We start from the raw sequence: 72,089 nt of genomic DNA on the forward strand, positions 1-72,089 counted from the left end.
TGATGAAAGGCTGCTGGCAAATCCTCATCCCTGCAAACACGTGAGCAGGTTCCTGACTGCAAACCTTGCAGACACTGGGACACTGTCCCTAGGAAGATGTGAGATGGGGAAGCTGTGACACAAGGCCGGGGGCTGCCCGGGTGTTAAGCTGTCAGAGAGGATTCACCCTGATCTCTTCCTTCTCTGCACCAGCTAGACAGCATCTTATGCAGTTTCACTCCTGACAGATTTCCTTCCTACACAGAAAGGGCAGAGCAGGATAAATTGGAGAGCCTCCGATCTTTTCAGCTTATCTGATATTGCCTATATAGATGATCATATTGTCACTGAATATAATTTTTTTCTTTTCTTTCTTCACACATTTACTCAGCATTACTATTACTGCGGCTGTGTATTCCAAAACACTGCTTTGGGTCAGGGTTTTGTTTATCCCATGACATATATCTTGGAGTAATGAGAAGAAAAACGAAATAGAAGCTACAAGGTCTGGCTCAGGCTGGGAAGAAAGGAAGAGCATGGGTCTCTAGACTGATCCGGACCAATCCAAACCAGGGATCCAGTCCCAGTGAGGTCACTCACCACTCCTGTGAACTTGAGATATTTACAAGCCTTTTATCGGTAAGTGAAGTTCGCTAAGCTCTATCCTATAGGAATGTTGGCATTTATGTACTATGTAAAGCACTTGGCATACTCATTAAGAAATACTGGGTCTGAATGAATGGCAGTTATTATTATGAACCCCCCAAAATACCACCCTCCCATTTAAGTTCATTTTTACTCCAGTAGATAGCAGAGAATATACAGTGCACAGGGACAAAAACAAATGTTCTTAAGCTAAAAAAAATTAAAGTATCTTATATTTTTACTAAGACTAAAAGGAAAAGGCAAACCATGAATTAAACACCTTTTATTTTTTTTTAGCTATTTTTTTCTCCATTTTGTGTTCCTAACTGTTTTACTGTGTGGTTCTTCCACATTTCCATGAAAATCCCTATTGCAGTGCCATGTTACCTGCTTTTGGATCACGAATACAATATAGATGGTTTGTGACTTTCTTTGTGATAGACACCAACGCTGTAACTCTCATTTGTGAAACAGCGATAAATGAGAGCCATGACATTCTTAAGTTTATATTCTAGAACTAAATGAGCTATTCCAAGAAAAAACATTGGAAAACACCTAAATAAATATAACTGTGTATGTGTTTATAGAAGCTAGCCGTTTCGAACAAATAGGAAGAAGATCTGTGCTTTGTCCCCTCCAACCCCTAGGACTCTGCACGACCTGGAAGGTCGACTGCCCTCTTCCACCGCAAGGAAAAGCACCCGCCCCAGCTGATTTGACTAGATGCGGCGCCAGCCACGGGCCGCTGCGCGCTCCTGCTGCTCTTGCAGCGCCTCCTCGTACAGCGCGGGGAAGCTGCTGGGCACGGTGTCGTTGATCTTGGCCAGCACCTGCAGCACCTGCATCTTGCTGGTCTCCGCGCGGGCTCGCGGGCCCCACAGGAACTCGTGGCGCGGAGGGTCGCTGGCGGGCACCGCGCGGTACTCCAGGTAGCCCTGGCGCACCAGGTCTTGGGTGATGAGCTTCCGGGGCTCGCCGAAGATCAGGTGCCTCCTGCCCTGGTGCATGCCCAGCATGTTGAGGAACTCCCAGACCTCCTCCTCGGTGGCGCGGTTGCCCTTCATGAAGATCAGGCCCAGGAGCGCCATCAGGAGGCCGGTCTTGGGCAGCCCCTTGTTGCCGCCGCCCAGGGTGCCGTCGCTCGGGAGGGCCAGCTTGCTGACCAGGGTGTAGGACTGGCTGCGGGCGTCGACCTCCCTGAGCTCGAGCCCGAAGACCAGATCCATGCGCTCCGAGGCGAGCCTGAAGATCTCGGGGAAGTGCTCGCGGTACTTCCTGCTGACCATCTTCAGCATCGCGGCCCGCGTGATGGGCTCCCCGCTGCTGTGCTTCTCCAGCAGGAACTGCACCAGCAAGCTGGCCTTGCGGGTGAGGGGGTCTTTGCGGGCGGCCGGGGGGGCCGCAGGGGCGGCCGCGTTCTCGGCGCCCTGGTCACGTGGTGGGCCTGGAGGGCCCGCGCCAGGAGACCCAGGGGCCGGGGCGCCCTGGGGCTGCGGGGCCAGACCCGCCTCGGGGGAGCCCGGGGGCATCGCCCCCGCATCGGGTGGGGGGCAGCGGGGGGGCTCTTCTGCTGCGGCGGCTGGTGCTGCCGCAGCAGGAGCACCCCTGACACTCTGAGCCTCACCACGGCCCTGGTGGCGTTTCTCCCGGGCAGGGACCTTGCTCTTCTGGCCCCGAGGCATGGCGACACTGGGCAGGGCTGGTAGGTGGCGAGGGCACCTGGAGAGGGGGACGGTGAGGTGGGGGAACCCCTTCAGCGGAGAGATCCCGCCTTGGCTTTGACCACGGCCGCCCCTGCAGGGTCCCCCAGGGCACTGCTCTAGGAACCCCACAGGCCTCCCTTTACCCTGGTCAGCCTGGGCCCTGAGCACCCGGTGGAGGAAGGGGGTGTGAGCCTCGGGTCCCCAGGCAGACAGCCCTGCCCCGGGGTTACTGGGGTGACGCCAGTGTTCCTGACAGGGAAGATCCCAGTGTCCGGGTGGGGGGTCCTCGCAGTTCACATTCAAGATCGTCCTGTTAATAACTGTTGGCAAGACCCGTGCCCCCACCCCCCTCCCCTGCTCTGAAGGAGACGCTGTGATCTTCCAGGGTACCCTGGAGGAGGAAAGCAGGGAGCACTTCAGCCCACCCCTCGAGTCCGGGGGGCACCTACTGATGGACACTTATGGGAGGGCCTCTCTGCCCAGAGTTCGTGGGGTCCTCAGAGTGATGCAGAATCCCCACTTGGACTCCGTGTAGGACCTGGGACCCTCCCTTCCTCTGACTGGGGCTGCACGTGCAGATCAAAGCTCTAACCTGCCTGAGACCTGATAGGAGAAATGATGGGATGTCTCAGCCTGACATTCCTTTCTTGGGATCTTAAGGGTCCGCAGGAGGGGACAGGCCATATTGTCTCTGGTCCCCCTCCCTTCAGGGGGGTGGTTCCCCCGGTCCTCACTCAGGGTCCTCCCTTGACTGCTGGTAGAGCCCGGAGCTGCTGTCTCTTGCCCTGCGGCTGGCCACTCACGCTAATGGCAGCAGGGCCTGGAGACTCATTAGGAGCCTGACAGTCCTCAGCCTGAGTCCGGGCAGGACCTGGAAATCCTCCCTCAGCTCACCTGCTGCCAGCCCCTTAGACCAAGGCCCCTACCTCTCCGAGTCTCCGCAGCACAACGTGAGGGAGCACCTCAGTCCTCAGAGCCGCCCGGACCCTCCCAGGCCAAGGCCAGGAGCGGGGACCCTGCGTGGCCCCTGTTCTGGGGTAGGGAGTCTCCCCAGTCCTCACGAAGGACCTCTCCTTCCCGCCAGTCGGCCTGGGATCTCTGCCTGTGCTGAGCCAAGCCAGAGTCCCGCATCCCCCGGCCAAGGCCTGCGATCCCCGAGACCCCGCGAGGTAAGTGAAGGGCCTTGGGGCTTAACGGCCATATTGGGGCCTCCGAGCCGCGAGTGCAGGGGCGGAGCGGGACAGGGTCTGTTGGGCCCCTCTTTCCAGGGGAGATGGGGCTGGGGGGCTGTGGGGCTGTCGGGGGCTTGTCCCCACGGTTGTAACCCGGGACTCCTGGGACGTCGACCCCTAACCGCCCGTGGGACCGCTGTCTGTGCTCACCCCAGGCAGGAGCTGTCCGACCAGGCCCCAGCGCCCACGGCGTGGTTCGGAGGACGTTCTCAAGGGCCACGGGTCCACTTCCGGTCATGTGGGTCTGGGCCCCCAGGAGGACCCTGGAGGGTGGGGGTGGGCTCTGTGGGCGGGGTGGGGAGTGGGGGAGTAGTGTGTGGTGTGCTGGATTGTAGGGGAGGGTGCCGCTGGATTAGCAAGGGTGTTGTCACTGCCTCTCAGCAGGTTGTGTGAATTCTCCCTCTGCTCTGCTGCGTGTGCTGGCCTCAGACCAAGGTTCTCATTTCGTTCCCAACCTCCAGTAGGAAGTATTCGGGGGTGTGAGCTTAGGTGCCATGGCTGGGGCTTCCCCAATCTGACAGCAGGTGGTTGCTTTTGGGGGGACCTTTGCACTTTGGTGGGGACTCAACTCCCTCAGTCGTCTCTCAGTGTGTTTCTTTGATCCCGTGTGGGTGCTGGGCAAACTCGTTCTGCTGATTTGAGGTCAATGCCTCAGATAAATGCTATCAGCTCCCTGTGACTCCTGATGTGACCTGAAGGTATACCTTTTTGGGCTACTCCTGCCTAAGGTCTTCCAGAGATGGCTTCAGGAAAATGAGAATCCTCTGGGGTCTAGGGTTCTGGGGTAGGGATCTTGCACTGAGTTCTTTACAGTCCTAGAGTTCCTCCCTTTTGTAAATGCAACCTCTCCCCCCCCCCCCCCCCCCGCCTCCGGCCCCACCATGGTCCTCAAGAACCCTATGGAGAAACTGAGGTACTTCTTATTCTGATAGCTTACCCTGGAGCCTCTCCTGGCTGACATCACTGTCATTTCTGAAAGCTTCTGGGATAAGTTTTTTGCCCTATGCATAATTGCTATGATACTTGCTATTCTATTTCAAGATTTATGTTTTTGACATATAAAAATTTTATGGACACACATACAGTGTGATGTTTTCATGTATGTATACATTGTGAAATGATTATCACAAACTATTCAACCTATCACCTTCCATAGTTACCATTTTCATGTGTGTTGTAAGAAATCCTGCTATTTTCAACAACATGGATGAATGCTAAGTGAAACTGGCCAGACCCAGAAAGACAAATACTATATGATCTTATTACATGTGATATCTATAGAGGAAACAGAGACATAACTCACAGTAACAGAGGAGAATGGTGGTTACCAGAGGCGGGGGCGGGGGTGACAGAAGAGGGGGAGATACTGATGATAGGGTACAGTCTTTCAGGTATGAGTAAGTTCTGGAAACCTGTACAGCACATTGACTATAGTTAATAATAATGTATTATTTACCTGAAATGTGTTAAGAGACTAGATCCTATGTGTTCTTTCTATTCTGTTTTTATTCATGCCTTACAATCTATTAAGATGACTGTAAAAATTAACAGCCCAGTCCTCACCAACAAAAGAAATTTCAGCTAGTTATTAGGACTCATTGACTCAGACCCACCTCAAGCAATCCAGACTTTGGTCCTGCCCTGATATTACCCTGTAGTCCTGGCACATGGGCCCTGGGGAGCTGCCTTCAGTGAAGTAGCAGAAATCGACTATCCCAGGGCATGCCTGAAAAATCAAGGCTAAACCTAAAGCCTTTCCAACCACCAATGCTGTCTTCTACAGTCCTGTCTCAACTTCAGGGCCTGCCCGCATACAAGTCCTAGTTCAGTGCACACCTAGTGCCCCTCAGGTGTTTCGCAGTATCATTGTTGTTGATACTGTTTTGTTTATTCCTTTAGTTTTTCCAAGCGTTGATTCTGGGCACAGGGAACAGCAGCCTGCGATCAGTGTTCATCTTCGAAGCTACAAGTAAGGCTCTGAACCTTTAAATAATTTAACAGTTTATATCTTTACAATATTCTCTTCCCCTGAATAAACATATTTTACAGCTCCATCTGGGACATTTCTCTGTCAGTAAATTTTTTAGTTGCCTCCATAAAGATCTGCGGTTGTGTGAGGTTTCATTTTAGGTACATTTTAGATACTGTTGCTGTTGTAAATGGTACATCGTCCATATGTGTTCTAATTCGGTATTGATTTTGTGTGACCAGGCATCAGATTTTACTACAGGGACTTTCTATATACTAGCAATTTGATGATCCTTATATATTTGAATATTGTGTTTGCTTATTACTTGAGATATTTTAGTTATGAGATTAGTCCTGTTGTTATGTTTCTCTGTATTATCCATACCTCTTTTTTTTATTCTTGTGCATGGCTGTGCCCTGCTGTACATTCACATCTAAGTTTGTGGGACCGTAATTCTGTGTTTTTCCAAACTTCATTGGGAATGCTTCTAATATTTCACATTTATGTATATTTGCTGATGCTTTTACGATATGGAAATTCCATTCTTAAAAGTTTGCTAAAAGTTATTACCATGAAATTGTGTGGAATGTCTGTCAGCAGCTTTTTGTTTACCCCTACATGTTGTCAGATGCTTTTCCTCCCCTTAGTGTAGTGAATTCTGATTCATATTTTCTAAATTGATACCATCGTTACATTCCTCTGATGCAACTTATGTCTTTATTGGCCCCTGTATTGCATATGCTATGGAGTTGTTTATGTTATTTGTCTGAGTAGGAGTGAGCCCAGGTGAAGTGCTCTTTTTTTTTCAGGGTATCTTTATTTGGTCTTTGTATCAAGGAGAGCTAAGGTGTTAGAGTGGGTGAGTCATTTCCCTTCTTTTTGTATGGTTTGAAAGAGTTTATGTAGAAGTTTTGTTCGTTTCTCCTTCACCATTTGGTGTAAGGAGACCAAATTTGGCTGGTCCGGGAACATTTTGAGGGCACCTTGTGTTTTACCTACAATTTTAGTTTTTATGGCTAAAATAAGTTTTCTATTTCTGTATGAACCTATTCAATCATTTCTATTTTGCTGAAAAATAGTCCATTTCTCTTGGATTTTTAAATTTAAAGGCATGCTATTTAAAATAAAATCACATTATCATTGAAATTCTCAAACATGTACAACACTGTACAGAGAACAGAATATTGAACCCCGTGTCCGTGGCACTCAGCATCAACAATACTCAGCAGTAACAGGAAGAAGCTTAATCAGATCACACTTTGTTTATTGGTAACACTACTCCAGAGGGGCCACTGTGCACTTACATTAGCAGATACATAATGTTTGGGATCCCCTTTTTGGTGGTGTTAGCAATCACTGAGGATCATCACCCTCATCCATTAATCCATTAGGGGCTGCCGAATGGTAATTCTTTCATTCCTTTGTTTCTATTAACTAAAATAATTCTCTAGGTAGACCCTTTTCCTTATCTACCGTTTGTTACCCTGACAGAATGGTGAAAGTATTTATAGTGTTAATTACAGCCTGTAAATCTCTTCTACATGTACACTTTGTAGAATTTTATTTAATATCACTTGTTTCTGCTTCTTTCTTTTGTAACTGGTAAGACCTACAGAAGGTGTTACAGAAATATTTGTAAAGAACTGACTTTCATTAGTTGGCTCTGCTGTCATCTAATTCATCATTTCTGCCGTCTAATTATCTGGGTGTAATATGCTGCTGTTTTGGTAACTCTTGAATCATTGGGATGCTTTAAATATTTTTCTGATAAATCTGTTTAGTGCTATCATATCCGAGTAGCATTTGGGCTGTTTCCCACAGGTAATACTGTAGACCTTTCTGTGTAGTGCTTGAAAATTTTTTAAAGTCGAAGAAGTCTCTCCATTATACTCCTGGAATTTTGTAGTGTGCGTGTCTATACACACACATATGTGATAGATCCAAGTTTTTCCTAAGAATGAAAGGAGGATTTCACAAGAAAAAAAATCAATCATAGCGTTTTAGGAAATTTATCACTCATTCATGATAAAAGCACATATGTTACAAGTAAAGGATACCTACAAAAATCACAAATAATAAAGATAAACTATTAAATCAATAGTATTTGTAAGAGTTCTTAAGAGATCAGTATAAAAACATACACTTTATTTCTGCAGCAACAGCAGTTTGACCATATTAAGAAACTATAACTTCTAAAGTACCATAATGAATACCGGGCATTTAATATATGTATTTAGATATAAAAGACATAATAAAAATGAAACACATACAGCTACTGAGTAACTAGAGGATTATCCTATTCGTGGAAAGGAGTACTCAATACTGTAAACATGTTAATTCTGCCCAGATGTAATCTACAGTGTAGATAAATACCCAGTCTCCCCAAAAGAAACTACATAGCTTTTGTATATGAAATTTGACAAGCTGATTCTAAACTTTATTTACAGGGCGCCTGGGTGGCTCAGTTGGTTAAGCGACTGCCTTTGGCTCAGGTCATGTTCCTGGAGTCCCGGGATCGAGTCCTGCATCGGGCTCCCTGCTCAGCGGGGAGTCTGCTTCTCCCTCTGACCCTCCCCGCCTCATGCTATCTCATTCTCTCTCTCAAATAAATAAAATCTTTAAAAAAATTAAAAAAATAAATTTATATACAAATTACCAAGAACAGTGAAGGAGCTCTTGATAAAGAAAAATAGGACTTATTCTACCAGATATTAAGAATTATTTTTTAAAAACCGTAATTAAAAATGTGTGTTCTATTTGCCAATACAAACAAAGAGACCAATAGAACTGAAGAGAGTGTCCCACAACACCCACTTACACATGAACTTCTGATTATTAAAACTGTCATTGTAGAGAAGTAGAGAAAGAACAGGTGTTTTTTTTTGTTTTTTTTGTTTTTTTTGTTTTTACTAAGGACAGTGGAGCACCTGGAAATCCATTTCCCTCAAGCTAGACACAAAATTCAATTCTAGAAGGGATTAAACACCTTCCATTACATATAACAATTTTCAACCTTACATCACAGGCAAGAAGAGCAAAAAGACTGCGTAGTCTGTCAACTAGAAAGACACCAGCATGGGTCAAGTAGGAGATTTGGAGGGAAAGAGATCAAAGAACTTGGGGACATCAGTCACCTGCAAAACAGGCCTGGGGATGATGTGAGCGGGAGAGGAAGAGAAGAAATGGCAACTCTTTCAGCCCCCTTGTCCCCTGCGTATTTGGCCTCGATACCATTATGGGCCTTCACTTGCAGAAAGGAGCGCTTGTGTACTTAGCGCTAGCTTGGGAGAAAACTCCCTGGGCCAGTGATCCGTTCATCCCATCCACCTCTGCATGAGTCCCTGACTGACCTGTCAGTCTCTAGACTGTAAGAAAGCATAACCGGGACACTAGCGTTATAGACAGTAGTGACCAGGGGTATAGCACTGATTACAGACACACTGAAGAGAACCAAGGAGATAGATGTGAGCAACGTAGAGACGGTCCCAGCTTGTGCAGATGTGATAGGAGCAATGTCCCACCTCCCTCTCCACCAGAATAAGTACTCCTGCTATGGGGTGAGGAAACTGGGAGCCTGGGACTCTCCACCCCCACCCCACCCCCAGTTGCTTTTTTCTTTTAACCTTTTTTTTTTTTTTAATTTGAGTAGAGTTGTCCCATAATGTTACATTAGATTCAGGTGTACAACTTACTGATTTGACAAGTTTATGTATTCTGTTTGCCACAAGTGTAGCTACCATCTGTCCTATTATATCACTATTACAGTGTCACTGACTGTATTTCTTATGCTGTGCATTTTTCCCCGCATGATTTATTCATTCCACAACTGGAATCCAGTATCTCCCCTTCATTCATTTTGCCCATCCCCCCATCCCCCACCTCCCTCCCCTCTGGCAACCATCAGTTTGTTCTCTGTTTTTATAGGTCTGATTCTGCTTTTTGTTTGTTCATTTGGAGTTGCTTTTGGTTGGTTGTTTTGTTTTTTTAGACTCTACTTATGAATGGAATCCTATGGTATTTGTCATTCTCAGTCTCACTTATTTCAGTAGCATAATTCTCTCTAGGTCCATCCGTGTTGTCTCAAATGACACAATCTCATCCTTTTTTATGGCTAATATTCCTGTGTGTGTGTATGTGTGTAAAATATTTTCCTTATCCATTTGTCTATTGATGGACACTTAGGTTGCTTCCATATCTTGGCTATTGTAAATAATGCTATTAACATAGAGGTGCATAGATCTTTCTGAATTAGTTTTTGTTTTCTTTGGGTAAATAGCCAATGAATTATTGGACCCTTTGGTATTTCTATTTTTCATGCTTTGAGGCATTCCATACTTTTTTTTTTAACCTTGTGTCTTTTTTAGTTTCCCTGATGATTAATGATGTTGAGCATCTTTTCATGTGTCTGTTGGCCATGTGGATGTCTGCTTTGGCAAAATGTCTATTCAGATCTTTTTGGGCCTCTCGCCTTTTTTTGCACATGTGGAATTGTCCTGCAGATTCTACCACTTATCAGGTCTCATGTAGAGACCCATTCTGGGGTTTAGAGTACTTAGGGAGCAAGGAGGATCTCTCTCTCTCCTTGTTGTCATCAGGGCTACTCTGAGCAGAGGGGGATCAGGAAGCAGGGAGTGACCGAGATTCCACAGTGGGCAGACAGCTTTGACTGAGTTCATTGTGAGCACTTCCTCCTCTAGCAAGTGACCTACCAGTCAGGGTGGGTTGTGCCCTGGAGGCGTGTAAATGTGGACTCTCCACAGTCTAAATGGTATCTGGAATTCTAGTGAGAAAGACTAAAGTCTGACAGTCTGTCCTTAAATGTGGAAAGAGTCATCCAGAAATAAGTCCACAGGGTCTGAAGTTGAGGGGAAATGCAGGAAGATGGTGCTGTCTTGCTTATCTCATTGATATACTCATGATCACGGGCAGCTCTCAGCCCAGAACACAGCCTGCCTTTACCTTGGCTTTACATTCTTCCAGGTACCCTCAACCTTGACAGAGTGAACAGTTCCTACATACTTACTCAAATGTTTCATGAACCTATTTTTACCTGTCCAGGTAACTACTTTAGGCTTAGAACCTTGGTATACAAGGGATGAAGAAAGACTGAAAGAAAGAGTTAATATTCAGGTAAATATGGTTGACTATTGTCTTCTTTTTTTTTTTTTTTTTAAGATTTTTATTTATTTGCCAGAGAGAGAGCAAGAGAGTGCACACGCACAAGCAGGGGGAGTGGCAGGCATAGGGAGAAGCAGGGTCCCCACTGAGCAGGGAGCCTGGGACCCAATCCCAGGACCCTGAGATCATGACCCGAGCCGAAGGCAGATGCTTAACAGACTGAGCCACCCAGGTGTCCCTTGTCTTCATTTTCTACTGCTGCTGCATAACAAATCAGCACTGATTTAGCAGGATAAACACAAATTTATTATCTCACAGTTTCTAGGTGTAAGATGTCCAGGTAAAAGTCAACTGTGGTCTCTGCTTTAGAGTCTCACCTAGCTGCATTCAAGGTGTCATGTGAGCTGCGTGGTCATCTGAAGGCTAACCTAGAGATGAATCTGAGCTCACTCACATTGTTGGCAATGGCGCTCAGAAGTTTTTGTGGTTTTGTTGTTTTGGTTGTTGCTGCTGGCTGTTGGTTAGAGGCCAGGCTGCAGTTCCTTGACACGTGACCCATCCCACACTGGCCCCCTCCACAGGCACTTGACAGCGTGACAGGCTTTTTCTTGAGGGCCACCCGCATAGCAAGAGCATTTCTGTTAACAAAATGGAGTGTTAATACCGAGAGTCAGGGGAGTCCCATATCCCCTTTGACATACATAAGGACAAATAAAAATTTAAAATAAGTAAAAAGTACAAATACTGAATCATGTACACCTAAAACTAATAAAATACTATGTCGATTATACCTCAGTAAAAAAATAAGAAAAAATTCATGTCTTCCTCGTGTGAATCAAGAAATGCGACTCCTTTTAGAGCAGTTATTTTAGAATACTTGTAAATACTTGCTCTGCTTCACTGAGATCTTTGTAACTCTTAAGAGCTGATTACGCTTCTTGCCAGTTTACAGCCTAGCAATTTTTTCTCAAGTAACTGGAAGTCAGGCCCTTGAAATGTGAACATTAAGTAAAATAGCACCCCTATCTTCCAGTCTCCATGAAAGTTTAACTTCAGCGCCTGTTTCCAAGTTGTAAAAAACTGTCTCCTGTCATAAAGAAATGAGAAGTTGTTTTTCTTTTTTTCCATTTGGATAAAGGCAATTAGCTAACAAAGATGCTCTCCCCTGCCCCAAATTACCAGGCGATTTTAGGATGAACTATGTGTAGTAAATGATGCTGCCAAGTCCTCTTACTTGAGGAATAGTTACTGTTAGCTTAAGATCATGGATGTAATGGGTTATATCTATTTGGCTATATAAAAGGGTGAGATAGCTTTCTGTCTTAGCAATATCTTTAGCAATGTGATGGGTGTCACATTCTGGTTCAATGCTTATTAAATAATAAAACCGTTTTCTCTCTTTCCTATGTTTTGTGGAGAGGCATTTCTGAGTTGGCAGGAGATTTTGTTTTCAATTAACTACCCCAACAAATTTGGCAATGAGGATAAGACTTCTGGAAGTTCCTGAATCGCATGAATAAGTTCTGCGGACACCCAATAGTCAGGTAAGAGACCTTAACTCATAGTGTCTCCCTACTAGCTCTCTGCTCTTTTGGAACACTTGTCAGAAAAACCAACCTCTCTGAATTCAAGATTTTTCTATAAAATAAGCATGAGAATGCTTATTTTATAGAAAAAATGGGCTCTAAAATCACATTAGGATCACCATTAGCTTTGATTATGGAAAAATATGGGAAGCTGGGAATGTTACCTACAGTTCTTTGTCTTTAACATGTCCTCTCTCTGTCACATTAGGAATGGTATACCTCTAAGAATCTAGTCTTGCAGTAGCCTGACACTTCTTTTAATTTGTATAAATTAACGTATACACAGATGTTCTCAAGAGGGCCTCATCTCAACCAAATGAGTTATTGGTATGCATGGGATTCATATCATTCATATGGGAAAGTTAAATATGACTTGAATAGCCAGAAGGAAAAAAAACAAAAGAGGAATTAAAGGCCCTTTTCTTGGCTATTCGCACTCTCTGCTCCCCTGCTTCTCTTTATTTTTCCCCACATTAAATCAAATCCTGGAAGGAAGGAGGCAGTGACCTTTTAGCTGCGTTGTTGCCTTCGTTAGTAGATTTCCCTGCACAGAGGGACTGAGGCATAACTTTGTTAACTGCTAATGAATTACCTGCGCTGTTTGAGGACACAGGTTTGTGTAGGTCATGCTCTAGCCTGGGTCCACTTTATGTCTTAGCCAAGATTCGACCTACAAGATTCCCATGTCATCCACACACCCAGTAGATAGGAAAGCAGTATGATAAAGAAAAATGATTACAGAATAATTGAGAGCTTGAATAAAAGATGATGCCCTCATATGAAGGCAACAGGATCAAGAGTAGTTGAACTAGTCACTTGGGACAAAGCAAACAAAAAAAAGGTGTTAAGCTGATAAATGTCAGTATGAGAAGGTTAACCAAAAGACGACATAACTTACATTTTTCTTACTTCAATATGAGAAAAACCAGCCCTTCCTATTGGGACCACCAGCATTTGTTTTTTTGTGTTTTTTTTTTTTTTTTTTCAGGTGGGGCAGCCTGTTTATTGACCAGACATTTAGTAGCTGTGAGCAGCGTGGGAGCTGGGCTACAAGCTGAAGTAATATCCTTCCCTGCCCCTCGGGTGCCCTGTGGACCACTCGGCCCCCAAGCAGGTGGACCTGGTCTGAGAGGCAGGGCCGAGTGGTCCAGCCAGCAGGCCCTGGCCTGGAACAAATCTGTTACTTAGGAGGACAGACCAAGTGTCACTCCATTCACTTTAGGATGCAAGTTCTCTCCAGCCCCAGTATATAGAGATAAACGAAGGCTCTCTATTTACTCCTAGAGGCTTATCCTCAAGGCTTAAAAATAGTCATGTACAGTAAGTAAACACCAAAGACTCAAACTGTACCCTTTGACAGGCATCTCCTAATCAGATTTTGATACTAGATAATGGCCATGGGTGTCTGTGTTCACATGTGGGAAAAATTATTTGGGGAGATGGAGCAGTTACTGAAGGGCGTAAGCCATAATGTAGATGTTACTTACATGACTAAGGGAAACTCAGGAGAAATACAACTCTTAGTTAAAAATTTAGATTACCAGGCTCTAGAGTTGGGTAATATTTTATAAGGAATTACAAAATAGTACTCAGACAGTTAACTTAGGCAATAAAGCATTACAACAATTTATAAAATTAATATATGATGGAGAAGTTTTGCATGTGATAATCAAGAATCTGCTTTAACCATCTGCTATTAGTATGATATATTTAAAGGTTTTTTTCCCCCAAGGCAAATAATGTACTGAATTTATCCTACTTTATTTTTGTAATTGCCTTGCGTTATAATTTACTATGGACTTACTGGCTATTTAGATGGCTGCAATGTGCCCAGAGAAAGGTAGAAGTGGCAGTGGAGAGAATTTGTAAAACTGTACTGTTACTACTTTGTAGTAACAAAGGTAGGGTATTATAAGGATAAATAAGTTAAAAATAAAAAAAAGTTTTATTCTTCTGGTGCCACAAAAAGGGGGGGAGGGTGTATCCCCCTCCTTTTTTTTTTTTTTTTTAAAGATTTTATTTATTTACTTGAGAGAGAGCACATGAGAGGGGGGAGGGCCAGATGGAGAAGCAGACTCCCTGCTCGAGCAGGGAGCCCGATGCGGGACTCGATCCAGGGACTCCAGGATCATGACCTGAGCCGAAGGCAGTCGCTTAACCAACTGAGCCACCCAGACGCCCGCCCCTGCTTTTTTTTTTTTTTATTAAAGATTTTTATTTATTTAATTGACAGAGAGAGAGAGAGGGAGGGAACACAAGCAGGGGGAGTGGGAGAGGGAGATGCAGGCTTCCCGCCGAGCAGGGAGCCCGATGTGGGGCTCCATCCCAGGACCCTGCGATCATGACCTGAGCCGAAGGCAGTCGCTTAACCAACTGAGCCACCCAGGCGCCCGCCCCTGCTCCTCTTTAAATAGCATTTACTTTAGAAAAAGTGTAAATAGAAAACCTTTCTCTTGGAAAAGCTGAAGAAGCTTCTTACCAATTTTACATGCCAGGAATGTTTTCCTTTGGATAAAGGCTATCACAGAGGACCACCCCAGTGACCATGTGCATTTAGGAAGAAAGAGGTGTGACAGGTGGACCCATCAAGTCCTCTTCCTTGTGGACTAGTTATCTTTCCTCTTGAGGAAACGTATAGAATGGGTCGTAGCTGCTTGGACACATGGAAGAGTAAGGTTTCTTTTTGACTTTGCTTTTTCTTCAGTTGCTTGCCTGGGATGTACACGATAGTCCAGTTTAATGCTTATTTAGTAATAAAACTTTGTTCTTTCCTCCATGATAATGTTGAATACTACCTGAGCCCTGTGATCTGGGACAACAGTGAAGGTTAGGCAGTCCACCGCCTCTGTGTTCCCGGGAACAGCTTGCCTCAAAGCTCCATCCTCCGTATGAGTTAGGTAAGACACATGGCTGCTCTTAGATCCTCAGAAATCCCACTCTTGGCCTCATAAATGGTTAGCCCAACTTTGGTTAAGCTTCTCTTCCTCCTGCAGGCCCACCCTCAACTGAGCCAGCCTACAACCCGTTTTTGCAAACAGGCTGGCCTCAGGGTAAAACACTCTCTGATCTTCTGTCCAATCACACCATCGTTTATCCTGCTTCCACACACACACAGCTTGGTGTATCCTCTCTCCAAATGGAAAACTCTTTTGGCCCACCTCATGCCTGACATCCGTGCAGATCTTATGGGTGTGGGTTCTCCCTACTATAATAGTTCCCTTTCTACCTTTGCAGTTATCCCTTATGAAGGAATGTCTCTCCTTACTAAGTTAAGTTTGATTTGTTTTTTATTTTCCTCTTCTTTGTGTGGAGATGAATTTTTGAGTCAGCACGAAAGTTTGCTTCTCATTATTTCCCCAGCACATAAAATGTCATGTAATCATGGGGGTGACGTCTCCTCACCTTTGCTAGAATGTCTTGGTTAGAAGCAAGTCTCAGGCCCTACCTGACCTTAAGGATAGGAGTACACAAAAGCACCATTACCAGGAGATGGGGATCATAGCGCCATGAGACTCTGACTGCCACAGTCCACCCGCCGGGCCCCAATGTCTCATGTTCCTACTTTATGTAAAATTCATTCACCCTCTCCCCAGATCCCAAAACATCTTATCCCACTACAGCATCAGCTCAAAATCCAAGCCTCATCCTCTAAATCCCTAAGTCTAGCTGCAGATGATGAGGCTCTTGGGGGGAAGTTTCTTAAGCATACCAGTTGGGCAGGGTAAATCTCTCTCTGTGGACCTGTGAAGCGAGGAGCTAGGTCATCTGTCCTCACACATCCCCTGTACAACAGCAGCATAGGAATAGGATCACATCTGTAGACACTGTTGTTTAGAAACAGGCAAATGGGACGTCCAAGAGTCAGTGGACAGTAGCACTTCTGAAATACCACTGAGCAACTGCTGTCAGTTCCTTGATTAGATTTCAAAGCCTCAGCATAATTCCCCAGGCTCTCACCTCCATCTCGGGGTTCTTGTATCCATCCTCTGAGTCATCCTTCATTTTTAAGTAATCTCTACCCCCAACGTGGGGCTCTAACTCATGACCCCGAGGATCAAGAGTCATACACGCTACCGACTGAACCAGCCAGGTGCCCCTCATCTTTCTTTTTTTTTTCTTTATGGAAGACAGCATTTGTATTTGGAGTTAACCATGATGGAATGCACAGAGGCAGGTACTTCTAACACCTACCTTGCCTCTCCCAGTGGAAACTTTATTTCTAGTTTATCCAGGATTCAAGAGTAACTGTGAAGAGCCCTCCTACATCCTGTGCTTTAGTCTCTCAACACTGAGACACAGCATCTGAGGGTCTCCCACAGCCTTGCCTCACCTTCCTTTCCACTGACAAGCTGCTTTCCCAAGTGTCCAAATGGACACTTACCTGCTCTCACCTGGACTTGCAACTTTCCATCGTCTTCTAGGACCCTGATACCTCGTAGCTTCCAGCTGGCCCGAGACACAGAGTCCCAAGCGACCTCAAGGTTACCTAATTTAAGTTTTAATTTCCCCTGCATTCTTGGATACGTTAAGCAAATTCACATATGCATCTTTTAATTTTACAGAGTGACGGACTGAAAGTATTAGGAAAGCCACAAGTCACCTATCTCTGAAGCCCAACAACTTTCCAAAGAAGCACCTACTCAGTACAGTGATAGCCTGTTCCAGATCATAAAATAAGAGGGAAGAGTTGCCAAATTTCTTTTGAAATTACGTATCTCTTACTCTTAAACCTGCCACCCAACAATAAAAGAGTTCTTGTCCAAGAAGGCGCTGTATGAAGACCCTGAACTCACCTCCTCCATGGAGATGCCAAAGCTACACCTATTTATAGAACAATTCCTTCTGAAGGAGAACTAAGGGCTGACTGAACAGCTTCTGCACAACAAAAGACAGACCATGAAAAGAATGGCACGAGAGATGAAAAAAGACAGTAGTCTATTCTGTGTGTGTGTGTGTGTGTGTGTGTGTGGTGAAGGGAAGGGACATACTCTGTGTAGGAGGGGAGAGTGCAGAGTGTGCGTGTGCATGTGCACGCACACTGAAGGGATGGGAATGGGGGGGAGGGGTCGGGAGAAGAAGGGAAAGGAGTGTGTAGTGGTGTCTGTGTGGGGCGAAGGGAATCCTGAGACTGTGGTCTTCAACCACAAACTAAAAAAACTAAAGAAACCAGCCAACCCTTGCTACAAGTCTCTTTTGCTCTCTCTTCCTCACTTCCGAAAGCCTTCTCAGATTGGTATGGGAAGGAACTGTGGACATTCTAAGTGACCTTTCTCAAACCTCCAGGACTTTACTCTTTCTGGTCTCCCCATGGGCTCTCGGGACCCACAGGATCTCAGAGCATGGAGGCTCTCTGTCTGGCACCTGGTGGTACTCGGGGTACTTTTGCTGGACCAAATCGCTGGTCATGAGCATCCTGGGCTCCCACAGATGGAAGTGCTTCCTCCCGGCCTGCATCGCCATTATATTCGGGAATTCTGAGATCTGCTCCTCAGCACAGCAGTTGCCCTTCATGAAGGTCACGCCCAGGAGAGTCATCTGGAGCCCAGTCTCGGGCAGTTGCTGCCACCATTCAAGCTCCCATCGCTAGTGATGTCCGGTTTGCTGACAAGGCCATAGAAATGCTTGGTGGAGTACACGTCTTTGAAGTTAAGGCAAAAGACTAGCTCCCAAGTGTTCAGAGGCATTCCAGAAGGTCACAAGGAAGAGCTCCTTGTATTCTTTTCAGCATGCCTGCCTTCATAACACGTGTTCATTTTATATTTGAGCAAAAGGAACTGTACCAACAAAGTTACCTTCTTGATGAGAAAGTCTCAGCATGAGTATGCGTGCATATCTGTATACAAAAGTTGGCTGAAAAAAAAAAACACTAGCCTTACTAAGTGTGATTTACTGTGACGTTTGCTAATTCTAACCCATACACTATATTAAAATAATGATAAAGGCCATACTTACCTCTAAGGAGGTTTCGGATGTGCTCTTCTTATGCGAACCCATGGATACCGACAGCCGTGGTCTCTGGCACCCTCTCAGATTCACATAATGAGGCAAGAGAAACCGTTTGTCCCAAGACACACTGGGAAGATACAGGGGCAGAATTTTAAAATTTTTCCTCCACTGATGATGTCCTATGCATTTATTGCAGGCTACACAACCACCCCAACTTTAAAGCACACAGCTCACCTCCACCACGTGCTGGGGGAAAATACTTGCCAATCACCTATCTGATCAAAGATTTGCGTTTTGTTTTCTTTGGCATATAGCTAAAGACACTTTCATCACATGCATCTCGTCCGCCACCCCCCACCCCCAAGAGAGTTCCCTATATTTAACAGCAAGAAACAATCTAATTAGAAAATGAGCATAAGGCTTGAACACGCAGTTCACCAGAGAGGACATATGGATAGTAAATAAGGAGATGACAAAATATTCACACCATTATCCATTAGTATAATGTAATTTTAAGTCACAACAACACACTGCCACTTACCTACTAGGATAGGTAAAGTAGAAATTACTGAAAATAGCAAGTGCTGATGTGGGTATTGAACAAGTAGAGCTGACATTCACTGATGGTGAGAGTGTAACATGGTCCAGGATCTCTGGAAATCAACTTACTTGTTTCTTACAAAATTAAACATATGAGGGAACAAGCCCCTTCCGAAAATTTACCCTAGAGAAATGAAAATAGATGTTCACACAAAACACCATACACAAATGTACATAACGACTGTATTTGTAATAGCCCCAAACCAGAGGTAACCCCAATCTCCTTCAGTGAATAAATGGATAAACTGTTGTACTGGGAATACTATTCAGCAGTCAAAAGGGCTATACTATTTATCCTCACACTTGGATGGATCCCAAGTGCATTAGGCCAACTGAAAAAGCCCATTTCATAAAATTATGTAATTTTTAATGCCATTTGTATAACATTTTCAGAAAAGAAAAATTATACTAATAGGGAATAGATCAGTGGTTGCCAAGGATTACATTTGCTGTGATTATAATAAGGAAGGAACACTAAAAATAGAACTACCCTATGATCCAGTAATCACGCTACTGGGTATTTACCAAAATATACAAATACAATAATTCAAATACGATACATGCACCCCAATGTTCATGCCAGCATTATTTACAACAGCCACACTATGGAAGCAGCCCAAGTGTCCACTGATTGTTTAGTGGCTAAAGAAGACGTGGTGTATGTAGATAGATTATATATACATGCATACATACATACCCACAACGGAATATTAGTCATCAAAAAGGAATGAAAGCTTGCCATTTGTAATGATGTGGATGGAGCTAGAGTATAATGCTAAATGAAATCAATCAGGGAAAGACAAATGCCTTATGATCTCACTCATGGGGAATTTAGAAACAAATGAGCAAGGGGGATAAACAAGACGAACCAAGAAACCGACTCTGAACTAGAGAGAAGAAACTGATGGTTACCAGAGGGGAGCTGAGTGGGGGGAATGGGTGAAATGGGGGATAGGGATTAAAGAGTACACTTACGATGAAAAAAAAAATAAACCCCAAAAGAGAAGGAACATAGGGCGTTTCTTTGGGGTTTGGGGAAATTTCTGTGTCTGTATTCTGGTAGAATTCATACAGATTTATACATGGGATAAAAATGTCTTTAGCTATATACCAAAGAAAACGAAACATAACAAAAAGCACTGATTGCCTGTCTACTTGAGTCTGGTGAAATCCAGATTTGATTGCAGTTAAATATAACTCTACCAATGTCAATCTATGAGTTCTGGTAAATGAACTATCACAATGTAAACAGATTTGTTTGGCTGAACTGGTTGTAAGAGCCACAGGAACTCTCTGCACTATTTTTACAATTTCTACGTAAGTATAAAATTATTTCAAAATGAAAGATTTTAAATAGGGAGGCTGTAACGTGCGCAATTATTAGTGTTTGCCAATATCCAGTTTTCTGTCCTTCTAGGACACAATTTCTGGGGTCTAACTGCAGTTTATGGAGCCAAATGATGATAATATGCTTCTGATAGATGCAGTGATTTCAAATAAAATGCAGAGCTATACAAAGATTGAGGGATATGAGACCTACTTATGCAAATGTGGAAGGAGAGGCAAGGAGTAATCTGTGTTATGATTGGTGAAAAAGATAAAGCAGCAGACACAAATAAAAGGGGAAACCTGCTAAAGGGAGACTATACAACTTCTATTAAATTTCTAATACAGGGAAATAAACCTTATTTCCTGTCCCCTTCACTGTACATTACTCTCACTCAGTTGCCACTTAGGCAATAAATGCAACTTTCTTAGAAACACAAATCCTCCCCACACTACAACAGTGAGTAGTGATTTACATTGTGCTACAGTCCATGTGATAACCTGGAGATGGCTAGTACAGATTATTTTTTCTCAAGTACATCCAGTCTAGGTTATTATAACCATAAAGATATAGCTCTGGACTCCATGTATCCCTGTTATCTGTGGTTATTTTAATAAACAGTCCCATCGTCACAGATTCTCCAGCCACCCTACAAATGTCTGCATTCTGAGTCAACCTCTTACCCTAGGAAATAGCTGGTGGCAATAGAGGCCACCAAATGCAGCCTCTGGTGTGCCAGGAGCTCGGGAACCATGGAGGACAGCCCGAGTTGCAGATACCATCCAGATCATTTTTTCCAGACATGTCCACACTCGGCCCTTTATCTGTAGAATCACTGAGGCAATTGGCCTAAGCACATCCCCCCTCAATTTCCACCTCCCTGCAGTGGTAGGCCCCTCCCACTGCTCACTGGTACTCTTGGCCCATCTCAGCTGTCATCACTTAGCAAACCTGCCCCGCCTGCGACACTGGTGGGGATGCAGTGAGCCCCACAGCAGCCAAGGGCTACAGCCCTGCCAGGATCCAGCATGCAGCATTGCCACCTGATGCAGGAAAGCCGTCTGTGGTCTGCCTGACTTTGGGCAAGGAGATTTCAGAGGCAGGGTGGGGTATCTGGCACACCTCTAGTCCTTTCATCCAGTAGACCTGCCCACTGAGACCACCTCACAACTTCAGCTGGTGGTGGCAATTTGAAGATTTGCCAAGCCTATTAACAGTTCCTGGACCCTCTACCCACATTCCCAGCTCTTCTTACGGTTCTTTGTCGGCTTTATGCTCAACCCTCAATCCAGAATGCGGACCACCAACCTGCCCTGGGCTCTTCTAGATGAGGTTTTACAGGTGGTCTCTCACTCATGGGCTCTGGCAATTGCTCTGACCTCCAACCTTCACTAGCTCAGGGTGTCCTGCCTGGCTCCACTGCTCAGCAACTGATCCTTCTGTCAAGTCCTTGCTTTTACAAGTAAAGGAGGAATGTCTTTTTCAAAATAAAGTATACCGAGAAAAATCCAGGCACTCAAGACATTAATGCAGAAATCCCACTCTATAGGGGTAAGGGATTCATTGAGTTTTATATTCAACCTGTTTGGAAAAAAGGAAATAAAAAGTAAAACAATATGGAGACCATCTTTCACCCCAAAGTTTGACCATGATTTCAAAGTATGATGAATAAAACGCCTAGGAGGATGTAAGGCATTCACACACATTAACTGGACAGACTATGAAGTGGTAGAGCATTTTTGGAACAGAGGGGCAACAATACTTGTAAAACTTCCCAATCTTCATACTCACCCGCTTTAATCAGGCTTGCACTTTGCTACATCTTTCCTATGAGAGAGCGGGCACATTTGCCCAAGATTTCATGTTCAGAGATGTTGATTTCAGTCCTGTTAATCATAGCAACAAATGGGAAACAATTTATATGTCCATTAGGAGGAGAATGGTTAAATTAATTATTGCACAAACATAAGTAGGATGATCCTTACGTGGTCTTTCTCTTGGCTTGGAACTAGATGATTGGAGTTTCCAACAATACATGATTAACGTCTCTGTGTAATCAAGACTTGCAATGCCCTGATTGCTCCTATCTTCTTCCTGACGAGGTCTCCTTCAATAGGCCAAAAGGTCTATGAAAAGATGCTCAACATCATTAATTATGAGGGAAATGCAAATCAAAACCATAATGAAATATCACCTCATATCAGGATGGTTATTATATTTAAGAAAGTGTTGGCAAGAATGTGGAGAAATTGAACCCTCGCACACTGTTGGTAGGAATGTAAAATGGTGCAGCCACTATAGAAAACAGCATGGAAGTTCCTCAAAAAATTAAAAATAGAACTACCATGTGATCCAGCAATCTCATTCCTGGGTATAAATACTCAAAAGAATGGAATTCAGGATCCTCAAAGAGATACCTATATTTTTACCCTCCTGGTAGTACTATTCACAATAATTGCCAAGTTATGGAAAGAACCTAAATGTCCATTGAAGAGAAATGGATAAAGAAAATGTGATAAATATAAATATATATATATTTCTATATATCTTTAAGATTTATTTATTTTAGAGAGAGCATGTTCAGAAGTCAGGGAACGTGCAAAGGAAGAGAGAATCTCAGGCAGACTCCCCGCTGAGCACGGAGCCCCATGCAGGGCTCAATCCCACAACCCCAGGGATCATGACCTGAGTCAAAACCAAGAGCCGGACACTTTACTGACTGAGTCACCCAGGCGCCCCATGTGTTTCAGTAAATATACACACATTGACACACACACACACACACACACACACACACACACACACACACACACACACAGTTGATAAAGGAAATTTTCAACTTGTCTTGTTTGTGGGCCCTGCTCCTAGCTCCTAGGCTCCCTCAGAAGCTTTACTTCAACATTCACCAAGGTCAAAATGACTCAGCAAAACCTTGAAACATGAGCTCTATTTCTGCCCTGAGCACACTGTACATCTGCTTCACTAAAACAATGAGGAAAGGAACATTCCAAACATAAAGGAAAAAAACAAAACAAAACCTCCCTGGCTCCCATAAGATGAAAGTCATATAGCCTTGCACATACTAAAAACATAAGATAAAGTCTATAACTTTCTGTAATGTCCTTTGTCGTGATGATTTCTAACTCTTTATGTAAAAAAAATCGTATCTAACCCTGCACCAAATGTTCTTTCCCTGAAGTGCTCTCTTCTTTTTGAAGACTGTGTATCCAGGGCAGCTGTCCCAACTTGGGCTCTAATAAAACTCTTTTCCTTTTCCTTTAAAATTAAAAAGAAAAAAAGATTTGTTCATTTTGGGTCAACACAGTAAGAGTATTATTCCGCCTTAAAAGTGGAAATCCTGCCATTTGCGACGGCACGGGTAAGCCTGAAGGACACCATGCTAAGTGAAATGAGCCAGTGACAGGAAGACAGCTGCTGCGTGGTTCTACTTACATGGGGCACCGAAAGTCGTCCTACTTGTAGAATCAGAAAATAGAACTGTGGTTACCAGGGCCTGGGACACGGGGAGTTGTTCCATTGATAGAAAGTTTCAGGTATGCAGGATGAATTAATTCTAGAAATCTGCTGTACAACACTGGGCCTACAGTTAACAGTAATCTATTACACAGAATTTTTTTGAGGGATTTCATGTGACGTGTTTTTAGAAAAACAAATAACCAAAGGGACACAAGGAAACTTTTGGAGGTGATGGATGTGTCTGTTACCTTGATCGTGACGATGATTCCATGGACGTATACATATGTCCAAATTCATCAAACTATAAAGTATGAGCTGGCTTTTGTATATCTCAATAAGGCTATTTTAAAAGCAAAAAGAAATCTAGGGATCAGTTAATAGAGGGTGGTGGATCTACATGTCCTGTCATGGAAATATCTTGGGTTCATTTTATTAAGTCAAGGTTAAGAGGCAGAACAATATGTACACTGTTAATGACAAATCTTAAAAATTCAATATATTTATTTTTAATATATTATTAAATATATTCAAGATATTTTACTCACCTTCTAAAATATAGGCTTCATCTACATAATGCAGGCTTCATCTACGTAAGAAAAAGCCTCAGGTCAGCTTAAAAATGACACACATCAGATTGTTCATTGTGATTACCTCTGAGGAGGGGGCTGAATTTTGAGGAAAGGGGAGATTGTAATTTATGTGTATTGTTCGAAGTTTTTAGAAGAACATATGTACTATTACCTTTGTTATTAAAATATTTAAATGCATCTCACCACAAAGGGAGTAGCTGTGCATTAATCAGAGAGACTGATGGCTGATCCAACAGCAAACCTGCCAAGGCTTAAAACAACAGAAGTTTGTTTGTCATACGCATAGCCTGATGTGGGTTGGCGGGAGCCTCCTCTGTCATATGACGCAGGGCTCCAGGTGGCTCCCATCAAATGGCTCCACTTCTCAACAAGGGTCTCCGGGTTTGCTGCTGAATGAAACAGAAAGCCTGGAGGAGGCATACTGGCTCTCAAATATCTTGGCCTGGAGGCAACAAACACTGTGTCTGTTCTTATTTCAGTGTCAAGGGTAGTCGCATGACCCTTCCTAAGTAGGGTAGGCATGTAGTCTCCCCGTCAGCCCAGGAAGAAGACCAAGACACAATGCCCGTGAGCACTTGCAGCCCCTCTCATAAATTGTCACACGGTAGGTGCTTGATAAAGAGCAACTGTTAGAATTTGTTATGAAAATAACCCTCTTCCTGGAGGCCAGTTTGCCTTGCAATTCTTCCATTTTTTTCCAATCCTGCTATGTGGCAGGTGCTTTCAAAAGACTGGATCACATTTAATTTTCAAAAGGATCCTGTAAAATCTGAGAAAAGAGGGCTCACCTTTTGCACTCAACGGCACCTTTCTGAACTCACCTCCTAAATGAATTCTAGAATCTCTATAGGATGAGAATTGTCTCCTTCTATGGAAGCATGGTTAACACTTGTGAGACTGGGCAATCCTTAGCATGACTGAACGTGCAGAACACTTTGACAGATGCCAGGAGGCCCAAAGACAAACCAGCATTTTCCTCTGGGGCAAGTACCGAGATAAGAGGCAGAAGAAGGGCAAATTATTTTAGTCTTTGCTGTTCCAAGATAGGATGTCTGTCAAGAAACCATTTTTTTCCCCTTAGAAAAACTGGGTTCTGAGGAATTCAGCCTCAGTAGATGTTTGCTGCACAGTGATTTCCACGGTTAACAAATTACAAGGGAGGCTTTGAGTACTGACCGTCTATGTAAGCTCAGTCATTGGTGTGTGTGTTCAGTGGCCAGTCTCAAACACCACACTCCTGCAAAATCCTACTGACAATATCTGTGTTTACAGAACCCTCTATCTAACTTCAGTTACACTCCAAGAACCAGGATCTTCTGTAAGCAAGACTCTAACCACCAGCTCATTTGGAATACACTTCGAGACTGTTGTAGGGATGGGAGGGGTGGTAATCCAGTATCTAAACTTCACGGTCTATGGCTCCACTGAGGGATGGAACCTCCGAGGTCCACTTGCAGGGAGGTGGAAGGCTCTAAGGGGAGGGCAGGTGATTCAGGACTGTCTGTATCACCGGCAGCTGGGCGCAGCCTCCAGCAGACACAGTGGAGAGCTGGTCAGCAAATGAGGTTCCTTTTCGGACAGGAGGGCACACTGGAGAACACTTAGGGCACAAGGGCTGCACTGCAGGCAAGTGCTGGGACAAGATGGAGCCTCGCTCAACGAAGCGCACAGACAGCTCCCAAATCGTGCTTTCTTCTCACCTTCGCCTTCCTTCCCCAGGACTACTTCTCGCACCGTGGCTAGCGCATCTGGGTTTTTAATGACCTGTGACACACCTTGGACTAGTGAGCAGAATAGAAAATGAAGAGACAGAATGTCGCCTCAGGCTGGAGGAATGGAAAGGTGTGGGCCCCAGTCAAATATAACCAGGGATCGAGTCCTAGCTCTGCTATTTATCAGCCATGTGAACTTGAAAAATTACAAGTTCTTCAGCTGCGAAGTATGTCTGATAAGCCCCATCCTGTGGGACTACTGGAATAAATGTAACGGGTACGAGGCACTTGGCAGAGTAACTGGAAAATAGTAGGCCTTCAATAAATGGTAGTTATCAGAGGGTTTTTTGTTTTGTTTTGTTTTAACCTGCAGACGATACCATCCTCCCCTCTGGGGAGATTTATTTTAATTTTTTGAGATTTATTTTTTAATTCAGGAGAGATCACAGAATATGCAGCTTTCTAGGACAAATAATACCAAATTAACCCATAATGCTGCTTAGCAAGTAAAACAAAAGAAGGTTTTCCCAGTTCAGGATAAGTTACTTAACTTGGGGGTAGAAGAGTCTCCCCCAGCCAGAGGCAACTCCGATGTCCCAGAATGTGTCAAGGACCAAGACCTTCGCTCCCAGGTGCCTTTCCAGCCAAAGCACCCCTGTTTTCACTCATTTCACCACCACCAAAAATCTGATCCTCCCTTAGAATTTGCCAAATCAGTCCCGATAATCTAATTAAAATGCCCTATAAATGCACTGGGACCTGGTTCTCCAACCAATTCAGAGCAAAGAGAAACCTCTCAACATCCCACCTCAAAGGAGTAGCACCTTTATTAGATATTCCCTGAAGATGCTCTGCCTAAAACAATGAGATTGTGCTCTTTGTCCAACTGGCCGTGAACAAGAACACAGGATACCTTCCATTTCTGCCTGTGGAGGAGGTTGCCCTCGGGTTTGCCGAGGGTACCAAAGAAACATAGAAGCAGGCGTGCATTTCATGCCCTCCAACACTGGGAAACCATCGGTCTGTCTGGCCTCAGCTCACCAGTCCCACAGTCCCATGTGGCCCACCATGGAGCTTAAATGAACAGTCTATCCTGCCGAGGGGCTCAGAGTGGCCTAAAAATCCCAAGCTGCCTTTCTTCAGGGAATTGACACCTCCTTGCTCAGCCAGACACCCTCCCCGTCCCCCTTCTCCCAACCGTCTCCCTGCCTCCTTACCTCTTTACTCCTTCTTACTGGTCCTTTAGGTCTCAGAGGGTCCTTCTCCATCTTCTCTATATGATTACTGTCCCTGGACTGCACAGTCTAAGGCCAGGAGTGTTTTATATCCTAGCTTCCCCATTTCTAACACTAACTTTTACAGAGCAGACACTCAATTAGTATCTGGAAAACAAATGACCCAGCAAGCATGAATTCTACTATTTAAGCATTTTATTTCTCCTCCATTCTTTAATAAGCCAAACAAATCCATGTATGCATCTTCTATCCTCACAGAACAACAGACTAAAAAGTATAAGGGAAACCAAGAACAGAACTTCTTTTACTTCTCCCCCCTCCTTTTTTTGATCCCAGCAATTTTACTGCGAAATTCTTTCGCATTTCCTAGGGAATGCCTGTTACAACGCCATGTTTCATTGTTCTGTTTTGGTAAATATGAAAGGTTTCCCAATTTGTTTTACTAAATAATAAAACACCTAATCTTAAATCTATTAAACAGCCACAAACAACAAAAATCATTAATAAATTTAGATTCGAAAATTATATAAACTTTCTGTTAAAGAAATAACATTTGAAACATAAAAGAAAAAGAAAGCAAAAGGAAGAGAGAGAAAAAAAAAGAGAAAGAAACAAGAAAAGGAACAAAACCTTTAAGTTTATGAGATATAGCAGGACCACAAAGACGATATTCACTGTGTTCCTTCCAGACCCACTCTGGCCATCTATTCCTTAGAATGTTGACTGCTTTTTCCTTCCACAAAGAAAACAATCTGCTTCAAGCTTCAACATTTGATATAAAACCTACAAAAAACAAAGAGTGAAACTCCACGTTACTGACATACAGGAGGAACGCAAAGATGACACACACTTCTCCAGCCCCGCCCTGGCCCTCCGCTCTTAGAACGGTGACGCACCTGTTCAACCAGCCGCCCACGTCACTTAGGGTGGGAGAAGCTGCTGGTCAAGGCCCTGGAGCGTGCCCTGGCCATGGCAGCGGTCTGAGCCCTGGCTGCGGCTCGGGCTCGGGCTCGCTCTTCCTCATCTTTCAAAGCCTCTTCGTACCACGGCGGGAAGGCACTGGGGACGGTATCATGAATCTTGGCTAAAAACTCCAGGACTCTCATCTTGCTGGTCTCGGCATAGGCTCGCGGGCCCCACAGGAACTCGTAGCGTGGAGGATCACTGTTGGCCACCTGGCGGTACTCCAGGTACTTTAGCTGCACCAAATCTTGGGTGACGATCTTCCTGGGCTCCCCATAGATTAAGTGCTTCCTTTCAGCATAGACGCCCATCATATTCAGGACTTCCCAGACTTGCTCCTCAGGGGCGCAGTTGCCTCTAATGAAGATCACACCCAGCACAATCATCAGGATGCCGGTCTTGGGCATGTTCTCTTCTTCATGCATCGTGCCATCGACGGTGAGGTCGAGTTTGCTGATGAGGGTGTAGCAGTGCCGGATGGGATCCACTTCCTTCAAATCAATCCCGAAGGCCAGCTCCATGTGCTCAGAGGCTCTCTTGAGGATCTCATTGAAATGATACTTGTACTTTTTGAGGACAAGCTTCAGCATGTCTGCCTTCGTAATTGGCTCTTTCTTTTGATACTTCTCCAGCAGGAAGTGCACCAACAAAACTACCTTCTTGTTTAATGGGTCTCTGCGTGAGACCTGAGTGCCATCAGACGATCTGGGGCTTCCCCCATCTTGGCTTCTGGCATCTTCATCTGAATTGATGCATGAAAGAGCTGCATCAGCACTGGTGGAAGATGCGGTTCCCTGAGGATGGCTAGGAGTCGCAGCAGCAGGTCTACCCCCAGAGGGAGGACAGGCGGCGGAGGGGGACTCTCCTGCTGCTGCTGCAGTAGCCTGAGCATCCTTCAGAGCCTGGGTCTCACCACGGGCCTGGCGGCGTTTCTCACGGGCACGGAGCTTACTCTTCTGACCTCTAGGCATGGTGACTCTGGTCGGGGATAGCAGGCAGGAGTTAGGTGCAAGCAGTTAGTCTGATAAAGAGGTCACCCTAGAATATGGAAGAGGAGATGGTGGGCATAGCCTCGATAAGGATATTCTACTTGGGCTCCAAGAAAAGGTGCCTCTGCTTATTCCCTTAAGGGTACTGTTTTAGGAACCCATAAAAGAGGGGTGAACAGGACTCCATACACCTCCTCTCTTCTGTGGGGGCTTGTCACCTCAGTTCTAACTCCGCATACTAAACTGGACTCCTGATTGGTCTTTTGAAACCTCCCCCTGCTGACTTGAGGCTGCCCCTTCAGAAAAAGACCTCCCATCCCACAAATACCCAACGCGGAAGTGAGGGGCCGTTAAGCTTAACAGCCACACTGCAGCCACGAGGTCGGGGCAGTGGGGGTGGGGCATGCCAGAACAGCGCGGGGCTCTTTGAGCCACCTCAGTTCTGAAAGGAATGCATCTCTTCAGTTCTAGCAAGTTACTCACCTCGACACCTGTCCAGTCCTGGCACTCCTCCTTTTGCTGGCGTGAGACCACACACCTCTACACCTCTCACACCGAGAACTCAGGCTCCGCGGCACCTAGAGCGGAAATCAGGGTGAGCACTTCCGGCCACGCCCACCTGGACTTCCCAACGTGAAAGCTCGCGTGGGTTTCTGGAGGACTCCTCTCCCTCGTGGTAGCAGAGGAATTATGTGGAAGTCAAATAGGGGTCCTTCCTGACTCCTGTCAGGCAGGGCCTGGGACTTCTTCCTCCAGTGAAGTTAGCTCACATCAGACCATGGCTTTCATTTCCCTCAGAACCCCCAGTAGGGAGTAAAGCGGGAGCAGAGCCGAGCAGCCATGACTGAGACCTAACAAGACTGATGGGGACAGACCGGGACTGGGACCGGGAACCACCTCTCTGTTGCCCCTTCTTTTCGGGTGGGTTCTCATCTCAGTCTTTATTCAGGGTCATACCTTGACGACTTGGTGCTGGGCTATGTCTCTTCTGCTGATCCGAAGCCAAATCCATCAGGTAAGGCAGAAATCTGTAAATAATTTAAGGAGAATTGACATCCGTACAATATTCTGCTTACTGTAAATGAGCGTGGTGTAGGGCACCTGGGTGGCTCAGTTGGTTAAGCAACTGCCTTCTGCTCAGGTCATGATCCTGGAGTCCCACTATCGAGTCCCACATCGGGCTCCCTGCTCAGCAGGGAGTCTGCTTCTCCCTCTGACCCTCTTCCCTCTTGTGCTCTCGATCTCTCATTCTCTGTCTCTCAAATAAATAAATAAATAAATAAATAAAAAACCTTAAAAAAAAAAATGAGCGTGGTGTATTGCTCTATTTGAGACTTCTTTTACCTAAGTCTATTAGTAACTTTTTTAAATATTTGCTTTCATAAAGATCATGTACATATTTCTTAGTTCTTTTTTTAGGTATATTTTGGATATTGCACTGTTTTGAATGGTATATTTTCCATGATATATTCTTTTATTTATTTTGTGTGGCTAGACTTCTGATTTTGCTGTAGTGTTCTACATCAGTTTCCTGAAGTTCCTTATACAATTTGAATATTTGACAGCCAATTTCTTTGGAGTTTTTAATTAGGGGATCTTATTATCTCTTTTCATAATCCATAACTTTTATTTTGGTATTCCTATGTATGGCTATATGCTGGCTCCACAAACCAGTCCAGGTTTGAACGGTAGAAATGGTACCACACCTCCATATCCTGTTTTGACTTCAGGGGGAATGTTTTAACATTTCACACTTACGTATGTGTGCTGTTGATTTTAGAATATGGAAATTCTATTCTAATATGTTTGTTAACAGTTACTGGCACGAACTGGTGTTGAATTTTTATCAAAGGTCTTTTTCTCTACTCTCAGAACATGATAAAATGCTTTCTCTTCTCTCTCTGTTAACTAATTCACAGTTTTTTCTAATGTCATATGATCTTTGCGTTCCTTGGACACAGCCTCTTTCTTCATTCAATTCGCTGATGTACTGGATATGCTATGAATTTATTTAGAATATGTATATGAGTAAGCTTGACTCAAGTATTTTTTTCTTGGGGCACACTCATCTGGTTTCTGTATCAAGGACAGTTAGCCTGTTAAAGTGGTTGAGTAATTTCCCATCTTCTTGTACAGCTTGTAAGAGCTTACTTAAAGTGCTGATTAGCTTTTCCTTCATCATTTGGTGTAACGGACCTTTCAACCTGGCTGATCCTGGTACAGTTTGAGGGCAAAATGTGCCCTGAAAATATATCAGGATTGAGTTTCAGGTTCTATCGGTCAATGAAAGTTTTATATTTCTTTATGGACCTGTTTAGTGATTTATATTTTGCTACAAATGCTTCCATTTTACTTGGGTTTTCAAATGTAAAGACATATTTATAATAAAATCATTTTATTATAGAAAATTCCCCATCACATATAACATTACAAAGGATAAAATAACTCAATATACCTGATGCTCAGTATCATTTATCTTCAGTAGTTATAGGAAGCTTGTTCAGATTAGGGTTTATTTAAATATTTGTCTCTTTGTTGGCAAAATCACTCCTGAAATGACATTGTGTTAATTCCATTAGGAGGCACAAAACATCTGTTGTTTCCTTTGTGGTAATGTTGGCGGTCATTGAGGATCATCAGTGTCATCCATTAATCCATTAGGGGCTGCTGAATTGTAATTCTGGAGTTCTGTCATTTCTTCTGAGATTATTAGCTGAAATATATCTATAGGTAGAACCTTCTGTTATCTTCCATTCTGTTTTTTTGAGGTAAGCCTTACAGTTGCCCCATTTTACTGCCTAGAGAGCTAGATATATAGATAAAGAAAGCTAGATTTTTTTGTCTAATCAATATCAGTAAACTCTTTAGCTCAAAATTGTATTTTTTGTAATTTTAAATAACAAATCTTGCTCGAGAACTAAATCAGTTAGTAACTGGATGAATAATTCATCTGTTAATAATAATTATTAATGAGCAGCACTGGAATAATCCATGTTCAGGCCCTAGTCTTTGTCACATGACATTATTTGTGCCTACAGATAGTTATAATTTTGGAAAATAGAAAATTTTACTATAATTTATTCAAAGCTAGTTTTCTTTGAAGGAATATACTTTCTATGTTCTTTCTATATAGCTAACCAGTCAGTGTCAACTCAATTGAGTTTTATTTTTTTCTTTATAAATTCTAATGTGGACATGGCAACTAGTTTTAATGTTATTACTATCTTAGCTTGTATGTATGTACATAAAAGATAAAATTGTGGACTCCCTCCTCTGGGTTCACAAATTTATTCAATATAGGGCTGTCCTAATAGACTCAGGACTCTATTCATTAATGTAGCCAATGCAAAAATATCTGACTTGTTTGAATAAATATGCTAATATGTACTCTCCATTTATTAAAAAAGATTTTCCAACTTCTCATTTTACTTGTTAGTAAATAAAATACTTAGATTTTTGAATGACTGTTTACTTCTTGAGAAGGTCACTTTTTAGACACGTTTCTAGGTTAATAAGCCTGGTAATACAAAATGTTGCCGAGCAAAGACACTGAAACTATGGATAAGGAGTCAGGTTATAAAACCAGGTTTGTCACCATTCAGCTGTTAGAACTGTATTCCCCTGTGCCTTCATCCATCCTGCTCCTCTGTGAGTGATGTAATAACATGTTCTCAAGCAGAAGTTACCTAGAATGATTTGGCTCCTGACAACAATTTTAGCCTTTCAGTGGCTGAAGACCTTTTTCACCTTTACCTTCTGCTCCAGTCCAACTTAGACAAACTGTCCACTCTTAAACCTGCTGCTTCCAATACCATTTCATCCATTTCAGTGGCTACACTGCCAGTGAAGGACCGAATTTCTGAAGGCTTCTTCATTCCCATGCCTTATTCTCTTGGACATCAATTCCAGCCAAGATAACAATATTTAGGAGACACAGGACATATCTGTTAATGATCCAGGCTAATTCAGAGGAATGGATGCACTGTCTTTGAGGAGTACAATACCTGTGACACCATGCTCAGATTAACATAGCCAGGAGCCAATTTGGCAGATCAAGAGAACTCTATTTTGGGTTTTTTTTTTTTTGGTTTTTTTTTTTTTTTTTTGGTTTTTAAGTTTTAGTTAGTTAACATACAGTGCTATACTGGTTTCTGGAGTAGAATTCAGTGATTCATCACTTATATACAACACCCAGCACTCATCACAACAGGCGCCCTCTTTAATACCCATCACCCATCTAGCCCATCCCCCACCAGCCTCCCTCCATCAACCCTTAGTTTGTTCTCTATCATTAAGCGTCTCTTATGGTTTGTTTTGCTCTCTCCTTTTTTTCTTTTCCCCTTTCCCATATGTTCACCTGTTTTCTTTCTTAAATTCCACATATGAGTGAGATCATATGGTATTTGTTTTTCTCTGATTTATTACACTTGGCATAATACACTAGCTCCATCCACATCATTGCAAATGGCAAGATTTCATTCTTTTTGATGGCTGAGTAATATTCCACATCTACTTTATCCATTCATCAGTTGATGGACATTTGGGCTCTTTCCCCAGTTTGGCTATCGTTGATTATGCTGCTATAAACATCAGGGAGCATGTACTCCTTTGAATCTGTATTTTTGTATCCTTTGCGTAAATACCTAGTAGTGCAATTGCTGGATCATAGGGTAGTTCTATTTTTTAACTTTCTGAGGAACCTCCATACTGTTTTCCAGAGAGGCTGCACCAGTTTGCCTTCCCACCAAGAGTACAAGAGGGTTCCCATTTCTCCGCATCCTCGACAACACCTGTCGTTTCTTGTGTTGTTGATTTTAGCCATTCTGACAGGTATGAGGTGGTATCTCATCATAGTTTTGATTTGTATTTCCCTGATGATGAGTGATGTTGAGCATCTTTTCATGTGTCTTAGCCATCTGGATGTCTTCTTTGGAAAAGCGTCTTTTCATGTCTTCTGCCTATTTCTTAACTGGATTATTTGTTTTTTTGAGTGTTGAGTTTGATAAGGAGAACTATTTTTGAACACATAACTTTGCCACTTGCCAAGCAACCAAAATAACTGAGTAGAAAGTTTCTGAATAGAGGCACCTGGGTGGTTCACTTGGTCGGGCAGCTGCCTTCAGCTCAGGTCAGATCCCAGGTTTCAGGGATCAGGTCCCATGTTGGGCTCCCTGTTCAGCGGGGAGTTTGCTTCTCCCTTTACACTTTCCCCCTGCTCGTGATCTCTCCCTCTCTCAAGTAAATAAATGAATAAATTAAATTAAATAAAAAGAAAGTTTCTGAATAAACTTCAGAAATAAGAGAGTATGTTAATACTTCCTAGTAACTGGAAGACAAGGAAGTGTCAAGGGTACATGTTATTGAGTTAGGATCAGGATTAAGGTGAGGGGAGTGGGGAATAAAATACTAAGTTTTAAAGAGATGGGATCTGACCCTGCACTTGCATGACCCCAACAGTGTGTGCCTCACTTGTCTAACCCTATTTTCAGCCCATGGATGGTGTCTTTATTTAAAAGTGTGATATTTTCTCATAATGGATCTTTGGCATTAACTTTATTTTATTTAATATTGAATGAAAGCATAATTTATTTTGATTACTGAGATTGTTTGGTCTACCCCTGACCTTAAATTTTGAGCTCAAAGTCAGTGCCTCACTTGCCTCACCCTAGCCCCAGTCCTGGTGAGTCTTCAGTGTTTAATACTGATCCTGTCCTCACACACTAAGAGCAGTAATACTTAAGTATACCTGGCCTTGTTTTAAATTCTACGCCTCATTCCACTGTCTGCCTTTGTGATCTTGAGCAATAAAATTACCCTATATGAGATTATGTTAAAAAAAATTTAGAGTGGAGAATAAGGATATTCTTTTTACTGAATTGGTGGGATGATGAAATAAAAGTACATATGAGAAGACACTCTGTAAGTTTCACAAATTACTAGTTATTTAGAAATATTTCTTGGATTGAAACTTTGAGAAAGTCCTAAAAATCAGTCTGGATCCATCCTTTGAGATACCCAGTACCTTAGTGTTCCATCGTTGCATAACAAATTATGTCAAACTCAGTGGCTTAAAATAACACCCATCTACTATCTCACATTTCTGTTGGTGAGTAGTGTAGATGCAACTCATTTGTGTTCTCTGCTCGGGTCCTCACTCTCAAGGTGTCCTGTGGCTGGGCTGCATTCTTATCAGGAGGCTCTTAGGAAGGGTCTCCCTGAAAGATTCAGGTTGTTGGCAGAATCGAGTTAACCTGTCACTGTAGGCCTGGGGTCTCCATTTCTTTGCTAGCTGTCAGGCAGGGGCCATTCTTGGCTCCTAGAAATTGACTGCATTCCTTGCCATTTAGCCCTCTCCATTTTCAGAACCATCAGTGGAGAATCTCCCTTATGTAGAATCCCCAGTACCTGAATCCCTTTCTCCGGGAAGAAGGAAACTTGCCCCTTTTGAGGGCTCACCTGATTAGGTCCAGTCCACTAAAGATAATCTCCCTTCCTTAAAGTCAGCTGTGCTATATAACAAATTAATCACGGGAGTGATATCCCATCATATTCACAGGTCCCTCCTGCATTCAACAGGAGGTGATTATATGTGGCTGTGAACTACTGAGGGTAATATTAAAATTCCGACTCTCACACCTAGAAAAAATAAATGATTAAGGAATTTCTGACCATAACTGTAGCTGGAACTCCCAAGTTGCATATGCTGTACTAAATTTAGAACAAAAGGTCTTAAAGTCTCTAATGCTGTGGTTTGTTTTGGTGTTTTTTGTTTTTTTTACCTTCTTCGAAACAACTGTGCTTCAACAGTTGTTAGCATCCATCAGGCAACTGCTTAAATGGGATATGTGCCACAAGAGGCAAAATTGAGGCTTCTAATTCCCATACTGAAAGGTTGCATTCAAACAGTGAACTTTAAGGGGTCTGCTGTTTCATCATTAATGTCTTCATGTTTTATCAACTCAGCAGCTACTCTCTTTCTGCTTGTCATTTATTTAACAAATACATATACAGCTAAGCACCATGCCAAGAGTGGAGTGTGCAGTAATGAATCCTGTGTGTCTTCATGGTACTAAATGGAAATCCACAAGGTTTACAACTCACTCATTCTTCTTTCCATCAGAGTAACTTTAAGTGTAAGCAGCGATAAATTACTCTTACATCCTACTATTTTCGAAGGTGTAGCCATGGTCCTATAACAAAATGAGGAGTGACGCGTGGACCACTCAACTGGAACATACCTTTGCCTGTCTAGGCTTCAGATTCTATTCTGAGAGGTTGGTGGACTAGCCTATCGCAAGTATTTACTGTTTGTTACTGGTGCTTACTATAAATGGAAAAGAATTTTAGATTCTACAGAAAACGTGTAGGTAATATAAGTTTCAAATGAAATGCCATTAATTTACTTGGAAAGGAGTAAACTGCCAAACAAATATAATAACAACATATACATAATAATAATCATGTAAGTTCTGACCAGGTAGTTGATAAGATTTTCCTTGGCTGAAAGTGGGAAAAGTACAAGGATTTAAGGAGGGCGGGGAAAAAAAGATGCCTACAAAGACACACAAGTTTAGTCAACCTAAAGACTAGGGGCCTGTATATTTTTATCTTTAAAAGAAGGATTGTTGGGAATCTCTTTTTGAAATGAAGGGGAAAAAGTAAAGGATGCTTGCCAAACAAGGAGAAAAGTTTGGATATTTTAGACATTAGCAGTCATGTGAGTTATATATCAAGAGAGTATATTTTTACCTGCAAAGAAAACACTGATTGGAAGTTATGAAGGGATACTGGCGTATTTCAAACATTTAAAATCTGATGGGTTAAGAGGGGTTTGGGTTTGTTATTCATTTGTGTTCTTTATACGCTCACTCTTAGTGGCATGGTCAAACCAAGCATCTCAGTGCATGCCTGTGCACTCACGGGGCAGGTAAGAAGGGACAGGACAGAAAAGCCGATTCTCAACCACTACAGACAAGTCAGATGTGTCCTAAGAGAGAAGTGGTTGTGACTGGAAAATGTCATTCGCTTAGCTCCCCAGACCGCTTTTTACATCTAAGGTGTGACTGAGTTGTGGGATGGGGTGCACAGGTTTTCCCACCCCGTTCTCTACAATACCTGTCTGCCGTGGGGTCATGGGGATGGGAGGGAGAAAACGAAGGAGGCAGAACAAATACTGTAAGATGAGAATCATCAGAACTACTTAATTACTGAGGACCCCCAACATTACACCTGTGCTCTATGCCTCATCATATGCAGCCTCTGCTGTCGCTTTTAGTCACTGGATTACATAGGCAAAGAGAGGGAGGCTCGTGAGATTAAAAAGCTTTCACTTATGTATTTAGTTTCTATTTACTATAGCCAGGAACTTGACCAAAGTTATAAAAATAGCAACGGCCTAGACTGAACAAGAGACAGAGAGAGGTGTTGGAAGAGTTCTTTTTCTGCTCAGAAGAGGCAAAGACTCCTTGACCAGTGGATAAGCAACCTTCTTCGGTATCATGTATTGTAATCAGCTCTGGGCAATACTTCCTCTTTCATATTATTCAAAATTTTGATAATCAAAATGAGTGGTCTCAGCTATAAACTAGCATTAAAGTCATTATAAGGAAAAAAATTAATGTGATATTTATTGCAAGGACATTGCTCATGATAGAATCGCCCTGAGCATTCAGTTGAGAACACCCTTTGGAAATATGCTCTTAGCTTAGCACTCTTATTTAGGAGAAACTATGTTCTTTTCATCTGATGGACAGTTAGTTGTCTTTTTTACTCAAGTCAGAAGTGGAATCTCAAAGTAAGATTCCATGCATTCTCAAAGCAAGTGAAAATGGTCTGATTCTGTGCACTTTGAATACCAACCAGACTTCATATATTTCACCCCCCACTTTAATATTTTCCTGAATACAAAATATTACAATCCTCCATTCAGTAGTTATTTACTGGTAAAGAGTTTGGCCATGTGCTGTGCTGGGAACTGAGGATAAAATGGTGAACAAACTATGAGCAGACCCTGCCTTCATGGAGCTTATCATCTAGTGGGAGAGACAGGTATAAATCCAGTAGACACACACACATATTTATCACAAACTGCTCGAGGTTATGAAGGTAAAGGATAGGGAGATAAAATAGTACGATAATATTTGATTCAGTAAGTTTGAGAAGGTTGTCCTGAAGAATCAGTATTTTAACCTAGGGAAAGGACAGATGCGAGTTAGAATAACAAAGGTGAGGTAGGGTTTGAAGACTGTTCCTTAAGGGACCTGCCTGTGCAAGGGTCTGATAGAAGAATAAGTTTAGTGCACTCAACAGACTGGAAGAAGACCACTTTGGTCTGAGTGTGAAAATCTATGGGAAGAGCAGTAAGGAGTTTGAGTTTCTTTTCAGGTGCAAAATAAAACCACTGAAGGTGTTAAAGCAGGGGCATGACCTGATCAGGTATGTATTTTCTAAAGATCTCTGTGGCTGCAATGTAGAAAACAGATTAAGAGAAACAAAGAAAACAAAACAAAAATGTAGAAAAAGAATTCTGGATACTTGCACAGTATTGCACGATTATGACCCTGGAGATGGAGAAACCTGCATAGGACAAAGCTACATATGAACAGAATCTGCGTGACTCACAAGCTAGTTCGCATATGGACGGTGTAGGAGAAAACAGTGTCCCAAATGCCTGCTTATATCCGTGGTATGGGTGCGTGCACGCACACTTGCATCACTTGCTGAGATTGGGGAATCTGCAAGTGTACAGTTTACCAACATTGGGCATCAGAATGGATGTAATTTGGGGGTATGGTTGTGAGTTCAATTTAAAAAAAGGTTGCATGTGAAGCACCTTTCATAAACACTAAAGGGAAGGTATCAGGCAAGCCGAAATATATATGAAGCTGAACGGTCAGAGAGGTCTGACCTTGAGATCCACATCTGAAGTCATAAGCAGGTATTTGAAAATGGAAGCAATGAACATGAATGAGATTGGCAAGAAAAAGAGTACAGAGTAAGATAAATATGAAGGCAAGCCAGCATTTCAAGAATGGGTAGAGAAGCTTACCCATTACAGAAAACTTAGAATATAGAGAAAATAATTTAAGCACCCATAATTCTCTTGAATATACATAAAAATTGTTAACATTTTGGTACCAGAGCTTACAATTCCTATGACTACCCAAAATATTTTTACTCTCAATTAGCAGAGATAGTAAGTTCTCATTCAGTGTCAATGAATTAATTAATCCACTCAGAATATTATTAAACTACAAGCATAATAAAGTAATGAATAAATAAATACATTCTGTAAAGAGTTAAATTTATATATTCAGTACCTCTAGTTAAGGCATCCAGAGAATTTGGTGAAATTAAGTTCTATAGTGTAGTTGCTTCAGAAAAAAACTCACTGTCACATTTGAAAAACAGCAGAAAGCAGATGTTCTGTTAATGGCGGCATCGTGTTGCTGTGTGAGGGACAACACATTAAGTGTGCATTATGATGGCAAAGTAGAACAACTCATTATTGGCTTTCCCTACACTGAGTCATTTGTGCTCCTATTAAAATGAATATTAACTGGTTTGTTCTAATTTGATTTCAACTTCAACAGCTTTTAAAAATATCCGTGTCTATAAGTATAATGTGTTTTTTAAATGCACCTAAAATTCATTCAAAAGAAAATGGCTGTGTGCATTGCACTTATATGTAAATGTGAAACTGATGGAAAAGCATATTGTGATTAATGTGTAATATTTGGTATTTGCATAAGGGAGGTCCTTTCCTATTTTCAGTGGTACATGGTTTATGGGGTCTGTCGCAACCATATTATGTACAATGTAAGACACTGAGCTGAACCTTAGGATGAGTGTGACATTTAAAAATTTATTTTCTTAGAATGAATCAACATGCTATGAAGTAATTAACTTCTTCACTGCTTAGAGTCATGCCTTTCCAAAATTGAAGAATCTCTCTCCAGAATTATTAAATTTCAAGTTCTACTGTACCTACACTTAATGTTGTGGTAACTATTAAGACGTGTACATTTTTTGTCACTTTAAGAAAATTATTCATAAAAGAACACAACTTTTAAATCAAGTATTTCCTATTAAATTTTAGTTTTAATCTAGGTCTTTCAATATGAGTTTTATCTTAGCACCCGGATAGTTTTTTTTTAAACTCTGTTTTCATGATTTCACATTTTTAAAACTGTAGAGGAATTTAAAGAGTAAGAAAGCTCTGAAATATCCATAGCAATGAGGTATAGGATATAGAGATAATAAAATAGAGAGAAGTATATAATATAGAAATTATATTTGAAAATTTCAATAATGTTTTTTTTTAAGATTTTATTTATTTGAGAGAGTGAGCAAGAGAGCACAAGTCGGGGGGGTAGGAGCAGAGGGAGAGGGAGAAACAGACTCCGCGCTGAGCAGGGAGCCCAATGAGGGACTCGATCCCAGGACTCTGGGATCATGACCAGAGTGAAAGACAGCCACTTGACCAACTGAGCCAGCCACGCACCCCTCAATAATGGTTCTAACCAACAGTTCCCTTTTATACTTCTACTGAGCCAAACCATTTACTATTTGAATGAAACCAGATTTTGTTTCCTTTTTCTGGTTCTTGGACTGATGACTAGATAAGGAGCCCAAAGACAAACACCAAGAAAGGTCATATGGCAATGACCAAGCTATAGCTGAATCAGACACATCAACTTCAAACAAAAACATCATGGATAAATAAGAAAGAATGAAACCAAATAAAACAAAACAACATACATATTTTATGAAACACAACTGTAGTGTGAACATATCAATCATAATAGCAAACTGTTCATTGACAGGATCTATCTTGGGCCATTTGGACCACTGTAAACTCACAAACAGGTATATCCATAATAGTGATGCTCGAAGCAAGATTTAGAAAAAAAGTTCTTCCGTGTGAAATTGTTTCTTTGCTTTTATGAAAAGGAAATGCATTTTCATTTAGTGGTAGATGCTGTACAAGAGATATATTACTGCAATAGTGAAAGGCAGGTTTTTTTTTTTATAAGAAGAAAACTTGATATGGCTGAAAACTGCCTCTAAATAAAGAGAAACAAATGACTTACATTAGTGTTTTCAGCCACACCATGTGATCGTGTCAATGCTGAGGAGCATGGGTATATATTATTCTTTTCCACATTTGATAGATGAGAAAGGAAACTGAGGCACAGTGCAGCTAAGTGATTTGCTTGAAGCCGATAGAACATACATTTCACAGAGCATCGTGGTAAAAATTTGAGTAGTTTACCATTCTTCTCTCCTATTCCCAAGAAACAAATTGCTCTAAACTAGGAAGGTAGGTTTTCTAGGAGCATTTTCTTCTCGGCAACATTTTATTTAAAATGCTGTAAAACAGAAAGTCGAAAAAAAGAGGTAGAGAAATGTACCAAACAGTAATAGTAGTAAAACTTCTGAAAATAGCCAAGTCAGCAGGAAAGAGGTTAGACACCAACTGAGACAACATGGGATGAAGGTGATGGGGAGAACGTGTCAGAAAGTTCCTAGATGGATCTTATTTCCTGTGCTTATTAAACTCTGGGCCACTCCTTGTGCACCCCTGGTTAGGAGTCTAAATGATCCTCACGTGTGCCTGGTAGTGCATAATAGACATTAAAAGATATTTGGTGAATGTCAGGATGAACATATTGTTGAAGTATAAGATAACTGAAATGTACGTGTATTTTAATATAAACGCTTGGTGATTTTTCATAAACAATTTTTGTAGAGAATATTGTTTTCAACTAATCTCATATTGTTTGATGTCTCAGCTTAACAATTCTAGCAATGAATCTAATGTACCTTGCCTGGGTACGTATCGAACCAGAGTTTGCCCTGGAAGAGCTTAAAAATACCTGTGTAGTTCTTTGAATACTGGGTTGAATCAGTTTGCTGTTGTCACAGTTATATTGTGTAGAAAGGAAGAAACTCAAATTCAGTGCATACAGCAAGAATTTATTTCTCGCTCGTGTTTCTGCAGGTTGGCTGAGGTTTTATGATCTTGGCTGACTTTGTTTGGGCGTGGCTCCAAGCTGAAGCTAGGATCCAAGTCCGCTCTATGTATCTCTCATCCTCTTTGCACCAGGGGCTACCTGTACCCTCTTCTCATGACAGTGATACAGTGGGAACAGAATGAGCCCAAGCCCAGAATCACACAAGCACATTTCGAGTCTTGGGTTATGTCATGCCCGCTAACATCCATTTGGCAGAGGCAAGTTACATGGCCAAACACAACATCGGTGGATCATGGATGTACAGCCTTCCCACGTAGGTGGGGGCGGGGGAGGTTGGGAGTGAATATTTGCTCAACAGTGATCTAATCTACCATCTATACCTTAACCAAAATGCAATGTGCCTTTGAGGTTTTATTATGGATTCCCCAAGACACAAACTATTTTCTACTTGTTACACTAAGAAAATAGTAAGGTAGCTAAAAGTGTTTTAAGGTCAGCAGTTAAGACTTCTTTTGTTCATAAATAATGCAAAAACTTGAGTGTATGTGTATACCACAGGCTTTGTCATCAAAGCTCTCACATATATACAGAGATTTTGCTTATTGTCTTAGTTTTTCCAAAATTCTTTAACATTTATAAAAGGTGGGGAGGACTCTCTAGATACCGGAATTTCATATTAACATTTAAAAATAAGAAGGCATAAACTGTAATCCACTGCTTTAGTGTGATACTTAAAATCATTGTATTTTTAATTAGAGATTTGTCAGGGAGATGCAAAAATAGAATTTCAAACTGCACATTTGTTGATTGGGCTTTATAAAGACTTGGGATTTTTGAATAAGCTGAAGATTGGCAATTTTCTTACCAGGGCTATCATTACTAAGAAGCAAACATTTGGTAATCTCAGTTCTGTGGTGGAGACTGAGCTCTCATGATGCCTTCTGTGAGGATAAAATGAAATTTGATTTACTACTTCATATTTTCAAAGCCATTAGAAGCCAGGAGAGCTCCCTCCTTCTCACAGCTTTTATTGACTTACTTAATTTGACCATTTGCTTATTTTTTATCTCTTTAAGTTTCAAAATATCACAGTTTCTGGAAATTGTCTGATGTTTTATATCAGACTGTTTCTACATCAAGGAATGACCAATTCATAGCCAAAGGAATTCTAAAACCACATACAGAAAAAAGAGAGAGCGCGCTCCATCGTTCCTCAAGCTCAACATGCCGTTATCATACTTAATTTTATTTGTAAAAAGAGAAAAAATTACTGTTGTTTTTTGTCATGAACATTGCTTTTGGCAGTTGAGTCACTTTATTTTGCACAATGAAAATGATTTTTGTGGCAGTAAAGTTACTACTCTTGGCTGAGCACATGGAAACTGAGTGGGCCACACAAGACACCTCTGGGTTGACACTTAGGGAGAAGGGATGTACCTGTAACTGGTGTCCTCTGAATAGTTAATAAAGAGCTTTCAGGTAACATTCTTTGGAACATCTGTCTCAGGAATTGTAAAACTTCTTGATCTTTCTGTCTTTCTGATAAAAATATATCAAATAATATAGCGATAAATGATAAAGTAGTATATTCTTCACATACATAAAAGTTTGCCCTCAATAGCTATTTGCTGAATGATGGACATTTTATCTATGAATATTTTATACATGTATCTACTTACTGATATGCACATACAAATAAACATTAAAATTTTTTTTAAGTTTTTCATCAAAATTAGATGATTTCATAATTAACAGCATATTGAAGTCAGGGCCAGCTAAGCAATTTAGCAGGCCCAGTGAAAAATGAAAATGCAGGGCCCCTTCATCAAAAATTACTAAGGATTTCAAGATGTTGACAAACAGGAGGACTTCTAAGCATGGGCCCCTGTTCATCTGCACAGGTCGTGTGCCCATGAAGCTAGTCCTGACCAAAGTATGTGCTACATGTGTAGAACATGGTTTCTTTCATGAAACAAAAATAATAAATTACTGTCTTTGGGAAGATTAACAGAATGAATCTCTTTTAGCATATGTATGTGCAAATATATATATAAGAAATTAGACAAAAATATACATTTGTGTTATATATTTATATCACATATAATATTTCAATATGGACAGTCTACTTCATATAATTATGTTACTATTATACATTTGAATTATGTAACCAAAGCAACTGTGATATATTGTCATATAACTTTCCTCGGAGGATCATATTCCATTTGTATGTTGGGGTGAAAATCAGCAATCCTCACCTCTTTCACAATCAGCCTAAAATTCTGAATGGGTGGTTTAGCCTTAATTCTCTAAGATTTCCTTTCATTTAAGAGGCTCCTGACATGAGAAGGCTAGAGCATCTCACAGGAATGGCTCAGAAGAGCATCACAATTTTCTTCTAGTCTTTCAATTTGCCTTCTGAATAGAAAGGATTCTAGGAAGAAGTATGCTAGGAAGCCATTCCCCAACATTCATCTAATAATAAAAATAATAAAGATGACAACAGACATTCTTAAGCACCTGATATATGCCAATCTCTTTATATAAGTCTCTAATTCTCATAACTACCCAAGGTAGTAGTAGTATCCCAATTTCATAGGTATAGAAGGCATTGCTCAGGTGGGCTTTTATTATATTGCATTATCTAATTGAGAAGAGGTAGAACCATGATTCAACTATAAATTCCCACATTACCCTATATTTGCTTGTACACATTGCTGGAAGATGAGCTCAGAGCTACTCTGGGAACAGGACAAAGGCCAGTCTGGTACTCTAAGTCACCCACATAGAGATACAGTGTTTCATCTCCAACGGTGACCACATCAATTCTTTCCCTTTTTGAACACACATCATGAAGAGATGGAGTCAATTTCCTCTCCTCTTGAATCTGAGCCAGCTGTGTGATTTACTCTGACCAGAGGATAGAGCAGATTTGACACTGTGAGTCCCAGGCCTAACTTGGAAGAGGCATCTTCTGCTTTCTCTGGACAGGAAGCTGGCCTCCCTGATATAAAGGAAGCTCAGGCCATACAACCAGAGGATGAACCAACACATGAGGAGAGAGAGGCCTTGTGGAAGAGCACTGAGGCACCAGACATAGGAGTTAAGCTTTGTATCTCCCAGCCTAGCTCAGCCACCAGCCAAATGCAGTTGAGTGTGACTACCACCACTGTAACTTGGAGCAGACGAAGTGCCCAGCCAAGCCCTGCGTCAATTCATGACCTAGAGAATTCTAAGAAACAATACATTGCTGTTGTTTTAAGCAACTAAGTGATTTGTTTGGTAGCAGCAGATACTCAAACACAGGGAAACCTGGGACTATTGTGTTTTAGCAAAGCTGGTGATTTCAGCAGATACGAAGCCCTGGCTGACTATCTTAAATACACGCATGTTTGGGCAAAGACGTGTTCTGAGACTCCATGGGAGTTCCAGTATAGTTGCTTAGGTCTCCTTTGGGAGAAAACCCATCTGTAGAAGTTTTGATGTGACTTTACCTTCCCATCAGAACAAGCCATGAATACCCTTAATTGTTAGAGGAATGAAATACTTAAGGAAGAATATCTTGCCTGCCTTATGGCTAAATCCAACATCGCTGTTTCCTTCCCAAGATGTCAGAGTCATGATATGTCTGGTATTCTGCTCTCTTAGTCATGGTTTCTGCTCTTGTGAGAAGAAAACAATTTAAGATACTTTGTATAAAAAATAAACTTTCCATGGAGGATACTTCCGAAATTCAGGCCTATGCATGGCTTTTTCAGATTTCTAAGTTTACTTGCTTGATAGTCCTCTTTGATCATATACTGGCCTCTACCACAGAGCACTTGGGGATGAGTACTTGATAATTTTAATATGGCCCCAAACTTTGACATAAAAGGCAAAATAAAATCATCTTGAAAAAAAAAATTTTTAAAGATTTTATTTATTTATTTGACAGAGAGAGAGACAGCGAGAGAGGAAACACAAGCAGGGGGAGTGGGAGAGGGAGAAGCAGGCTTCCCTCGGAGCAGGGAGCCCGATGAGGGGCTCAATCCCAGGACCCTGGGATCATGACCTGAGCCGAAGGCAGATGCTTAACGACTGAGCCACCCAGGTGCCCCTTGAAAAATGTTTTTAATATTAATTTCACTTAATGGGAAATTCTGTGATGAAAGCAGGCACATTTGATTAAATAAAATCCAACTATTTTCAGTAGATGCAATCAGCTTTTCCTGTTGTATCGAGTTGAGAACTTCATTCTGAAAATATAGTTGGAAGCCTCAGGTTCCTAAGTCGTGGTTTTAAGACTGACAGCTAAGTACAAGATTTCTCTTTCTTTTTCTTCCCCCCACTAAATACACTCTCTAATGCTAGAAAGCATTTAAAAGTTTTAAAGAACCTTTCCTCTCATATATTTTAGTTGACAACTAAAGTTTGCATTAGTATCATAAAGGGAAAAAAATAAATTTCTTTGAAAGTGAGAGTTTTTTTTCCTGCAAAACATCACATTTTGTCATTCATATAATAGTTGCCCCTAAACTGAACTAGATATTATTTGACATTAATCACATCAGTTCTTGGTTTTCTCACTTCGTATCTTCATGTGATACTAAAGCATAAAGAATGGTTTGAAGCTTATGTCTTCCAAGGTTTTCCAATTACCAAAGTTTTACTCTGGTTTTAAATGCTTGTATAACATAATAATTTTAATTAATGTTCCCAACTGTTCTGTCTGAATGAGCCATATTAGTTATGTCATACAGAACAAGACCAGAAAGAAATTACAGCCTGACAGTCTCAGGAAAAATAAATAAATAAACAACAAGAATAGCAAGACTCAGCAAATTCAGTGAAAACAATTTCAACCTCCTCTGGCCTTTGGATTCTAACATCAATAGCTCCCCTTTTGCATAGTGCACCCAAGAGAAACAGCTCTATTTGCTATTTAAGACCTTAAATATCGACCCTCCTACACAGTCTCCTACTGGCCAACATAATCTCACCGGTCCAAACACCCCTGCCACGTGCTTAACTCCCACCTCTGTGCCTGTTCTCCCACTGTTTCCTCTGCACGCTGTGCTGCCCATCCACTAAGTCAATGGCAACTTACTGGGTGGTTTCAGATCAAGCCTTACATTCCCTGCAGCCTTCCCTGCCCACTGCATCCTCCACTGGAGTCTAGTCATAGTTCATGTACTTCACCATGCAGTCATCAAGTACATACTGAGCCGTCCAAGCTGCCAGACATTCTGCATAGTGCTGACGCTAGAGAAATGGGACATACTCTTCCACTTCTCAGGTTGCTGACCATCTCTCCACGGGGACAAGTAAGTAAACAAAAGGAAGAATGGTTGGGGAGAGGGCTTGGAGGAAGTTTTTTACAGAGAACTAGAGCAGTACATATTAGAAGTACCTAACTCATGGAGTGGGAAGAGGGGGCAGATGTAACTCTTGGGAGACCCTTTGCTATTGTGAGAACTGAAAAATCAGCCAAGCAGAGAAGCTAGGTGAGGTCATTGTGGGACAAGGGAACAACCTGGGCAAAAATGGTGTTTCCTGCAGCTCAGGGTCACTGTATTTTAACTCAACGACTTCAGATTTTTCCCTAGACCAGGTACTGATGACCTGCCTGTCCTAGTCCCTCTGCCATTTGGGTGGGACTCTGCTCTTCTGTCTTCCAAACCACACAGAAGACATAAGCAGGATGTGGTTCCGAAATCAGAAGTAACATTGGTAAGGGACAACCGGGTAACAGAAAAAAGAGGGGGGAAAAAAAAAACCACCCCAAACCATGAGTATTGTGATAGATATGAATGGACTGAAGTCTTCTAGATGAATAAAAAGCCAAACTCAGGACATTTTTAGTTGAATGAGACAAAATGAAACAATGTAATTAAGGAAAAGTTTTAAGTTAAGTTGCTTCAATGCAGTAGATCCCTTCTTTAAATGAACCCCGAAATCCAATAATGGGCCCAGAAGAGGCTGAATATCATCCTTTTAAAATTATTTTTGAGTTCTTAAAGTGCATCTGCTACTATAGTCAAGACAAATGCAGATTTGGGGGGGGGGCCAGTACTCATTAAATTTGGCAGCCCTCTTGAAGAAAATAATATAAATTTACTAATACAAGTAAGTACCTCTGAAGCTTACATTTCACTGACTTCATGGTCAGTCAGTCTACACTTGAGATGCAATAACTTTAGAAGACCTTACATCCCAAAGGGAACCACAAAATTTAACAAGTACACAAATAAGTAGAATACATACAAATATTAGAATATAAGGGCAAGTATGAATACCGTGAGAACAATGGGGGGCTGACAAAAGTGAATCAGAGAAAGCCTCCCTCTCTAAGAACCATTTAAGTCAAGACCTGAGGACAAGAAACAGGTGGGTAAAAACATTCCTGGCAAAGAACAAGCATGTACGGAAACATCCTGAAGCTGGAAGGGGCATGCGGTATTCAAGAAACAGAACAACCAGTGTGTTTCCCATTGTGTTTCAAAAATAAAACCCATTACTGAAGCTTTCTAAATAGGAGATGTGAGAACGTGTCATCTTCTTCAGTTCTTCAAGTTGGTGAAAACCGTTCTGGGCGGCACAGTTACCAACCATGACCTTGCGACTAAACATATCTCTTACCTGATTTGATTATGACTAACATTTAAATACAGAAGTTGAAGATCCGAGAAATACTGCAGGCATCAGTGTCTATTATATATTGCCCACATTTGGTCTTTTAATCGATAATGGTTATTTTTTGGGTGGGCTCTGATTACGCCAAGAACTACTGGGAAAATGGCTACCTAGCTGCTCCCGAGCTTTCTCTAACCACGGTCACATCAAATGGGATAAAAAAAAAAAAAAAGATTCAACTCTTTGCTCACTTGGAAGTATATGTTTTTAATTTTCCTTTGGATTTCTTTAGTCTTACTAGTGATTCATAAGCCAAGAAGTAAATCGATAACTCTTCAAGGAAGACTGAGTTTATGGGAAAATCTCTGCTCAAGAAAATAATTTGTTCATTCAGGTGAGAGTGTTCTTTTCTGCCAACACCAAATTTTCAAGAAAGATTCTCTGTTAAAACGATGCCTAACAGAAAACACTTCATAACTCACTTCCTATGTACAATAAATCTATTGTAATCCTCTTTATGATGAAACCTGCAAGTTTCAGAAGGTCCCTGGCTCCCCAGAAGAGCACTACAGCACCAGTAAAGTGTTCTATATCCACTCAGAGCTTCACAGTAGAAAACACAGGGATAGCGAGAATTTGGAAACCAAGCTTTACCTCAAAAAAACCTCTGTACTATATTAAGTAAGTTATCAAGAATTTGGGGGCAACAGAATTGCTATGGTGCTCTACTGAAAAGGAATTTTCAGAAGTTCCAGTGCCTGAATAACTCAAAATTGCCACGGAAAAAAGAACTTTGCAACTTAAAGTTTATCTATTAGGAATACTGTGCTTTTTGCGAAGTCTAAACTTAGGTCCTTTTGTCAGTTTCTATCGGTGGAGCAACATGAGACTTGTCAAAAGTGAAAACAACAGGCATTTGAGCACATTTGAATACATATACAGAGAGAGAGAGAGAGAGAGAGTCATGCTAACCATGTTTTAAGGAGAGAGAGAGAGAGAGAGAGAGAGAGAGTCATGCTACCCATGTTTTAAGGAGCTGGAAAATAAGTTTTTCACTTATGGGACTGCTAAGGCAGATACAATGGTGAACAGATAAACATAGCTCCCATAATGTAATGACACTGGTCTTGATCCTACAACTTCTTAAGGTTGATAGCATCCTTAGTGATTACACCGTGGCAGACCAATCACTTTCTTCTTACCGTGCCTTGACTCCTCACTCTGAGAAAGCAACATGCTACATAATTTAAAGCTCTCCTCTTACAAGGAATCAAAGTTTTAGAATTTCAGAGCCAAAAATACTTTGGGGACTCCTGAGGTGGCAGGACATTAATGGGGAGGGTATGGTCTTTGCAACCAACAAACTTGTTTTATTTTTATATTATTTTATTATTATTTAAAGATTTTCTTTATTTGACAGAGAGAGACACAGCGAGAGGGAACACAAGCAGAGGGAGTGGGAGAGGGAGAAGCTGGCTTCCCGCTGAGCAGGGAGCCTGATGCAGGGCTCAATCCCAGGACCCTGGGATCATAACCTGAGCCGGAGGCAGACGCTTAACCCACTGAGCCACCCAGGCGCCCCAAGAAACTTGGTTTTAAGTCCAGGCTGGGCAACTCACCAGCAGTATGTCAATCTAGTCAACCACATTTACATGGTCTTGATTTTATCATTTATAAAATAAGAATATTATTAGCTGTCACTGGAGATTAAAATTTTAAAAAGTAAAAACATTGCTTTTTAAAATGTATTTTGTTTGGGGCACCTGGGTGGCCCAGTTGGTTAAGTGGCTGCCTTCGGCTCAGGTCATGATCCCAGGGTCCTGGGATTGAGCCTCGCATTTGGTTCCCTGCTCAGTGGGGAGCCTGCTTCTCCCTCTCCCTTTGCCTGTCGCTATGCCTACTTGTGCTCTTTCTCTGTCAAATAAATAAAATCTTAAAAAATTAAAATAAATGTATTTTGTTTGTATGTGTATGTGCATATGCACCCAGGCAATGCCTGTTATAGATGGCAGGGATTGTTCTGAAATTTGGAGGAAGATATTTAAGTCTGCGAGGAGCCTCGCTTGGAAGCATTATATAGCAAACTGCAGGTGGAAGAAATCATGTGGCCACATAATACTAGTCCAACTTTTATTATGGAAGAAACAGTTTTCCCCATGTGGCCTGTTTAGTATGCTTTGTGCACAGAACCTGATTCTGGCAGTTTCCACCTGCTCACAGTTACCCCACTGGGTTTAAGAAGTGAGCACACAGGCCTCCAGTGCATCTCCTGGGGAAAAGAAAACAAGGTGGGAGGGTATCTCTACAATGTCTGGCTCATCTTGTGCTTCCAACACTGATTAATGTGTACAATTTTCTTTTAATTCATTGGTGATAAATCTTTGATTTGACACTCCTACTGTGAGTGTGTTCTAAAGGGTCTTTTTGCTCAGCTGAAATAACACTTAACTCACAGAGTTGTTTTGAGGGTCAAACTAGCTACTACTCCTGAACAGCCTTAAAAACACAAAATAGAGTTCAAGAAAATGCTAATGTACTGACATTAAATGTGTTATAATGCCTATGTTTTAATCTGCCTCTTTTTCTTCAGTGCTTTGTTTTTACAGGTAATAAGTGTTAATTCTACGTTTAAAAGAAGAAGAAAATACGGAGTAGGAGTAAAAGTAATTTCTTTCTAATGAAAACTCACCACCTAGAGAAAAACACCAGTTTTCATGGCATTTGTGTATTTAGTTTTACACACACACAAAAATGCTATGCACATTTGTCTGAAAACTTGTACATAGATAACATAGTTTTACATCATGATTTGTAATGGTGCATAGTACTCCATTATAGAAGTGTAACAATGTTCTTGCCCCATCCCCCTTTGTGCAATATTTACGTTTTCAAATTTTTCACACTTCTAAGCAATTGTATAAACTTTGTGTGTGTATGTGTATATATATATATATATATATACACATACACACATACATATAATAAATAATTTTAATATATTTGATAGTTACATCCAAAAAGTTAGTAGACTGCAGAATGCCTACTTCCCAACATTCAAATCAACACTGACTCTTCTCCTTTTTTAATCATCGGCAATTTAATCGCTTGAAAATTACATTTTATGGTTGTTTGGATTGCACTTCTTTGGCTAAGTGTAAGGCTGTATTTATTTTTTATATTTATTGACCATTAGTGTTATTCCTATTAAACTATAAATTTCCTGTAAGCTTCCAATAAATTGTGAAATTTCTGACATTCTGCTCTTTTCCCATTACATAGCACTACACCAAGCACAAAGTAGCAATCAATAGATACTTATATTTGTTTTCTAAAATGTTTGTTTAGGGAAACAAAAAGCAGAACCACACCTATAAATACAGAGAACAGACTGATAGTTGCCAGAGGGGAGGGGGGTGGGGGATGGACAAAATGGGTGAAGGGAAGTGGGAGATACAGGCTTCCAGTTATGGACTGAATAAGTCACAGGAATACAGGGAACAGCACAGGGAATATAGTTAATGGTACTGTAATAGCGTTGTACGGTGACAGATGGTAGCTACACTCTTGGTGAGCACAGCATGATGTATAAACTTGTTGAGTCACTATGTTGTACACCTGAAACTAATGTAACATTGTGTGTCAACTATCCTCAAAAAAATATTTGTTTAGGTCATTTTTATTCTATTGGAGAATTTACAGTTTTTTTCTTTAATTATCAAGAGGCATTAATAAATGAAACATATATAACATTATATAAATATATACAAAATATAGTAACCCTTTCCTTTGCGTGTGTATACACACATATAAAATATACGCCAACTCTACTATATACCTGTTACACTACAAAATATATAATGCTTGTCCATTTGTCACTTGTCTTTCACCTTATATATTAGGATTGTACCAAAATTATTTTATATAAACTTTCTGAAAATGTCACTCTTTTATATTATTATGATGCTTTGGAAGTTTTCTCCAACCCCAAATTATATACATATGTGTCTACGTTTTTTCTAGTAATGGTACAATTTAACCTTTTACATTTAATAAAACCCATCTGCTACTGTTCTAAGATGTGAGGAGGGTTTAGAGTTAGTCAAGAAAAACTCACCCTTTGTCTTTTTCCTTTCCACAGCAAGAGCACACCTGTGCCTTGGCCCTGAGGAGCATGCAGACTATTAGCAGCAAAGAAGTCGGCTTGTTTTGTGCACCAAAGGTAAGACAAACACCTGCTGCCAACTCACTACGTGCCCTGGTGCAACAATGCTCACTGGCAACCCAGTCTCTGTGTTCTATTCTGACCTCTCGCAATGGTCCAGCCAGTGAAGGACCAGGCTGTTGATGCTTGGTATTTGTTGCTGGTTGGCTTTCTTTCCCTCCCTCTAATTTCATCCAAAGATGCAACAGTGGTCACTGATGTCAATGGATATTGTTGGCCTTCTGTGGAGAAATAACCCCAACTGCTGCCCCAACCTTCTAGTGAGCACGTTGCATCATCCCTCTAAATACACTATGGAAAAAGTGTCCCTTCACATATAAACTAGGTGACTGAGCCCTGTCAAGCCCTTTCAGAGTATTTCTGGTTAAGAATATGGTCCTACATGCCTCTTAATCAGGACTAGGTGGCCAGCTACGGTCTGGCTTCTGTTCCCAGACATAAACAGAAGAGGTAGCAAGAGCAGATATTACAAGGGAAGATCCAGGGAAAGCCTCCACAATTAGCCCTCAAGTATCTGCTTGAGATTGGTCACATGCATTGTACTGTATCCTTGCTGTTCAAAAAAAAAGGGGGGGGTTTATATTGTAGTACTCCATTTACATAGCATTCTTAACAAAATTACAGAGATGGAAAACGTATTAGTTGTTATCACGGTTCAGGGCTGGGAAGTATGCTACTATAGAAGGGAAGCACAGGGGCATTCCTTTCTCACAATGGAACAGTTTGGTATATTGATTGTGGCTGTAGTTACATGAACCTACATGTGTGGTAAGATTCACAGAACTACACACACACACACACACAAAGTGCTTGTAAAAAGTGGTGACATCTGAGTAATCTCTGTAGTCCTGGTTTTGATACTGTACTATAAATCTCCACGGTTTTATTGTTGGAGGCAGCTGGACGTAAGGTACAGGCAATCTCTCTGTACTATTTTTGCAACTTCCTATGACCCTATAATTATTTCAAAACAAACAAACAAACAAACAAACAAACACAAAACTAACACAAAGCCCTTTCTAATAAAAGATGGTATTTGGAGTAAGTTATTTCCAGCTTTATAAATGTGAAGGGATGGTTTTTCTACACAGTCAGAGGCAGAAAGTAAACCAAATATGACAGTATCCGCAGAATGAAGAGAAAGCACTGAGGTCTTCAGTTTTCCTGTACCCTGTATGCCTTAAAAACAAACTGGACTTGAAGACTAGAAGTCAGTGAACCTCCAATATTCAGTGCACTTTTTACATCTTCTGTGTTTGGACTGAATGTTTGTGTACCTCAAAATTTATACACTGAAATGCTAACCGATGGTATTTGGAGGTAGGGCCCAGGGGAGGTACTTAGGTTTAGATGAGGTCATGAGGGTGGAGCTCCCATGATGGGGTTAGCATCCTTATAAAAAGAGGAAGAGAGACCAAAGCTTGCTCATGCTTTTGCTGCCCCTCTCTGTTTCTCTCTCTGCCAAGTGAGGACACAGCAAGAAGGCAGCCATCTGCAAGCCAGGGAAAGGGCCCTCCCTAGGGAACCAAAGCTGCCATCACCTTGATTTTGGACTCCCAGCCTCCAGAACCGTGAGAAATAAATACCTGCAGTTTATGCCACCCAGTCTATGGTATTTTGTTATGGCAGCCTGAACAAACACAGTCTGGAAAACCCTCCTGAAATCCCTAGCATAAATAAGTGACTTTTTATTTATTCTCCCATAAGATTTTGATTCTTTACTACTGAATACCGTGAGATGGTATTCATTTCCTTACATGTCTGATATCCCACTGGGTTGCGAATAAGAGAGGATTCTACTTATCTTCCTCTCCCCCCATGATATGGCATGCCTGGAATGGGTAGATACTGTCTTAGTCTGTTCAGGCTGCTATAACAAAACACCACAAACTGGGTGGCTTATAAATAACAGAAATTTATTTCTCATAGCTGTGGAGGCTGGGAAGTCCAAGATCAGGCACCGGCAGATTTGGTGTGTCATGAGAGCCCACGTCCTAGAAGGCTGTCTTTTTGCTATAACTTCACATGGCAAAAGAGACTAGGGTTCTCCCTGGGGCCTCTTTGATGTGAGCACTAATCCCATTCATGAGGCTCTGCCCTTACGACCTGATGATCACTCCTCAAAGGCCCCATCTCTTAATACCATCACCTTGTGGGACAGAATTTTAACATATGAATTTGGGGAGAACACATTTAGTCTATAGCAGGTACTAATAAAATTCTGTTGAGAAATACTAATGAAGTAAACCTGAATGAAAGCATGAACGAGCAAGAACAAGAAGAGTCAAATACTGTATAAACATATAGAATACACACCTGTGTCCTGTAGTCCCATATTATGATGTGATTTTTGCCTCCCATTTTATATGTTAATTAGCTTGTTTCTTAGGTTTTTTGAGACTAAGAGCTGAAAGAAAGTGTGTAGGGTTGAGGTCAGGGTTAAGGTTAAAGTAGAGGGTGCAGGTGGAGCGACAGTAAAGAAAATCAGATAACTAAATTGTATTTGTTAAGGCTAAATTTTCTAACAGAGTGACAGTAGTTTACACTGAATTAAATAAGATGGGAAGTGATTTCTCTGTCACATGTAGACACGTGTCCAGTAGTGAGTTTTCCAGGCTGGGAGGATGGAATTGCCACAAGCTGGGACCAGGTTCCTTCCATCTTGTTCCGCCACCTGCTGGGCTGGTTTCCTCCTCTGCATGGTAGAGTTTGGCCACTGCCATAGCCAAATTCTAGCTTACAGACAGAGAAAAAAAATAACGTCTAGGACCAGCAGCTTTGCCTCCAAGAAGACGACATGAGTGGTTTCATGCCGTGTCTTGAGCCTAGTTAGTGGCAAGGGAGTCTAGGAAATGTAGGCTGTGCTGCAGACATTATGCCCAGCTTACATTCTGTAGATTCTCAAGAGACATGTAATAACACACAGCTATGCATTTGTCTATAACATCTGAAAATCAATCAAGTGTATTGATTACTCACTTTTCTATGAGGCTATATTTGAATTCACTTCCTAGCTCTACCACATACTAATTGTGTTGACCTTGAATCTGAACTTCAGTTGTTTTTCATCCTTAAACAGTTACACTGACACCTTTCAAGACTTTGTGACAACTGTGATAATTAAACAAGATAATTTATTGTGACAGTTACGTATGATAATGAATATAAGTTGCTTCTCATAGATTCTGTGCTCAAAAATGGTAGCTATTATTTGTAGATGGTCACATTTCATTATCATCTTTTAAAATGTTTACTAGATATCCTTATTTTAAGACCATTCCTATGCAAAATCAACTGTGTAGCATGACAAAACTTGTACTTTTTGACTTGCTAGGTTTAGTGGAAGGTTGGGGATTAAGTTCCTCAAACCAGTGCAAAAAAACTAACTCACACATTAGTTACTAGTTGCAGAACCAAATGTGCCAGCCATTGGTATATTTCATAGATAGTAAAGATGGTCGCATTTGAGAAATATTTTCCAGTAATTTTCAAAGCTTAATATATTCCTAGATTTTTATCTATTTGAATATATAAAAGAGAGAGCATATATTCTGGGAAATTTTTAAACTGCATTAGTCACGTTGATAACTTTGCAGTCTGCATTTTTGTAAATATATGACATGGATGTAAAGGAAAGAAAAATATGTACACATTTGGCATACAACCTATAAATCAGGAGACAGAGGAGTACGAGAATACAGTAACACGTGATTACTGTGCTTCAATTAAAACATATATTTCTAAATTTTAAGTAGAGCTCTGACTTATTTTTAGAAAATTCTGTATTATTCTTCACACTTATATTAAAGTTCAATTCTAGCATGTATACAAAATACTAGATAAGGGATGATAAAAAGTTTATATCCTGCATGCCAAATTCTGATCAATGGCTAGTGGTTACCTGTTGGGTTGTGTTCATAATGATTCTGAAGTCATGTTTGACATTAGTTGGTCATGTCTTTTATGAGCACTGCAGGACACATCTAGGCATTTGTTTGGGTTCCTATCACCTTCCCTTATAACGCAGGCTGGCTCTTCAATGATTAGTACAGTGCCTGGAACAAATGTGCGCATTGTTATCGCCATGAATGAACTAGTGAATTCCCTTTTACTGATTTCATTTTTCCCAAATAAGTTATTATGATTTGAATCTTTCAAAAGACTTGATATAGTAAAAGTATTAGGTTCATATCAAAAGTGAGAAGAAGATACAGATATTTCTCATATACCCTCTGACCCCACACATACATAGCATCTTCTATTATCAACATCTTCACCAGGGTGGTACCTTTGTTACAAATGATGTACTGACATTGACACATCATAATCACCCAAAGCCAGGATTTCACATTAAGAAACCTCTTAGTGTTATACATTCTATGGGTTTAGTCAAATGTATAATGGCATGTATCTATCATAAATAGTATCATATAGAGTATTTTCAATGCCCTAAAAATTTACTGGCCTCTACCTATTCATTCTTTCTGCCCCCACCTCTGGCAACCACTGATCTTTTTACTGTCTCCAGAGTTTTGCTTTTGCCAGAATGTTATATAGTTGAAATCATACAGTATGTAGCCTTTTTAGATTAGCTTCTTTCACTTAGCAATACGCATTTAAGATTCTTCCATATCTTTTCATGGCTTGATAGCTCGTTTCTTTTTAGCAGAGAATAATATTCCATTGTCAGGATATACCACAGTCTATCCATTCACCTGCTGAAGGACATTATGAGCATTTCCAAGTTTTGGCAATTATGAATAAAGCTGCTATAAATATGCATGGGCAAGTTTTTTTGTGGACATAAGTTTTCAACTCCTTAGGGCAATACCAAGGAGTGCAAGTGCTTGACTGTATGGAAAGAATATGTTTAGTTTCATAAGAAATCGCCAGAGTGTCTTCCAAAGTGGCTGTACCATTTTGCATTCCCACCAGCCATGCAAGTTCCTCTTGACCAAATCTTCACCAGCATTTGGTGCTGTTAGTGTTCAGGACTCTGGCCATTCTAATAGGTGTGTGGTGGTGTCTCGTTATTTTAATTTGCATTCATGATGTAAAGCATCTTTTCATATGCTTATTTGCCATCTGTATATCTTCTGTGGTGAGGTGTCTGGTCAAATCTATGGCCTATTTATTTATTTATTTATTTATTTATTTTTAAGTAGGTTCCACGCCCAACATGGGATTTGAACTCAAGACCCTGAGATTAAGAGTCGCATGCTCTACCGAATGAGCCAGCCAGGCGCCCGTCTATGGTCGTCCATTATTAATCGTGTTGTATGTTTTCTTTTTCCTGAGTTTTGCAAGTTCTTTGGATGTTTTGGATAACAGTCCTTTATCAAATGTCTCTTTTGAAAATATTTTTTTTTAACTCTACACACTTGCCCTGGACCTAGTGCCATAGACTGAATTACCATCTACATTTGGGGGCCTGATTGTATTGTTTCACTAACACGGGTACTACTATCAATCTCCTTTATTTCTTGCCATCTCCCACTTTCAGACAACAAACTATGAGGGCTGTCTGCCAGGGAACTTTCTGATCAAAGGAGAGGAGAACTTGTTGGGTTCATCCCATCTCTTCTCATCCTTTGAACTCAGACATAATGCCTGGATCTGGGGCAGGAAAATGCCAGTAAGAGGAGACATTAAACAAAAACAAAAACAATCAAACAAAAACCCAGAACACTCTAGGTTACAGAAGAACAGAAATCTAAAAAGTGGCAAGATTTTTATGGCATTTTTGAGCAACAAAAACAATGCCTAAAACTGCCTCCCTCAAATTATTTTTGTATAAGAAAAATAAACCCATGTTTTACAAGCCACTATTAGTCATATTTTCTGCTCTGTGGTGTTAAAAGCCTTCATAAGATATAAAATCCAGCGTTTATTGCCTTGACTGTGGTGAAGGTAACACGAATGTATACACATGTCCAGACTCACAAAATTGTATGTTTTAATTAGGTGCAGTTTTTATATACCAATTACACCTCAATAAAGCAAGGGGGGAAAGATACACAATCCTAATCACTGCCCTGAACTCCAGAACTGAGCTGTCTACCCAGCATGTGCCTTTGGATATCTCAGAATGCCTCACACCACGCAAGCCCAGAATGGGTATCATCACATTCTCCCTGCAAAACTGCCTTTCCTCTGGTCTCCTCTCATTAATGAATGGCACAGAAACTTTGGTGGTTTTCTTGTTGGCTCACTCCTGCTTTCTCACTCCCACGTCAAGTTCAGTAAGGACTGTTGATAGTGCCTCCAAAATATCCTTGACATTTGTCTCCTCAGCCCTACTTCTGCTATCTTATTTTGGAATATTTCACTGTATTTTTTAAAACATAAAATATAATTAATACACAGAGGAGAGTGTATAAATACATGGGCAACATAGTACTTTCTTAGGAAGCAAATACCCGTCTCCCATTCCCTCCTCCAGTGTATTCTTTATGAGGTTACCACAGTAGTATTTCTATACTATGAGTAAGATTATGCCACTGCCTATTTTAATGTTTCAGAAGCTTCCCACTTGGGCTCAGAATAAAATTCAAACTCTGTAATACTCCTTTTGATGCACTTCTTGAATCCTGCTCTGGTCAACTTCTCTTGTTCTGTCTCAGAAGGGACCTTGCCATATGCCTAGCACCTTGCACATTGCCCTTTAACAAAAAGAATTTCACAGACTTGGCTTTATCTTATCTCCTCCACCAGACTCTGACCTCCACCAGGCTGGAGATATATCTCATTGACTACTCTATACCCAGTGCCTAACCCCACCTGGCCCAATATAAGCATTCATAAAATATATGGAAAATCTGAATGGGAAAATTCCAACTTCTTTACAATCAGATCTTCATAAATGGCTTTATACTTTAAAATTGCTTTGTTAAATACTAAGCTGATATAAGAATTCATCCCCTGGGGCGCCTGGGTGGCTCAGTCAGTTAAGCATCTGCCTTCAGCTCAGGTCATGATCCCAGGGTTCTGGGATCGAGCCCCATGTTGAATTCTCTGCTCACTGGGGAGCCTGCTTCTCCCTCTCCCTCTGCCTGCCACTCTGCCTACTTGTGTGCGCTCTCTCTATCAAATAAGTAAAATCTTAAAAAAAAAATTCATCCCCATTGTACAACAAAATAATATACAAATAAATAAAGAAAAAAAAAAAAACCCTCTCCTCCTCCTCAATACTTCTCCAATTCAGAGTAACCACCTGTATCAGCCTTATGTGAAAAGCAGCTTTGTGTGCATTATACATGGATTGGCTCTGTATTAGCTTTATATTGCTGCCATAATAAATTACTACAAACTTAGTGGCTTAAAGCAATACCCATGCATTAGCTCACATTTCTGCATGCATAGATTCTCTACTCAGGGCTTCCCAAGTCCAAAGTCAAGGTTTTGGCTGGCTGTGTTCTCACCTGGAGCTTAGAGTCTTCTTCCAAGCTCATTTCTGTCATTAGCAGAATTTAGTTCCTTGTGATTGTAGGACTGAGATCCCTGTTTACCGGCTGGCTATAGACTGTGGACCGTTCTCAGCTCTTCAAGGCTGCCTGTATTCCATCTCATATTGTCACTTGAACTGCAAATCAGCAGTGGTACTTTAAGTCCTTCTCATGATTCAGTTATCTTTCACATCTGCCATCAGCCAGCCAAAGTTCTCAAGTGATTAGCAGATGCATCTAGATCATCTCTTTATCTTACTCAAGCGTAATTGTGTCATATAACACAACATAACTGCAGAAGTACAATTTCATCATCTTCACAGGATCTGCAGATTAGAGCAGAATAGCTTTGCAAGGTATATTAGAAATTCTGCTTGACACAGGCTCATTGGCTCACAATATACACCATTCTCCAACTGTCATTTTTTCCCCACTCACAAAATATCTTAGCGATATTCCCATTTTAACTGGCATATAATATTTCATATTCTACATGTAACAAAGTCTATTTAATCAATTTCCTGTTGATGGGGATTTCAGTGTTGAATTTTGAATTATTACATAAAGATAGCAGTTGTTAAAGCCACAGACTCTGGCACTGCATATTACAAGTAGATTGAAGTATGTGCTCCATAGAAGAAACTTTAAGAAGATTATTTCCAACACCTAGTAAACAAAGTGAATTCTTGACTTTGGAAAAATTATCAGAAGAGTTTTTTATAGACAGAGACAAAGATAGGCAAGGAAATAGGGATACATCTATACAGAGAGAGAACACTTTAAAATGTTAAATTCTAGCATTACTGTTCTGAATTTTGATTTTCTAGTCAAGATATACGTTCAAAACTCAGAAGCTCATAAACCCTTGATATGATGTTCCTGGTAACATCTCCACAGTAGTGTCTATGAACTTCAAGGAACATTCTTCATGTCGTAGGTGTTTATGTGGCTGTCTAGCTACTGATTTACCTGAGTGTTAAGTATTGCCTCATTTAGTTTTATTGCCTTCACAGCTTCTTTTACCTGAAGGAGAAAATTATCATGTAGTGTTTGCAGACTGCAGTCAGATAGGTTGGTCAAAAGCAAATAACAGAATCGGTACTCTCAAATTCTGTCTCTATATGGGTCCATTTGCCTGCCTATAGTAAAGGGTCTTTTACTCCATGGCTTTTCTCTCCCTCTGTCCCAACAAGCTCTGCCACTTGCTAACTGTGGGATATTGAGAATATCTTTAAAAACTTGTTTAAAAAATGAATGCAGGGGCACCTGGCTGGCTCAGCTGATTGAATGTCTAACTCTTGATTTCTGCTCAAGTCATGAACTCAGGGTCCTGCTCAGGAGAGAGTCTGCTTGAGATTCTCTCTCTCCCTCTGCCCCCCCCCCACTCATGGATGCTCTCTCTCTCTCTCAAATAATCTTAAAAAAAAAAAAAAAGAATGCAGATTTACAGAAAAGTTGAAAAGATAGTACATATAGTTCCTATATACCCTTCACCCAGCTTCCTCTAATATTATCTTACATAACTATGGTACATTTATTAACACTAAGAAATTTACAGTGGTACAATATTATTCACTCTAGACTTCACTCTTTTTTTTTAAGATTTTATTTATTTATTTGACAGAGAGAGACTCAGAGAGAGAGGGAACACAAGCAGGGGGAGTGGGAGAGAGAGAAGCAGGCCTCCCGCCAAGCAGGGAGCCTGATGTGGGGCTCGATCCTGAAGGTAGACGCTTAATGACTGAGCCACCCAGGTGCCCCGACTTTATTCGTTTTTTTTGCCAGTTTTTCCATTAATGGCCTTTTCTGTTCCAGGGTCCAATTCAGGATCCCATGCTGTATTTAGTCATTGTGTCTCCTTACTATCCTTGAAAGATGTTTCTCAAACATAAATTGGGGATAATATCCATACCAACTTATAAGTTCCTTGCAAGAAGTAGGTGAGCAAGCATGGGCTACGTACTTTGGACAGATTATAGCATATGATATTTGCTATGTTAAAAAAAAGAGAGGTGACAAATATTCTTGTACTTGAATATTTGTGGGAATATTCATTATTTCTTCTGGATCAGAGACATAGAAATGGAATTAAGGGATAAAAAGTTACATTTTATTTTTTAATTTTTTTTAAAGATTTTGTTTATTTATTTGACAGAGAGAGACACAGCGAGAGAGTGAACACAAGCAAGGGGAGTGGCAGAGGGAGGGGGAGAAGCAGGCCTCCCACGGAGCAGGGAGCCTGATGCGGGGCTCAATCCCAGGACCCTGGGATCATGACCTGAGCCAAAGGCAGACGTTTAACCATCTGAGCCACCCAGGTGCCCCAAGATAGTTACATTTTAAATTATGACTGGCACAATCAAATTTTTCTACCAAATAATACACTAATATGAATTAGAATATTCATTTTCCTATGTCCTCTCTCATAGTGGATTGTTAACAACGGTTTTTAGTCTTGCCTAGGAGATAGATAAAAAATGATGTCCCTTAGTTTTTAAAACTCAAATATCCCTGATTACTACTACAATAATGCATTCTTTTAAAAGTTTATTGGCCATCTCGGGGTGCCTGTCTGGCTCAGTCAGTAGAGCACGTGACTCTTTATCTCAGGGTCATGAGTTTAAGCCCCAGGTTGGGCATAGAGCTTACTTAAAAATAAATAAATAAATAAATAAATAAATAAATAATAAAGATTTAAGAGTTTATTGGCCATCTGCATTTTTCCTTCTGTCAACTGTCAGGTCATATCCTTTGCACATTTTTCTATTAGGATCTATGTTTCTTGTTGATTTGTGTGATTTGTCATATATTCTAGAAGTTAACTCTTTATATGTCATATGCACTGCAATATTTTCTCTGTCTTATACCTGAATATTAACTTTAGAGTGCTTTTTAAAAAAACTTTGAACATGGTAATCTTTATATAATAAAATTTACTAACATTAATATTTTACTTTATGGGTTCTAGATCTAATGTTTCACTTAAGATGATATTTCTTAAGGTATATGCTATTTTAATAACTTTATAGATATTTTAAAAGTTACTATATTAATTGATATGGATTTTATTTTTGTATATGATATAAAGGAAGGTGGTTTCATTATATGTATGTAAACTCCCATATATGCCATAAATTCCATCTAATTTCAATCGAATTATATATTTACAAATTTAGGCAAATCTACTGTCGTATCAGATCATCTGAAACGTTGTTCCCTTCCATTAACCCTGATTATCAGAGTAGCTACATTTTAAATTTCTATTATTATTGTTATCAATATCCAAGGATAAACATACTAAGAAATGGAAAGAACAAGAGAGTGAGAGAGGGGGTGCATACTGAGAGAAAAATAATCACAAAGCCCAAGCAAAAATTTGCCCATGGGCACAATTATTTTTCAGTGATATATGGGTAATAGTTCTCTGTCTCTCTCTCTCTTAAACACACACATTTACGCTCTCAGAATAACAAACCTAAGAGCTCTGATGTATGCACATGTAATGTCACTTTTTTGTTATGGATTTTATTTATTTATTTGACAGAGAGAGAGAGAGAGAAAGAATGCATGAGTCGGGGGAGGAGCAGAGAGAGAGGCATAAGGACAAGCAGACTCCATGCTAAGCAAGGAGCTGGACATGGGGCTCGATCTCCCGACCCTGAGATCATGACCTGAGCCAAAATCAAAAGTCAGATGCTTAACCAACCGAGCCACCCAGGTGCCCCTGTAATGTCACTTTTAATGGTAAAAATGTGTGTTCTGTGAATAAAATTAGTCACCTATTCATTTGGAATGTTAGAAAATTCAATGTAATTCTGATAATGGCATTAATGAAAACTGGTTTCTGATACCCAGCATCCTTTTTACTACATTAAGACTTAAAATGCAAAAAAAGCAGATTTTATGAAACCCTGATTTTATATTAAAGGCATAACAGTTCACACGCGAGTATGATTGTGAAGAGAAGCTACTCTTAGAGCCACCTCCACTCTACTCTGCACCCTTTGAGAAATTTTTAAAGCCTCCCTCTGGGCAGTTCCCTATGGCTTGGGTACAAACAGTACTTTTTTTGTTAGGAAAAAAGTATCCCATCTTCTGTAAGCTTCAATTCCACTCAAGGGTGCAGGGCTTAGCTAGGCAAGCATGGGCTGAATTTGTACCCCAACTCACCCCCATAGCCAGGTGACTGTGTGCAGAGCAAAAATGCACAACCGTGTGCAGCAGTTCTGATGCCTCGGACTTGAAACACTCATTAAAAGCTTCACTATGGGGCACCGGGTGGCTCAGTCGCTTAAGTGTCTGCCTTTGGCTCAGGTCATGATCCCAGGGTCCCGGGCTTGAGCCCCGCCTCAGGCTCCCTGCTCAGTGGGGAGTCTGCTTCTGCCTCTCCCTCAGATAATGCTCTCTCTGTCTCTCTCTCTCTCTCTCAAATGAACAAATAAAATCTTTTAAAAAAAGGTTTAAAAAAATAAAAGCTTCATTAATTCTACCAGTTTGAAGGTTGATATACTGGTAATACATAATCTCTCCAAATCACTATTACAGTAACAGTGTAATAACTAGTGATGAAGGGGAAAGCTCCCAGGCATCCCCTATCAAACAACCTAGAACTAAATTATCAAGATCTGATAAATTGTCGCTGGTAATTGATATCGTACTCACTATTACTGCTGATAGAGATACAGCTATTTGTAAAACCAATCAAAGAAATAAATTTACTACTGTGAATATACTATCCATTAACTACACGTGATTTTGCATTTATTTCTAGCTGCATTTAAGTTCATTAGTCCTTTGGGTAGGTTCTGTAATGCCTTATTTTATGGCTCTCAAAATGATGTGACCTAAGAATCACTTGGCTCAATTATGCACATGGAATAGAAAAGTAAGAGGAGAAAGTACTCTGGGTCCACAGAAGCAGTCCCTTAAAGGGCACCAAAGGCAGAGAGAAAATTATTCATCAGAATTAGGAATTAGAGCTGGTCCTCTAAGATGTAAAGGAAATCTCAAGGGCCTAGAAGTTCCCCTTTTGTTAACTTAATATCTTTACTGAAGCAGGATTCTAATAATCCTTTTACAGAACTGTGTAAGATGGAGTGCCATAAAAAAGTAAAGACAACAACCCAACACAATCATTAGTCAGCCTTAACGTTATTCTTTCAAAAGATCCCCTGAGATACACATTAGTAAATGTTTGTTGACTATGGATCTTACTGGACAGAAGAAATGTTATTTTTGCTTCTGGTTGTGACAATAAAATGCATAAAAACTGTTAATACACTAAGTGGATATTAACTTTTGATGATCACAAACCCAAAGTATATTTTGAAACAGGCTACTCTGACATATATGTGGGTATTTGTCTCTATGTATCATATAAAAATTATTCTTTTTTTTTAAAACAAGGTTCTTTTTTTTCAAGATTTTCTTTATTCATTTGAGACAGAGAGATACAGAGAGAGAGAGAGAGAGAGAGCATGAGCAGGGGGAGAGGCAGAGGGAAAGGGAGAAGCAGGCTCCCTGCTGAGCCAGGAGCCCGATGTGGGACTCGATCCCAGGACCCCGGGATCAGGACCTGAGCCAAAGGTGGACACCCAACTATCTGAGCCACCCAGGCGGCCCAAAAAATTATTCTTTTAAAACAAAACAGTACTCTTCTATTTGTTTCCTTAAAACAATCCTTTGCCATATGAGAAATAATTGGATAATTGCATTGTGTAAAGCTGAAAGCTTTCATTAAAGGATGGTTAAAATAATAAATACTCAGAGAGAATACAGGCAATTCTGTATAGAGCAGAATTGGGGGGGAAATGAGCCAAAGAGAAGCTGGGGTCATCTACTCCAGTACTCTTCACTAATGCAGGAACTATTTCAGGTTTCCACTTTCTCTTCTCCTGTAATCTTCTACAGCAAGGACGTAATCGGTTGTTAGTTTGAAAATTGGGTGTTTTTTTGGTGTGGTTTTTTTTTTTTTTTTTTACCTTTTCTTCTGATTTGGACCCCATCACTATATGTCTTATATAAATGAAAGATCATGAAGGGGAGTAGAATATGCCACCCCAAAATATGCCTCTTTGGCATAAAGGTTGATTATGTTTAAAAAACAGTAGACATAGGAAAAGCTCTGAAAACCAAGTAGGAGTTACCCTTCTTTAAGAGATATTTACATTTATAAGAGAAGTCTCCATTTGTACAGATATCTTACTCCCTGTACCAGAAAGAGGAGAATGACTAAATATCTAGAAAATCTTATCAGTTGATAAAGCATGGACTTAAATCTCTGTAACAACCTTACCCTTTGTATACTGTGCCTTTCCTGAAAACTGGCTGTCCCCTCCCCACCACCATCAAACATGTTTTATCTTTAGCTGAAGATGATATTTAAGATGATGGCTTGGGCCATTTTAAAGAGTTACTCAGTTTTTCCTGGGTGTCCCACATGTCTACAGGAGGTGTCCCTCACATATACAGGAAGAAGTATACATGGTATTAAACTTCTGTTTGTTTTTTTCATGTTCATCTGTCTTTTTTATTACTGGGGGCAGGGGTCGTCTCGACTAACCATCTAGAAGGGTAGAGGGAAAATTATTTTTTCTTGCCTACAATCTTGTGAAAATTGGTAGTAAGAAACCTCACTAAAATGGAGTCAGGAGGCTTTAGCAGGGGGGGTTCTCACACCCTACCACTCATTGTCAATTGCAGACCCAAAAGAAAGAGACTGACCTTGCACTTGGATGTTCCAAGTTGCTGGTGTTCCAGCCCAAGGCAGAAATGCTTACCCAACCCCCCAAAACCTCAATGAAAAGCCACCATACTTCAAACTCCCAGTTTACTCCAATGGACATTTAGTTCATAACAGTCCTCCCAACTCACCCCCTTTCCTTTTAAAAACCGTACCTCTCCCTTGTTCCCCAGACTTGCCTATGGTTTTGCCACAGCTTGTCGGTTCCACATTGCAATTCTCTTTTATTCCTGAACAAACCCATCTTTTGCTGCTAAAATAACAGGCAGTTTTTATTTGGTTAAGGTTAACAATCCCTACACATACTTCTTTGTGGCCTCTGTGATGTTTGCGGCAGAACTTCAATTATCAATTACTTACTGGTCATTTCAGTAAAAATACTTAATAAGTCTGTATGTATTTCTGTTATTGTTAATTTAGTATTAAAAGATGTGTTTCCTGTATGTTTTACAATGCAGTACTAGAAGCAATTTTTTTCTAGTAGAAGCAAATTTTAATACTATACTCCTGCAGTAAGGATTGGTATTTCACTTAAGATATATAACCATGTGGAAAAACTGTCAAAAGCTGTGGGAAAATGAAACTGGGTGCCTGGCAGGTCAAGAAATGGGTTGTATTTGATGGTAAGAGTATAAATTTATTTTTATGGTGACTGAAAGCCTTGAAATTGTTTTTAGAGAAAGACCAGAAAAGGAGTAGTATTCCTAAGAATCAACCCTAAATTGTACTTGTAATATACATATATCATACTATGTAATCCTAACAATTTACTTCAAAATGGAGAAGGCATTGCCCTGATGTTACAAATAAGGAGTGGTATTAGAAACAATATATTGCCCTACATAGTACACCCAGAGTCAGAGTTGGTCTGATACCAAAACCTATCCCCTTTCCCTCCCTGTCATTTGGGATTGGTGGGGAGGATGTAGGGGATGAGAGTGAAACTAAACATACAGAGAATAATACATAGAGAATACAGAATTATTCCAGGACTATTTCTATAGATGATAGCAGGGGATGCTGAGCTCTTGAACATAGGCTCTAGAGGAAGATAATGAGAGGAGAGAACAGATCCAAATAATATCTAAGAGAAAAATACCAGACATATTGGAGAACAGAGAGAAAAGAAAAACTGGCATTATATTTCAGCTTTGGGGTGATGGAATGACAGGTGATTTTTATAAAGATTTTAAACAATGCAGAAAAATGCTCCTCCCTCTCCTCCCCACCCCCACCCCCCGCCCCACTTTAGGAGGGGGAAATAATGACTGGATTAATGTTGTTTGTGTTGAATTTTCTTTTAAGAATTATTTATTGGGGCGCCTGGGTGGCTCAGTCGGTTAAGCGTCTGCTTTCGGCTCAGGTCATGATCCCAGGGTCCTGGGATCAAGCCCCACATCCGGCTCCCTGCTCGGCGGGAAGCCTGCTTCACCCTCTCCCACTCCCCCTGCTTGTGTTCCCTCTCTCGCTGTCTCTCTCTCTCTGTCAAATAAATAAATAAAATAAAATAAAATAGAAAAGAATTATTTATTTATTTTAGAGAGTGCATGTGAAAGGGAGGGGCAGCAGGAGAGGGAGAGAGAGAATCTCAAGCAGACTTTGAACTGATCGTGGAGCCCAACTCAGGACTCGATTTCACGACCCTGAGATCATGACCTGAGCCAAAATCAAGAGACGCTTAACCAACAAGCTACCCAGGTGCCCCTGTTTGTGTTGAATTTGACGTGCCCATTTGACAATCAAGTAAAGACATCTACCATGAAATTGGGTAAAAGTATCTAAAGCCGGTAACAAAGGTCTAAGCCCTTATAAGGGTGGTAACTGATCACACACAGAGTGTATGTAAATTGAGATGAGAAGATGGTCATAGCAGTACCCTGACAAACATGAGTATTTAAGGCAGAAGTCCATGAATGTACTTTGAAGGATGTTGAAACCCCTTGAAGTTTTTAACATTTGTATGTGTGAGGGGGATTGTCTGCCATTTTGTAAATAGTGTTCCCAGATTAATAAGTTTCTCAAATGGGTATTGAGAGAAACAACCCATGAACCTGAGTGTTGTTTCTGCATGTTCTTGCTAGGTGTGCCGAGAATGCAAGGCCACAGTGGCTCTTTACTCAGCCATTTGTTAGGGTTGGGTTAGCAGGAGCAATCCTGAGAAATGGGTAGGCTTATATACTGCTTGCTCTAAAAAGGAAGATATCGCAAGCTCAGTATTCTTCAGCTGCAAAGCAAACCCACTACATGTGGAACATTCTTGGCCCCATGGGACTCTGGGGAAAAGGGAACCAAAACAAACGCCCTGATGTTCATAGGGCCTGTTGTGCTATGAATAATAAAGTCCTTCGTCTTTGATTCAGGAGTCGTATGTCTTCTGTGAGCATCCATAAAAGAGTCACAAGGCTAGCTTAATAATTTATTAGCTTTTATGTAAGGTGAAATGAAATTTCACACCTGATAATGGATCATGATGTGGTTTGTAAAAGTTTGACTAACACAGGTAAGAAATTAAATTTGAGCCTATATGTAAACCTGAGAAGGGATAAAATATAAGAGTGATTTTATGGAAATAAAGGATATGGGAGGTATAAAGAAAAAAAAACAGAAGAGAAGGTAATCCCCCAAATTTATGAAGTTCAAGTAAACAAAGACTGAACAATGATAAGTGAACTCGACAATTAAGTTATTTGGGATCTGAATGGAAGCCAGTTCAGAGGAATGGTATGGGAAGTAAACTTCGGAATTAACTAGGACAGTGGTTCTCAGTCACGTTGGTCTCAGGACTCTTAAACTCATAAATTATTGAGGACTCCCAAGAACCTTTGTAAATGTTGGATATATCTATTGATATTTAGGTAATAGAAATTAACACTAATTTTTATTTTTTTTATTTTTTTAAGATTTATTTATTTGAGAGAGAGAGAGTGAGAGAGAGAGAGAGCACGAGAGGGAAGAGGGTCAGAGGGAGAAGCGGACTCCCCGCCGAGCAGGGAGCCCGACGCGGGACTCGACCCCGGGACTCCAGGATCATGACCCGAGCCGAAGGCAGTCGCTTAACCAGCTGAGCCACCCAGGCGCCCAACACTAATTTTTAAAACAAGTATTTACTTACTAATTCATTCTGAAGTAACAATAAACTCACTGCTAAATAACATACTACAGGAAACATGATTTTCCAAAACAAAAAGGGGAAGAGTGGCACCATTTTACATTGTTGTAAATCTCTTTAAGTACCTGGCTTAATAGAATGTAAATGGATTCTCCTCTATTTGTTTCTGCACTCAGTCTGCTGTGACATCACATCTTGAGGCCTCTGGAAAACTCTAGTATACATTTATGATTGAGTGAAAAATGTGAACAGTGTTTTAGTATTATTATGATAATAGTTTTGACCTTGAGGCTGCCACCACCCCCCAGAAAGTTTCTCAGGTATGTCCCCAGGGTCCCAGGATCACACTTTGAGAACGGCTGGAATAGAAGAAATCTAGATATTTACGTGTGATACCTTTTAGTAGCCATGCCAGACCCCGAAACAAAGATATTGCCACTGGTGGAAAGGAGCAAGGTGTTCAAGAAAAGGTTAGTTGATTATCTGCTTTGATCTTCTATTAATCTTCTATAAAAGTAAAACTATTTGCTATTAGAAGACAAGTAGTGATTACTCTTGAGCAGGAGGTAAGCAGAAACCCCAAGGGGGCAAAAAGAGGCTTCTAGGGTAGCAAGGTACTGTTTTTTGATCTGAGTGCTCATTCCATGATCGCATTCAGGTAGTAAAAATTAAACGAATTATATACACTTATCACTCGCGCCTTTACCATATGTAAACCACGCTTAAGTAAAAAGTTAGAATATATAAAAGGAAAGCATAAGTGCCAATCTCATTATCTATACTACTTTTTAAAACACAAGACTTCACTCTGTCAATGAAATAAAACTGGAATCCAGCATAGTTTGATTGACAGATGATGGAGGCAGAAGCCTGTATGTATGAAGTTAAAATTTATATTTGCCAATTTAATACCAAAAAATCAAACTTTTAAAATAGTGACTAAGCTAATCATTCATTAGAGTTATGTGTATACTTCCATTTCTATACAAAGTGAATGTTTCTCAGTTGATGACGATCATTACCACATGCCTGACAAACTGACTTCATTTCCCAGCTCCGTTAGAAGGGAATGGCGCCCCTCCTTTCATTTCCAGTAAACTCCTCCACCTTGTCAATATTCCCACTCTGCACAAGTTTCTTAAAAGGTAAAATCTTGGCTGGCTTAACGATTCTCTCCTCTTGAATGTTGTGAAAGGATATTAATTAATAGCGCTTATCTCTTTCTACCTATTAATTCCAACCTCAGTATGAATGTATTGTTGTTGGACTCTGAGAAAGTGCCAAAAAGAATTTTTAATGTGACACAGAGAAGTTCCCTGAGAGATGGTTTTCTTTGTTATCTATGATTCTCACTTAGTTTTAACAATTTACAGGAAAGTCTCATAACATCTCCGGGGCACATATAAAGCTGTAAGTCTGTAGCACTTACACTAATGTGCTCCCCTGTTAAAGACATCAAATATGTCATAACTAATAGATGGTTGTTGTGGGCTAGTGAGACTGAATCTGCTTAACACTTTGATAAATATGCCAAAGGAGGAATCACTTCAATTGTCTTGGGCATGAAGACTAACTTCTTTACACCTCCATATAAGGTAGAACAAGTATTTCATAGTTTGTAACAAAGTAAGCATTATTGGAGGTAAAAGCAACTCATTCAATGCCATAATGGTGAAATGAACTAAGAGCCATACCACTAGAAAAGTCTTTCCGCAGAGAGCAATTTTGCTTTGCTTAACATCGGGAAAAAGGCTTTAAATAACAGCAGACAAGTTATTTGAATAGTATAGAATATTTTTGCCTAGCCATTCCATTAATCCATTGTCTAGTCTTGGAAGAACACTAGAGGCTATCTTAAAATAATGAAAGTATTGTAACTACTTTCACTGTAGGAAAGTGCCCTATTCTACCGTG

The 72,089-nt window shown here is 40.9% G+C and overlaps 2 protein-coding genes and 1 non-coding gene across 4 annotated transcripts in view; 1 reads left to right on the top strand and 2 right to left on the bottom strand.

The window, feature by feature from the left end:
- The window catches only part of LOC148163127 (melanoma-associated antigen B17-like), a 3,326-nt gene extending 1,020 nt beyond the window's left edge, over nucleotides 1–2,306 (bottom strand). Inside the window, exon 1 of the mRNA XM_088028577.1 lies at nucleotides 1,364–2,306. Within this exon, the coding sequence (XP_087884703.1) occupies nucleotides 1,364–2,306 (943 nt within the window). The remainder of the gene's footprint in view (nucleotides 1–1,363) is intronic.
- A 19,762-nt stretch (nucleotides 2,307–22,068) lies between these two features.
- On the top strand, nucleotides 22,069–22,197 carry LOC114223645 (U8 small nucleolar RNA). Its single transcript, XR_003612208.1, has one exon. It is a non-coding gene; the product is annotated as a U8 small nucleolar RNA (small nucleolar RNA).
- A 5,839-nt stretch (nucleotides 22,198–28,036) lies between these two features.
- LOC114223629 (melanoma-associated antigen B18-like) lies at nucleotides 28,037–29,053 on the bottom strand. Of its 2 annotated transcripts, XM_088028504.1 has the most exons (2): nucleotides 28,944–29,053; nucleotides 28,037–28,787 (listed from the first exon to the last, which is right to left on the bottom strand). In XM_088028504.1, the coding sequence occupies exons 1-2, from the start codon at nucleotides 29,051–29,053 to the stop codon at nucleotides 28,037–28,039; spliced, it is 861 nt and encodes a 286-aa protein (XP_087884630.1). The 2 variants fall into 2 exon arrangements, with proteins under 2 accessions (XP_087884630.1, XP_027978425.1); XM_028122624.1 differs by having other exon boundaries at nucleotides 28,037–29,053.
- Nucleotides 29,054–72,089: the final 43,036 nt, after the last annotated feature.

Source organism: Eumetopias jubatus, unplaced genomic scaffold, assembly GCF_037043125.1.
Source record: "Eumetopias jubatus isolate StellerSeaLion01/CBP00866 unplaced genomic scaffold, mEumJub1_p1.0 scaffold_11, whole genome shotgun sequence".
NCBI classification, from domain to species: domain Eukaryota; kingdom Metazoa; phylum Chordata; class Mammalia; order Carnivora; family Otariidae; genus Eumetopias; species Eumetopias jubatus.

Coding starts and splice junctions, on each gene's coding strand:
- LOC114223629 (XM_028122624.1), bottom strand. CDS start 29,053: ATGCCTAGAGGTCAGAAGAGTAAGCTCCGTGCCCGTGAGAAACGCCGC.